The sequence below is a fragment of the Plecotus auritus genome, assembly GCF_963455305.1.
Source record: "Plecotus auritus genome assembly, chromosome: 3".
Classification (NCBI taxonomy): Eukaryota; Metazoa; Chordata; class Mammalia; order Chiroptera; family Vespertilionidae; genus Plecotus; species Plecotus auritus.
This window is the reverse complement of record NC_137772.1, coordinates 116987236-117059324: the sequence shown is the minus strand read 5'-3', so window position 1 is coordinate 117059324 and position 72089 is coordinate 116987236.

Genomic DNA, 72089 nt, shown 5'->3' with positions numbered 1-72089 from the left:
CACATTCATGGATCACACTAGCCCCAACAGCCACGAATTTTTTGGGGCCCCAACTTCCCTGGAACCTCTAGATCCCATTGTGCGAGTTTCTCTCTCCAGCCTGGATCGCTGACTTCACCTTTTCCTAGGCAAAATCTGACCTTTCCGTGAGAGCTCATCCGAGTCCGAGTATTCCCGCTACTTGAGATGCGGTGTTCCTGGATTTGTAGCTATTCCCTGGGTGGTGTTGTTACAGATTCCTGAGATGTATAGGCTTTTAATAACAGCCACTCTTCCCTTCAAGATGAAGCGGTGTCCACAGCAGAGCTGGTTGCTCCAGGAGAGATTTCATCAACAGTGGAGGCTGCCTGGTCAGGGGCAAGAGTACTCTGGTGGTCCATGCCAGAGGTGCTTCAGCAGTTAGGGCTGTGGCAGGAAGGATGCCACCACCCGAGTTCTGTGGCTTGAAAATTTGGGTTAGCCTCCTACTGTTTTTGTTTTGTTTTGTTTTGTTTTTACTTTTTTGGAATTTTCCTGCAGTTGCTTGGCAGTGGAGCCATGTGCACCCACAGTTGGGATTTTTTTTTTTTTTAGTTTCTCTTTCTGTGATTTCATTATCCTAGCTAATAAAGAGGGAATATACTAATTGACTCTCACACCGTCACAAAGATCACAGCGCCCACAGCCAATAAGGAGGGAATATGCTAATTGACTGCCCTGCCCTCAAAGATGGAAGCGCCCACAGCCAATGAGGAGGGAATATGCTAATTGACTGCCACACCCTCAAATATGACAGTGCCAACAGCCATAAGATGTTGGTGCCCAGTCCCCTCAGCCCTGCTGAGGTGGCAGGCGCAGCACGGCTGGACCCGTCCCCAAACAGGTCTGGTCACTTCATGTGTCTGCCTCTGGAGTCCCCCAGTACCCTCAGCCCCCCAGCCTCCCAGGGCCACCCGAGGCTCAGGTAATCAGGGCTGGCTGAGGTTTGCACTGCCAGAAGTGGCAGCAACAGAGGTATGATGGGGCGTCACCTTTTCCTGATTGCTGGGTCACCTCCCACCCCTGAGTGTTCCCAGAGTGTGAGAGAGGGCAGGCCAGGCTGAGGGACACCCCCTCCAGTGCATGAATTTTCATGCACCAGGCCTCTAGTTGGTGTATAAAAAAGCCATAGAATTTTGGGTGTTAATTTTTATTCTGCTACATTGCCAAATTCATTTTTGATGGGGCTTTCAGGGTTTTTTAAAGTACAATATTATGTCACCTGTGAATAATGACAATTTTACCTATTTTCCAATTTGGATGCCTTTTACTTCTTCTTGTTGTCTGATTTCTATGGTTAGCACTTCCAGTACTGTCAAACAAGAGTAGTGAAAGTGGGCATCCTTGTCTCATTCTTGTTCTTAGGGGAAATGAATTTACCCATTGAGTAAGATGCTGACTGTAGGTTTGTCATATAAAGCTTTTATTATGTTGAGGTATGATCCCTCTATTCCCACTTTGCTGAGAGTTTTTATCAAGGAAGGGTGTTGGATTTTGTCAAATGCTCTTTCTGCATCAATTGATACGATTATGTGATTTTCATCTCTCAATTTGTTTATGTGATGTATCATGTTTATTGATATGTGGATATTGTATCAGCCTTACATCCCCAAAAGAAATCCCACTTGGTCATGGTGTATGATCTTTCTAATGTAATGCTGGATCTGATTTGCTTGAATTTTGTTGAGGATCTTAGCATCTATATTCATCAGGGATGTTGGCCTGTAGTTCTCTTTCTTTGTATTATCTTTAGCTGGTTTTGTGATTAAGGTAATGTTGGCTTCATAGAAAGAGCTTAGAAGTGTTCCTTCCTCTTGAATTTTTTTGAATAGTCTGAGGGGGGTAGGTCTTAGTTCTGCTTTGAATGCTTGGTAGAACTCCCCTGTGAAGCCATTCAGATCAGGGATTTTTTTTTTTTTTTTTTTTTTTTGCTGGTAGATTTTTTATTACTGCTTCAATTTCAATGGTAGTTATCAGCCTATTTGTTTTTTTGATTCTTCCTGATTGAGTTTTGGAAGCTTGTATTTTTCTAAGAATATGTCCATTTTGTCTAGGTTTGTCCAGTATGTTGTACTGGAGTTGTTCGTAGTATTTTTTGCAATCCTTTGTATTTCTGTGGGGTCTATTGTTACTTCACCTCTTTCATTTCTGATTTTGTTTATTTGTGTCCTCTCTCTTTGTTTCTTGGTGAGCCTGGCTAGAGGTTCATCAATCTTGTTTATCCTTTCAAAGAACCAGTTCTTGGTTTCATTGATCTTTTGTATTTTTTTTGGTCTCTATATAATTTATTAACATTCTAATCATTATTATTTCTTTCCTTCTGTTTACTCTGGGCTTTTCTTATTGCTCTCTTTCTAATTCTTTAAGTTTTAGAGTTAGATAATTTACTATCTTTATTTTTTTTTATTTTTTTTTTAGGTAAGCTTGTAGAGCTTTGAACTTCCCTCTCAGGACTGCTTCCACTGTGTCCCATAGATTTTGTTTTGTTTTGTTTTTATTGTCATTTGTTACCAGGATGCTTTTTATTTCTTCTTTGATCTCTTTGGTAACCCACTAATTGTTTAATAGTATGCTATTTAGCTTCCAATTGTTTGATTTTTTTTCATAGTTTTTATTGTAGTTGATTTCTAATTTTATACCATTGTGATCTAAGAAGTTGCTTGATATGATTTCTTTCTTCTTGAATTTGAAGAGACTTTGCCTGTATGCCAATATGTGTTCTATCTTTGAATATGTCCCATGTGCACTTTAAAAGAATGTATATTCTGTATATTTGGGTTGAAATATTCTGAAGATATCAATTAATTCCATCTGATCTAGTGAGTCATTTAGTATTGATGTTTCTTTGCTGATATTTTTAGAGGATCTACCCAATAGTGTCAATGGGGTATTGAAGTCCCCTAATATGATTGTATTGCTATCGATCTCTCCCTTGATACCTTCTAGAAGTTCTTTTATGTATTTGAGTGCTCCTGCATTAGGTGCATATATTTTTACCACAATTATATCCTCTTGTTGAATTACTTTTTTAGTATTATGAAGTGGCCTTCTTTACCTCTTGTTATGCCCTTCACCTTAGGTCTACTTTGTCAGGTATAAGTATTGCTATCCCAGCCTTTTTTTTTTTTTTTTTTTCATTTCCATTCAACTGAAAAATATTTTTCCATTCCTTCACTATCAGTCTGTGTGAGTCTTTTGTTTTGAGGTGGGTCTCTTGTAGTCAGTGGATATATGTGTCATGTTTTCTTATCCATTCAGCTACCCTATGTCTTTTGATGGGAGTATTTAATCCATTTACAATTAAGGTTATTATTGATAGGTACTTGTTTTCGCCATTTTTATTCTTTATGCCTGTGTTCCTCCTTCCCTTCCTATTTCTTCTTTTTACAGCAGTCCTTTTATCATTTCTTGCATTGCTTGCTTGGTGGTAATAAACTTCCTTAGTCCTTTTTTGTCTGTGAAGCTCCTGATTTCGCCTTCAATTTTGAATGATAGCCTTGCTCTCTAGAGTAATCTTGGGTTCATTCCCTTGCCTTGCATCATTTTGTATATTTCATTCCATTCCTTTGTGGCCTGATGTGTTTCTGTTGAGAAATCATTTGATAATCTAATGGAAGATCCCTTATAGGTATCTGACTGTCTCTCTCTGGTAGCTTTTAAGATTCTTACTTTGTCATTGGAGTTTGCCAATTTAATTATGATGTGTCTTGGTGTCAGTGTTTTTGGGTTCATCTTGTTTGGGACTCTGTGCTTCTTGGACTTGTGTGAGTTTTTTCTTCCTAATATCAGGGAAGCTTTCTGTCATTATTTCTTCAAACAGGTTTTCTATTCTTTGCCCATTTCCTCTTTTTCTGGCACGCTTATTGTGCGGATGTTGTTTTGTTTTGTGTCGCCTCAATGCTCCCTTAGACTCTCCTCCTGCTTTTTAAGTTTTTTTTTTCCAGTTGCTGTTCTGCATGGGTGTTTTTTTTCTACCTTGTTGTTTAGCTTGCTGATGTTGTACTCAGCCTCTTCTAGTCTACTGTTGATACTTTCCATTGTGTTCTTTATTGTAGCTATATCATTTTTCATTTTCATCCTGGATCTTCTTTGTTTTCTTTTGATTCTTACACATGTTGTTGATTTGTCTTCCATCCTTTTCAGCATCCTTATGATCATTGCTCTGAATTCTTTCTCTGACAAATTGCTTGCCTCCATTTCATTTACTTCCTTTTCTGGTGATTCCTCTTTTTTAATATGGGGGATGTTTCTTTGTATCCCCATTTATGCTGTTCCTTTGTGGTTGTTTCTATGTATTAGATCAAACTTCTATGTCACCCAGGGTTTTGTTTTTTTTTTTACTTTGTCTTAAATAGTAGATATTTTGTGGAACCCATTGGTGCAATCTCTCAAGGCTTCTGGGATGGGTATTCTGGGGATTCCCCTTACTTGGGATATTTGGGTTCTCATGGTGTAAGTGGATCTTAAGTGTTATTGTGCTGTTTGTGGATGGAGTGTCCTTTCAGGATGTCTGGTTATGTAGCTCACTCTCTACCACATTGACAAAAAAACACAAAGTACCACTCGACAAGACATGACATGGAGGGAACAAAACACAAATGTATTCATGACACCAATAACCCCAATAAAAATGACGACCAGAGAAGAGAATTAGTTGAGAAAAATGAGAGCAAAATGATATTCAAAAAAGTAAAAGAGAAAGAGAGAAAATAAAATGAAGAAAAAAAGTGAAAAATATACATATATGGGGAGAACTACCTCCAGAAAACAAACAAATAAACAAAAAAAAAAAAATGCAAGCAACAACCACCCAGAAAAAAGTGGGCAACAGAATCTGTAGAGGCAGAGCTTATTTCCAGAAAGTAAGGTAAAGGAATTGAATGAATAGGGGAATGGCCATGGTTCAGTATAGAGGAGGTAGAAAGAGAATGAGTGGATAAGAAGAAAAATAATAAAAAAAAAATAAATTAAAAAATAAAAAGACAAAAATATTTTTTTCTTTAATCTATGTATACTGGTATATTCATCTATTTTTTGAAAAGCAGAACAGAGAAGAGAGTGGATAGGCTTGAGTTTAGTGAGTGAAACTAATTAAGCATTTAGGGGAAGAAGAGAGCCAGAGAGGAGAGAAAAAACAAAAGCCTAAAGAATAAAAAAATAAAAATATTGGCTGGTGAAGAAAGAGAAAAGAGAAAGGTGCATGGACTTGGAGCAGGGGAGAGGAAATTAGATAGGTAAGTAAGCCAACAGAGACTACAACAATAACAATGTGTCAATAAAGCAGATAAAGATAAAATTTTAACAAGGGGTAAAAAGAAAGAAGAGAGAAAAACTAAAGCAGAAACAGGAGATGAGAGACAGGATGAAAAAGGGAGATGTGTGGAAGAAAAGGGTGGCAAAAAAAGAAAAAATAAGATAAAGTAAAATAATGATAAAAAAATAAAAGTAGAATGAAGAAAAATAATCCAAAAAAATAAATAAAAGGTCAGATTCCTCATTCATAAGGATGATAATAATATCTGCTTTGTAGGGTTGCTGTTGTAGTTAAGTGAGATAATGTAGATGGAATGCTTAGCACTGTGTTCAGCACTTAGCCATCTTTCAATATATAGTAGTTATTGTATTAATTACTGGTCTGATTGGGTGAGTCTATTTAGAGCAAGTCTGGTGGCACAGAGGAAGTTGGATGTCATCTGAGGGACTGGAGGATGGTGGCAGCCTCACAGGAGTGGCGAGCACAATGGAGTTGTAGACTTCAGAGGTAACAATGGGTTAAATTCCGTACCTGTTGGATTGGGGACATACAGGAAGATTCTTCATGGGGTATAGAAATAAAAAGTTAAGACAAAAATAGAAAAGTCTTGGAACTAGAAATTGTAGTTACTGTAAATAAAGGCTCCCATTTATGTTGATATAATGTTACCTCACATCAGCTGTCTCCTCAGGGTTGTCTGCTCCACCTTGTTCATGTCATAACTCTACTCACAGGATTTCAAGGCTCCAGTCCCTTGTTCTGCATGCTCAGTCCAGATGTGATATGCATAGACAGTATTAAAGATATGTTGAATAATGAATTGCATTGTAAAACTGGTGACTTCAAATGTGTGTGGAGCCCAAGGATGTGAGCAAAACAGCCTATATTATGTTGTGCACTTACCTGCTGTGCACTCTTGGATGCCTCAATTAATTCCTGATAACCTTGCTCTGTAAGATGAAGTTTTTGACTAGACAGTTCCTCAAAATCCTTTCATGGTCTACTATTTACTGAAAATGTTTCACATTTATCATTAATTCATTCAACCATGGGTTCCTTCTTCATTCATATACTCATGACACCTTTTTGAGTACTTATTATATGCCTGTGAGGGCTAGCCACTTTGTATACACATGCAAGTAAGCCCATATGAGCAAGTGAAAAAGACAATATTCACAGTGTGAGCTACTCTGTACTAAAGATGTGTATGGAGTGTTAGGAGCACAGAGAGAAGTTCTCAACCTTTCTCTTCCCTGTTTCTTTGCTCATTTGGCTGTTGCAGCAAACTGACTTAGGAGGCTTTTATACCCTGACCTATACATATCAGTTACCATAATCTGCAGCTGTCCTAGTCTTACACCTGAGAGCCACATCTAATAACATCCAGGATCAGTCACCAGGATGACGCAGGCACTTTTGAGCTCACTGAGTGAGGTCTTTTCACATTAATGGCTTGTTCATAGCTCAGTCTAATAGAAACAACAATATGTTTGTTAGAGCTGCTTCACTCCCCTTGCCAACTGAAGGGGCTCTGCAGGTGTCTCACTTTGATGAAAATATGGGATTGCATTTACCTGTCCCCATGGTATTGTATGACTTTATTTATACAACATTAACACAAAAGTGCTAAGAGAAGAGTAGGGCTAAATTCTTGGATCCCTTTCAGTCAATGAATAGAGGCCAGATTTTAGCTCAAACAATTTTAATATGGTGCTGTTGTAGGGTTGGATATTATTTCTGCTTATTCTAATTTGTTCATTGTAATATCTAAAAGCAGTAAAAATGCCTCAGATTTTCAGGTTTATGAATAAAAGAGCACAGATATTCCACCTGAGAACATGCCCAGTATTCTTTTATGGGCTGGAAGGGTGTCCCCATGCTCATGTATATAAAAGTGTGCACCTGCCTTCAATAAGACTGAATCAGCGTATGTAAGTGAACTGTGTGCCAAATTTGCCTGGTAAGTCAATAATAAAAGGAGCAGATGTGTTTCTGGGCAAGGGAAAATGTGAAGAGGTTCAGCTGAGATCTGTGAGCTGAAAACAATCAGCAGAGACAATGAAACACTGAAAGATTCTAATTGTCAGAGTTTTCAGATTTTAATATGGCAAAAAAAATGACCATTGCCATCATATGGAGTACAATTTCCTAAAGACTGCAGCACTGAGAAACTCTGATGTCATGTAGTAATTTGTTATTAAAAATAAAACCTGCTCTTTCTGCCAGCATGAAAAACAGGACAGATGCAACCCATTAACACGACCCAGGCAGATAATCCATTTAAAGCTTATTAAGAAAATTGATCACATTCTGTGGGTGACTTCCCATTACCCATTTCCTCCAGCCTGATTCAGTCCTGTTGGAGAGAATGGACTCAAGGTTCTGATTACTCAGTGGGCTGTCAGTTCCTGTCTGCCCACATTCCCTGTGTGTGTGTGTGTGTGCGTGCGTGTGTGTGTGTGTGTGTGTTTACTTATCTATTTAGCTGTGTAAGGCTTAGAGTCAGAGTGATGCAGCCTTCTGGGAAAAATACATTTTTGGAACAAAATCTGTAATTATCTGAGACTAGGAGAAGAGGGAAGAAGTGGAAGCAGACAGGAATTAGCGCACAGCAATTATTTCTAGTGTCTGAGACTCCCCAGGGTTGAACTCGCCCACCATGGAGATGGAGAAGTTGGAAGTCCTTCTGGAGGAACAGAAGGAAAGTGGATGAGGCAGGTGCAATTGGGTGAATACAGAATAAAACAATGTGTTAATTTATTTAGTTGGTTGGACTTGATGAGCTTAGATTGTCCCTAAGTCACAATCATCTCAAGTGATTGGAGAGAATGCCTTCTTTTTTTTTTAAAAAAAAAATGGTAAATATATTTTTTCAGTTTTCAATATTATATTAGTTTTAGGTGTATAGCACAGTGCCTAAACCATTATTTTATCATCCACTGGTTAGTATAAGTGATCTTGAGCCAGGAGGTTCAGAGTGCAGGTGCTCTGACCCCAAATGAACTGACTTCAGTCCCTGGTTCTCAGTCAGGACAGGGACTAGATATTGCCTTTGAATCAAGCCTTTATGGTGCTCAAGCTGCTCCTAAAAATGGCTCCCACACCAACCCTTCCCAAATTCTAGCTCTTGTCTTTATTGGTGTTATTGAAAGAAGCTTCCTGGGGAATCCAATGCAATTTTATCAGCCTGATTTAATTATTTTTTATAATCACTGAATATAGTTTATATCCAGATCTTGCTGGGAAAGTGATTTTGGGCAGGGGATGAGCATCTGTGTCTGGATTTCACACTTGAAATTCTAAATTATCAGCCCTTGTTTCTATCTTCCCATCAAGAGGATGTTATTGTCTCTTTGTGGGCCAAGACACCTCTGGACAGCGCAGTGATTTATAAATGGAACCTCCACAGGGAAAACAGTAGAAGAAAGTTTTAGGATACTTTGGCTTCAAAGGGGAGGTGGCTGTTATTAAATGCACACAGGAAAATATATTAACACAGCATTGGCTAATACATTGTAGCAATTCTAAGATATTTATAGACACTTTAATCTCTCTAAGAGAGCATGACTTTCATCTCAAGTGACTGGAGAGAATTCCTGAAGCTGCCCACTCTCTCTGTGGCTGCTTACTGAGTCTTGTTACATGCTAACTCTCGTCAACCACGATTAAAACAAGTTACCAAGAATGGGATGAAAAAAGGTTCCAGAAGTCAACAACCTGGAAAGCCAACACACTTCACATAGAGGACAGTGTGCTGGCAAAAGCTTGGATGCTGGAGTGAGACCTGAGTTTGGATTCTTGGTCAAGGACATTGACCTTCAGCAGCTTTGTTCCATTTATAAATTAGTAGGTAACCTAGAAGTCTGTTATAAGGGTGAATGCAGTGGCTCTGATGGTTTCCCAGCTGTGTTTTTACCTGGTAATTGGAGAAAGAGGACTGGATCCTAGACTTAACAAAGAGTTCATCCTCAAAGGGTCTGGTTCTATGGTGAACAGGGAGTTTCTGTCTTGCCACAATTTCTATTATTGGTCCACACTTCAGGGCATTCATGTCATGGTCAGATAGTGTACAGGATAGTTGCATGAATGTGAACTGTGGGTTTATTAGCAGCAATGCCTTATTTGTACAGCTCTTAGTGACAATGTCACTCATTAGTGAATTCACCAAATGGGTTGAGCATCTGCTGTGTATCAGGCATTATTCTATGAGTGAAGCAAAGTCCTTGACATTAGGGAGCTCACATTTGAATGAGGGGAGGGTAGATAAAATAAACAAATATATAATATGTCAGAGAGCAGTGATCACTACAGAGAAAAATGAAGAGGGGTAAGGAGATGGGGGTATTGGAATGGGGCATGTAGTGCTACTTTACATGGGTACTCAGGAAAGGCATCCCTGGGTAGGGGACATTTGAAGGAGGAAAGAAGGAGGTCAATTTCAGATGTCTGAGGGGTCATGACTCCAAACCAAGGAAAGTGCCAGGGCCCTGAGGTGGGGTGGAGAAGGGCACAGCTTCAAGGAGAGTGGTGTGTGGGAAGCAGAGACAGCTGGTGTGAGATGGATATCAGTGTGGGTGGCTAAGGGGCAGGTCATTGTGAAAACTTTGGCTTCTCTCTCTTAGTGGGATGGAAGCTACTGGAGGGTTTTGAGATCATAAAGATAAGATTATGTGTTAGGAGGATTGTAACTTCCCGAAGAGAGAGGATGGTGGTTTGGATCAGGGTGGTTGAAGTGGAGATAGTGAAAAGTAATAAGCTATATCTAGGATATAATTTGAAGACAGAAGTTGGTGGGTTGAATGTGAGTGTGAGAGAAAGAGGACAGTTCAGAATGACCCATGGTTTCTGGTCTGATTGTTGGAATAATTGCACTGACATTTCTGAGGTAGGAACAAGGAGAGAAAGCAGGAGTTTGTGTGAGTTTGGTTTTGGATATATTAGGATTGAGACACTATTGGAGAAGTAGTCTCTAAAGACTGCTATGAATTCTCTGAGTGTCAAGGAGACATTAGCAAATATACTTATACCTTGTTGAGTATTTGAGGAAGGAAATGGCTTAGAGGGGAAAAAGAAGCTGGAGTAATTTTGCCAACATTCTTGAACCTTCATAACATTTATCCCCAATTTTCTTTCCAAATTCTAGAGAGTTCTTCCATGAACACCCACAATTTTGGCCACTAAAAAGGCAAAGGACAGAAGTAACCTGCGAGTGGAGGAGGTAAAATAGCTTGTAGAAAAAGACTTCAGAATTCAGAGTAACTGCTCAAAAGTGTTTGGGTATAGAGATTGCTGAGAGAGCCAAGAGAAAGGAAAGTCATGGATTTCAAGCGACCAGAAAGAAAGGAGTGATGTTGTCTGTATGTCTTTGAAACTTCAAGCATTAGAAAGAATGGAAACAATGAACTACTGATTTTAGGGCTGATTGTTAATGTCTTAAAGTGGAAGTTAGAATAAGTCTTTTGGTCATGTTGATTTCCAGGCTCATGTGTTACTCAGGAATTGAGAAAATTTCCAAACTATCTTCTAATTGGTTTTCAGCTGGTCACTATGAATGTAATAGAAATAGTAAACAAAGTGATGGCAGGCTGAAGACAAATTCACCAGAGAAGGTTTGCTGTCCTAAAAGAGAGAAAGCATCATATAGAGAGAGTGTAACTTGGAAGGGGCAAGTTGCATACACACATAGTTTTTGCAAGATGGTGTTTTCAGTATTAGCCAAAGGGGCTGCATTAGCTGGTAATACTCTTCCTGGCTCATTGGACTTCTCAGTGTCATCTTCTCATGAACACATCAGTACTGTCAACTTTGGAGAAGGATGCTGAGATCTTAAAAGTAATTATTGTTCTGCCTTGATAGGAGTGTTTTGGAAACACAAATTTACACAGTAGCTGAGAATCTTCTCCTTATGGTGGTGGTGGTGGTGGTGGTAGTTTAGTTTGCATGAGAGGGAAATCCAGGAAGACTATGCTTCACCTGCGGGTGCTGGAGAAGTGTTCTCTTATTGCAGAGTAGTACTGAAAATGTGAAGATTGACGAGAAGAAATGTGCTGTCTGCCTGCAGCACTGGCTCCCAAATTGAAGTGTAGAAAGCACTTTTGAAAGCCAACTTTTTGAAAATAGGAATCCAAAGAATTTTCTAGGTAATTAAAGCCTCTGCTGTAATTCTTCGACTCATAATGTTACCACCATGCTCTGATGACTGATTTTTATTCTTAAATTGGAAAAAGCTGAACATAATCTAGAAGAATTGTGTCACTGGAAGTCAGCTTTGAGTCAGTACAGATTTTTGTTGTCTAAAGAGAGTCAATTGTAGAAAGCTGAAACTTAAGAGTGATTGCAAATGTGTGGATGGATTTCTTTAAAAATTTACATACACACTGAAAGACATGTTGAGATGTAGGTTCTTGCACACTTGTGGTCTCTTTGGGAGAACTCTGTGGCAGAGTCACTGGTTCCTTACGAGAGGATGAACAGGGCTGCAAGCTGACATTGAGCTGGTTTCTGTTCTTTACCATCTGAGTCTCTGTATGTGTGTGTATTTGGATAAGTCTTTATGGTGAAGAAGAGGAGAGTGTGTAATTTAATGGCAATCTGAGGCAGGACCATTTTTATTTGCAATGGCATTATGCTCCTGATGTGTCTCTGGGCTTAAATAATATGGAAACAGTGAGTAACACAGTCAAAAGAATTCCACTGGTGGAGGGGAGTGCATTGAATTTGTAAAAAAGATACCTCATATGATTTTTCTATTTTCCTTTAAAGAAAGAATCTGTCTAGAAATGCAGAAAGGTATAGCTCTCCAGATGTTTTTAAACTATTGGTTATGTATTAAAAATGTAAGCTACTGTTTTGGTCTTTGAAATGGGGAATGAATGACTTGTGATTGTTTCTAAAGCCACAACAGGACTGACATATGACCATGGTCTAGCAGGCATTATGTCCTAACTATAAATTATCCGTTACAAATTGAAAATGAGTAATCTGACAGAGGTAAAAAGCAATCTGGTGCTGTGTATCATTGTACTTCCAGATTTCCAGGCTTGAGTTGCCATACCAAAGGCTTACAGTTTTCTTGCTAAAATTTCTAGTCTTGGTCCAAAGTTTGAAAAAAGTCCCATGAATTCAGAACAAACTGTAGAAAGAATTCGATGAAAGAAACATTGTGGACCACCTAGAGCAAGATACTGATGGGATGAAAGGGCATTAAATAGTGTGAATGTTGACCACAGCCTTGGGCTTCGGACCATGCATCTTGCCTTAAGTTAAAAACCTAAAAAACAATGAGTGCAATATAGTTCTTCTCCAGTAAATTTTGAACCTATATAGAGCATTTGATTCAATTTAGCCTTTGTGCTCGGATATTATCTGAATGTGTAACCCAACTGTGAGGCTGAAACATGGCTGGAGGGCCCAGCAGGAGAGTTCTTCCTGAGAAGGCACATTTCTCCCTCTTATGCTTCAAAGAAGTTTGAAGATTCCTTCCTTCTTTTCTTTCTTGTGTTTAAGGTTTGTTTCTTTGTTCCCAGACGTGAATTCATAGCCAGTAGTTGTCAAGTTATGTGAGTTTTCCCTAAGAAAAATACTTCTATTTTTTTTAATTGTTGGCTTTTACTCTAAATGAAACCCAAAATTCCCTAATGTTCTAGATGAAGCACAAAACTTTTATCATTTTTAATCACTATATAAATCTCCAGAGCATTTTTCAGTGTTTTAGATGGCCAGCTAAATAGTTTTTATTTCTTCTCATCTTTATTTGATAAAAAAAGTAAACAAATAACCTAAATTAAAAAGGACAGCAATCCTAGAAAATACTAATATCTATCAATCATCTTTATTCACAAATAGAGAATACACACACACACACACACACACACACACACACCCCTCAGGGGATGTCCTACTGACGGCTTAGGCCCGCTCCCCACGGGGAGCGGGCCTAAGCCACAGTCTGGCCTCCCTTTGTGGGAGGCAACCAGACTGATCAGGGGAAGGCACCAGCCCTATCACCCCGCTGCTGCAGCCACTGCCAGTCACCACAGCCACCAAGGTGTTTTCATCAACACGGAGTCCAGTCCCTTCACCATGAAAAAATGACAACTTTCTTTAGGCATTTTTAAGATGTGTCTTTCATAGGATATGACATTTCTTTCTTTTTTTTTTTTTTTTTTATTCTCACCTGAGGATATGTTTCCATTGACTTTTAGAGAATGTGGAAGAGAAAGGGAAAGACAGAGAGAAACATCAAAGTGAGAGGAACACTTTGATTGGTTGTCTCCTGCATGAGCCCTGACCTGGTCCCCAGCCAGGGAGGAGCCTGCAACCTAGGTACATGCCCTTGATCAGATTGAACCCAGACCCTATGGTCGGCAGGCTGAGGCATTATCCACTGAGCCAAACCAGCTAGGACAGGATATGACATTTCTTAGCCCTCCAGCAGCAGACCTTCGTTTTTTTCTCCAGAAGTGTGGTGGAAAAACCCTAGATCACCTTTTTGGATTCTTATTACCCAAGTTACTAAGAATATTACCAGTGGCATACAGGAAGCTTAGCCAATGAACAGTCGGAAAAGGTGTTTCCTCGGTAGTTCACACCAATCTCCGGCTGGGCCCTGCCCAGGCCTAAAGCCTCGGGCCCTGGGCAGGGGACCTCCAGCTCCCTCTAATCACTGGCTCCAACCCTGCCCAGGGCTGCCTAGACCCAAACCCTCTGGCCGAAGCTTTAGGCCTGGGCAGGAGACCCCCAGCTCCCTCTGATGGCCAGCTCCACCCCTGCCCAGGCCTAAAGCCTCGGGCCCTGGGCAGGGGACCTCCAGCTCCCTCCAATCACTGGCTCCAACCCTGCCCAGGGCTGCCTAGATCCAAACCCTCTGTCTGAAGCTTTAGGCCTGGGCAGGGGATCCCCAGCTCCCTCTGATCGCTGGCTCCGCCCCTGCCCCCTCAGCTTTGATCGCAGGCTTGGCCCTGCCCAGGAGCCCCTTGGCTCACGCCCTTCCCAGGCTGCTCAGGGCCCATGCGGGGCCTACCTCAGAGTAACCTGGGTGCCAGGGTGTTTCCGGGACCCAGGCGCTGTGCCGTCTTCGTTGGGTTAACTTGCATACTCACTCTGATTGGCTATGGGCATAGCGGAGGTACGGTCAATTTACATGTTTGTCTATTATTAGGTAAGATAGATAGATAGATAGATATATAGAGAGAGAGTCAGATTTAGGGAAGAATAAAATAAGTGTTATCTTGGTTCATTAGCTACAAAACTTATAAAGGCCTAGGGCAAATTAGAATCAAATTTTAAGGAATTTATTTCATTTTTCCAATTACATAAAAATTCAAAACAGACTCATTACTTTGTGGATTTGATTTTCATATGGTTGTGAATCAGTGTTTTGGACTGAAGGCTGAGAAAATCTTGAAGCAACCTGATGAGATTTCCTGATCAGGATACACCCTAGGCTGCCCACCTCCAGGCCCTTTTGCCATTTCCATTAAAGACACAGACTATCTGCAACAAATGACTTTACCATGAGGGCTTGTTGCTGAGCTGTGTGCTGGCCTGGTGGCTTGGCAAATGCCATGTCCCTTGCAGGTGCCTGTGGGTTTCCCTAAGGGTCAGGTAAGTGTGGATGTGAGGGCAGGAGCATTTACTGTGTATGTACAGAGGCACACACACGTACATAGATGCACACAATACAAAAATGCATGCACCACACACATGCACACACAAGGACACATATGCACCACACATGTGCACACAAAGGCACAAACCACACACATACATGCAGCCATAGGCACATATGACACACACATGTGTGTACACACATGCATGCTTACATGCACCAAACAATACACACATACACATGAGATCACACACATAGCCCACACATGCACACACACATATGGACACAAACCTGCATTGTTTCTTATATTATCTGTCAGTCTGAAACACTGCCATTTATTTTTATTATGTTGTTGGAAAATATTCACAATGATATCTTCAGTACCACCCCCACCCCAAGCAGGGTGTAGAGCCTTTTGGGCTCTATGGATAGTTGTTTGATGGCTAGAGAAGCTCCTGGTGATGCTACTAGTAAAACTAAGAGGTCTGCAAGCACAGTAGGTATAGGAAGGAGGGCTCAGCCCTCGATGCATATCTGTATGATTAAGCTTGTGATCTCATAGAATTACCTCAGAGTTCCTAGTCTGTTTTTACCCTAGTCCCCTTTAGTTTTCATTAGCCTGTTAAGCTTTGAACATTTATTAGCTGTACCTACATATTTATTATTTTTTCCCCTATATCCCTACCTTCTCTTTTCTGTGTTTGGCTGATAATATTTTAGCATTATTATCTTCACTAGAAAACAGCTTGTAGTGGAAGCCTTTCTCCTGCTGTTTCTTCTTGGCTCATGGTGAGTCCCTCATAGCTCTCCCACCCTAGGTGGTCTGTTCATGGAATAAGGACAGGCATCTGACTTGCCTGTATCCTCTACAGCTGGTAGAGAGTATGGGGTTGTGTCTCAGGTGTACAGATCTCTACATTCTGCTGGTTCTGAGGTGACATCAGGAACTGTAGGGACCTGCTCCTCAGAACCTGGCCTGAGGAGAAGGGGGATGTGGTTTAGAGAATGACCCTGGGAGGGAGAATGGGGAAGCATGAACAGGGGGTCAAGCATCCCTGCCCTTGGGTGAGAGGCTGGAACACTTGTCCTCACAGACATTCCTCTGTTGCTATAATTTAACTCTGCCCAAGTGTGTGTGAGTGACATGCATCCCCATGAAGCCTTAGCAACTGGTTGGTGCGGGATGAACCCTCTGCCTCATATGGCCAAACTTCTGAAGGTTTGGTCCAGGTCGTATAATCACAGGAAATAAGTAGGAATGTGATCATTAGCCTTCAGGAGACAGTGGGCTCCTGGATTTTCTGGCTTGGGGCACAGGTGTTGGCTTAGTCACCTGCCCTTCCTCATTAGCATCAGTCAGTACTGAATTTCTACATGGCAAAGCCGAGGGCTGAGTAGTGGAAAAAGCACAGATTCAGGATCTCCCTAGTAGGAATATGGAGGAAGAGGAGGCCCAATCGGTGTTGGGCATTGATCGTTGACCTATGAACCAGGAGGTCACGGTGCAATTCCCAGTCCGGACACATGCCCAGGAAAGTAGGCTCAATCCCCAATGTGGGGTATGCAGGAAGCAGACATTCAGTGATATTTTTCTCTCATCATTGATGTTTCTGTCTCTCTCTCCCTCTCCCTTCCTCTCTGAAATCAATAAAAATATGCTTTTAAAAAATATGGAGAAAGAGGAAGCCTCCCTTCACAACCCAGGAAAACATATATATGGAGGTTAATTTATCAGAGAACATCTTACAATAATAAGTTTTAAAATAAAAAATGTCAGGAATTACCAGATGTTGTGCTGAGGGACCATAGAGCATCTGGTCTCAGGATTCCTGATAGCATGAGGTGTGCAGAGGGGTGGTGAAAAGTCTGAGTGTCTGTGCTGGTGTGCAAGGCCATGGGCAGGGTTAGTGGATGGGTGAGGTGAGTGAACTGCCAGCTCAGTGCTTCTGGAAAATGCTTAGAGAAGGGAGCATGTTCCCTGCTATTGGAACATCAGGATGATGAGCCTCTGGTTGTGGATTTGGGACCGGGTAATCACAGCGAAAACTGGACACCAGATAGTAGCTGCCTCTTTTTAAGAATGTGCTAGTGGCAGGGCTGGACCAGCACTGTGAGTCTTTTTATTTTTTAATTCTTTATTGCTTAAAGTATTACATATAGTATTACATATGTCTCCCTTTACCCCCATTGAACTTTCCCCCCGCCCCCTGCCAAAGCACATGTCCTCACTGCCCTAGTGTCTCTGTCCATTGGTTATGCTTATATGAATGCATACAAGTCCTTTGATTGGTATCTTACCCCCCTCCCTTCCCTGCCCTCCCTCTGAGTTTGATGGTTTGTTTGATGCTTCTCTGTCTCTGGGTCTATTTAAAAAAATTTTTTTTTATTGTTTAAAGTATTACAAATAGTAGTACATATGTCTCTTTTTTTCCCCATTGACCTCCTCCCAGCACATGCCCTCACCCGCCCCCGCTCCAGAGTCTTGCATCCATTGGTTATGCTTATATGCATGCATACAAGTCCTTTGGTTGATCTCTTAGCGCACTCCCCATCATGCCCCTGCCTTCCCACTGTAGTTTGACAGTCTGTTTGATGCTTCTTTGCGTCTGATTTGTTTTCGTTAATCAGTTTTTAATATTCTTTATATTCCACAAATGAGTGAGATCATGTCGTATTTATCTTTCACTGACTAGCTTATTTCACTTAGCATAATGCTCTCCAGGTCCATCCATGCTGTGGCAAATGGGTAAGCATTCCTTCTTTTTTACAGCAACGTAGTATTCCATTATGTAGATGTAGCACTGTTTTATAATCCACTCATCTGCTGATGGGCATTTAGGCTGTTTCCAAATCTTAGCTATTGTAAATTGTGCTGCTATGAACATAGGGGTGCATATAACCTTTCAGATTGGTGTTTCTGTTTTCTTTGGATATATTCCTAGAAGTGATATTACTGGGTCAAATGGCAGTTCCATTTTTAATCTTTTGAGGGAATGGCATACTGTTTTCCACAGTGGCTGCACCAGTCTGCATTCCCACCAGCAGTGAAGGAGGGTTCCTTTTTCTCCACATCCCCTTAAGCACTTGTCGTTTGTTGATTTGTGTATGGTGTAAGTTGGTGGTCTAGTTTCACTTTTTTTGCAAGTATCAGTCCAATTTTCCCAACACTATTTATTGAAAAGACTGTCTTGACTCCATTGTATACTCTTGTCTCCTTTATCAACTATTAATTGAGTAATGGCTTGTGTCAATTTCTTGATTCTCTGTTCTGTTCCACTGGTGTATATGTCTGTTCTTGTGCCAGAACCAGGCAGTTTTGAGAACAGTGGCTTTGGAGTATAGCTTGATATCTGGTATTGTGATCCCTCCAACATTGTTCTTTCTCAAGATTATTGCAGCTATTTAGGGTCTTTTTTATTGCAGATGAATTTTTGGAGAGTTTGTTCTAGGTCTTTGAAGTATGCTGTTGGTATGTTAATGGGAATTGCATTGAATTTATAGACTGCTTTGGGTAGTATGGTCATTTTAATGATATTGATTCTACCAATCCATGAACATGGTATATTCTTACATTTGTTCATGTCTTTCTCTTTCTCTTTTTTCAGCGTCCTGAAATTTTCTGAGTAGAGGTCCTTTATCTCCTGGGTTAAATTTATTCCTAGGTATCTTAATTTTTTGTTGCAATGGTAAATGGGATTGCTTTTTAAATTTCTCTTTCTGTGAGTTCATTATTGGTGTATAGAAAAGCCATAGACTTCTGGGTGTTAATTTTGTATTCTGCTACATTGCCGAATTCATTTATTAAGTGTAGTAGTTTTTTGATGGAGTCTTTGGGGTTTTCTATGTACAATATCATGTCATCTGTGAATAAGGACAATTTTACTCCTTTTTTTCCAATTTGGATGCCTTTTATTTCTACTTCTTGTCTGATCTCAATGGCTAGTACTTCCAGTACAATGTGGAACATAAGTGGTGAGAGTGGGTATCCCTGTCTTGTTCCTGTTCTTAGGAGAAATGGTTTTAGTTTTTGCCTATTGAGTATGACGTTGGCCATGGGTTTGTCATATATGGCTTTTATTATGTTGAGGTATGATCCTTCTATTCCCCGCTTGCTGAGGGTTTTTATCAAGAAAGGGTGTTGGATTTTGTTAAATTCTTTTTCTGCAACAATGGATATGATTATATGTTTTTTTTTAATCTCTCAGTTTGTTTATGTGGTGTATCACATTTATTGATTTGTGAATATTGTACCATTCTTGCATCCCCAGAATAAATCCCACTTGGTCATGGTGTATGATTTTTCTAATGCAATGCTGGATTTGATTTGCTAAAATTTTGTTGAGAATATTGGCATCTATGTCCACGAGGGATATTGGCCTGTAATACTCTTTCTTTGTATTGTCTTTATCTGGTTTTGGGATTAGGGTAATGCTAGCTTCATAGAAAGAGCTTGGAAATATTCCTTCCTCTTGAATTTTTTGGAATAGTCTGAGGAATATAGGTTTTATTTCTTCTTTGAATGTTTGATAAAACTCCCCTGTGAAGCAATCTGGTTCAGGGCTTTTTTTTTGTTGGAAGTTTTTTTGTTTACAGCTTCAATTTCTTCCATAGTTATCAGCCTACTCAGATTGTTTTATTCTTCCTGATTGCATTTTGGAAGGTCATATTTTTCTAGGAATATGTCCATTTCTTCTAGGTTGACCAGTTTTTTGAAATAGAGTGGCTCATAGAATTTTTTTTAAAGTATATTTTATTGATTTTTCACAGTGAGGGAGAGGGACAGAGAGTCAGAAACATTAATGAGAGAGAAACATTGATCAGCTGCCTCCTGCACACCCCCTTCTGGGGATGTGCCTGCAACCAAGGTACATGCCCTTGACTGGAATTGAACCTGGGACCCCTCAGTCCACAGGCCGACACTCTATCGACTTAGCCAAACCGGTTAGGGTGGATCATAGTATTTTTTTTTATGATTCTTCATATTTCTGTGTGGTCTGTTGTTATTTTGCCTCTTTCCTGTCTGGTTTTGTTTATTTGGGTCCTCTCTCTTTGCTTTTTGGTGAGCCAGGCTAGAGATTCATCAATCTTATTTATACTTTCGAAGAACCAGCTCTTGGTTTTATTGATCTTTTGTATTGTTTTCTTTTGTCTCTCTGTCATTTATTTCTGCTCTGAGCTTTATTATTTCCTTCCTTCTGCTCACTCTGGGCTTTTCTTGTTGCTCTCTTTCTAATTTTTCAGTTTGCAGAGTTAGATGGTTTATTAATATTACTAGTTTTTCTTTTTCTTTTTTTTTTCTTTTTTTCTTTTCTTTCTTTCTTTTTTTTTTTTTTTTGAGGCAGGCCTGTAATGCTATGAACTTCCCTCTCAGGACTGCTTTCACTGTGTCCCATAGATTTTGGATTGTTGTATTTTCATTGTCATTTTTTTCCAGGATGTTTTTTATTTCTTCTTTGATCTCTTTGGTAACACACTCATTGCTTAATAGTATGCTATTCAGCCTCCAAGTGTTTGAATTTTTGTGATTTTTTAATTGTAATTAATTTCTAATCTTATGCCATTGTAATCTAAGAAGATGCTTGATATGATTTCAATCTTCTTGAATTTGGAGACACTTTGCCTGTGTCCCATTATTTGGTCTATCTTTGAAAATGCCCCATGTGCACTTGATAAGAATGTATATTCTGTAGTTTTGGGGTGGAATGTTCTAAAGATGTCGATTAAGTCCATCTGATCTAGTGATTCATTTAGGATTGCTGTTTCTTTGCTAATTTTTTGTCTAGAGGATTTATCCAGTGATATTAATGGGGTATTAAAGTAAAGTCTTCTACTATGATTGTATTGCTGTCAATCTCTACCCTGATATCTTCCTGAAGTTTTTTTTTTTAATGTATTTGGGTGCTCCTGCATTGGGTGCATATATGTTTACCAGAGCTATATCCTCTTGTTGTGTCAATCCCTTTAGAATTATGAAGTGGCCTTCCTTGTCTCTTATTATGGACTTCATTTGAGGTCTGTTTTGTCAGGTATAAGTATTGCTACCCCAGCTTTTTTTTTTTTTTTTTCATTTCCATTCGCCTGAAAAACCTTTTTCCATCTCTTCAACATCAGTCTGTGTGAGTCCTCTTTTCTGGGGTGGGTTTCCTGTAGACAGCAGATATATGGATCATGTTTTCTATCCATTCAGATACTCAATGTCTTTTGATTGGAGCATTTAATCTATTTATGTTTAATGCTATTATTGATAGGAACTTGTTTGTAGCCATTTCTAGGCTTTATGCCTGTGTTCCTTCCTCCCTTTCTATTTCTTATTCTTACAGCATTCCCTTTATAATTTATTGCATTGCTGGCTTGGTAGTGATAAAGTCCCTTAGCTGTCTTTCTTTCTTTCTTTCTTTCTTTCTTTCTTTCTTTCTTTCTTTCTTTCTGTCTGTGAAGCTCATTATTTCCCCTTCGATTTTGATTGATAGTCTTGATGGATAAAGTTTTCTTGGATTCATTACTTTACTTTGCTCTGGGTCTATTTTTGTTCATCAGTTTATGTTCATTATATTCCACAAATGAGTGAGGTCATGTGATATTTATCTTTCTCTGACTGGCTTATTTTGCTTAGTATAATATTCTCCATGACCATCCATGCTGTTGCCAATGGTAAAAGTTCTTTCTTTTTATAGCAGTGTAGTATTCCATTTTGCAGATGTATGACTGTTTTATAATCCACTCATCTGCTGATGGGCACTTGGGCTGTTTCCACATCTTACCTATTATAAATTGTGCTACTATGAACAGAGGAGTGCATATTTCCTTTCTGATTGATGTTTCTGATTTCTTGGGATATATTTCTAGAAGTGGGATTACTGGGTTGAATGGGAGTTCCATTTAAAAATTTTTGAGGAACCTCCATACTGTTTTCCACAGTGGCTACACTAGTTTGCATTCCCACCAGCAGTGCACGAGGGTTCCTTTTTCTCCACATCCTCACCAGCACTTGTAGTTTGTGGATTTGTTGATGATAGCCATTCTGACAGATGTAGGATGGTACCTCGTTGTCATTTTGATTTGCATCTCTCAGAAGATTAGTGACTTTGAGCATGTTTTCATATGTCTCCTGACCTTCTGTATGTCCACTTTTGAAAAGTGTCTATTCAAGTTGTTTGCCCATTTTTAAATTGGATTGTTTATCTTCCTTTTGTTAAGATGTATGAGTTCCCTATAAATTTTGGAGATTAGGCCCATATTGGATATAACATTGGCAAGTATGTTCTCCCATCCAGTGGGCTCTCATTGTTTTGTTGATGGTTTCTTTTACTGTGCAGAAGCTTTTTATTTTGATGTAGTCACCTTTGTTTATTTTCTCCCTAGTGTCCATTGCCCTATGATCTGTATCGGTAAAGATATTGCTATGGCATATGTCTGACATTTTGCTGCCTATTGGATTCTTCTAAGATTTTTATGGTTTCCCTTCTTACATTTAAGTCCTTTATCCATTTTGAGTTTATTTTTGTGAATGGTGTTAGTTGGTGGTCTAGTTTCATTTTTTTTTGCATTTAACTGTACAATTTTCCCAAAACCATTTATTGAAGAGACTGTCTTTATTCCATTGTATGCTCTTGCCTCTTTGTCAAATATTAATTGAGCATAATGGCTTGGGTTGATTTCTGGGTTCTCTGTTCTGTTCCATTGGTCTATATGTCTGTTCTTGTGCCAGTACCAGGCAGTTTTAAGAACCGTGGCTTTGTAATATAGCTTGATACCTCCTATTATGGTCTCTCCAACTTTGTTCTTCTTCCTTAGGATTGCTGTGGTCTTTTTTTATTCCATATGCATTTTTGGAGAGTTTATTCTAGGTATGTGAAATATGCCATTGGTTTTTTAATGGAGATTGCATTGAATCTATAAATTGCTTTGGGTAATATGGACATTTTCATGATGTTGATTCTACCAATCCATAAACACAGTATATTCTTCCATTGGCTTATGTCTTCCTCTATCTATTTTTCCAATGCCCTATTGCTTTTTGAATACAAGCCTTTTACCTCCTCAGTTAAGTTTATTCTTAGGTATCTTAATTTTTTTGGTGCAATAGTAAGTGAGATTGTTTTTTGTTTGTTTCTTTCTGTGAGTTCATTATTGGTGTATAAAAAAAGCCACAGATTTCTGAGTGTTAATTTTTTTATCTTGCTACATTGCCAAATTCATTTATTAAGTCTAGTAGTTTTTTGATGGAATTTCCAGGGTTTCCTATGTACAATATCATGTCATCTGCAAATAATGACAGATTTACTTCTTCTTTTCCAATTTGGATGCCTTTTATTTCTTCTTCTTGTCTGATTGCTATGGCGAGCACTACCAATACTATGTCAAACAGGAGTAGTGAGGTGAGAGTGGGCATCCCTGTCTTGTTCCTGTTCTTAGAGGAAATGGTTATAGTTTTTGCCTGTTGAGTATGATGTTGGCTGTAGTTTTATTATATAAGGCTTTTATTATGTTGAAGTGTGATCTCTCTATTCCCTCTTTCCTGAGAGTATTTATCAAGAAAGGGTGTTCGATTTTGTAAAATGCTTCTTCTGCATCCATTGATATGATTATGTGATTTTTATCTCTCAATTTGTTTATGTGATGTATCACATTTATTGATTTGGGGATATTGTAGCATCCTTGCATCCCCTGAATAAATCCCACTTGGTCATGGTGTATGATCTTTCTAATGCAATGCTGGATCCGATTTGCTAGAATTTTGTTGAGGATTTTAGCATCTATGTTCATCAGGGATATTGGTTTGTAGTTCTCTTTCTTTGTAGTGTCTTTATTTGGTTTTGGGATTAGGGTAAGGCTGGATTTATAGAAAGAGCTTGGAAGTGTTCCTTTAATTTATTTGGAATATTCTGAGGAGGGTAGGTTTGAGTACTTCTTTGAATATTTGGTAAAAATCCCATGTGAAGCGGTCAGGTCCAGGGCATTTGTTTGATGGAAGTTTTTTGTTTACTGCTATAATTTTCTCCATAGTTATGAGCCTATTCATTTTTTTTATTCTTCCTGATTGAGTTTTGGAAGGTCATATTTTTCTATGAATATGTCCATTTCTTCTAGTTTGTTGGAATAGAGTTGTTCATAGTATTTTTCTTACAATCCTTTGCATTTCTGTTGGGTCACTTATTATTTCCCCTCTTTCATTTCTGATTTTGGCTCCTCTCTTCTGTTTCTTAGTGAGCCTGGCTAAAGGTTCATCAATCTTGTTTAGCCTTTTGAAGAACCAGCTCTTGGTTTCACTGATTTTTTGTTGTTGTGTATGTCATTTATTTCCACTCTGATTGTTACATTTCCTTTCCTCTGCTCACTCAGGACTTTCTTGTTTCTCCCTTTCCACTTCTTTAAGTTGTAGAGTTAGATAATTTATTATCATTTTTTTTTCAGGTCAGCCTGTGATGCTATGAACTTCCCTCTCAGACCTGCTTTTACTGTGTCCCATATGTTTTGGATTGTTGTGTTTTCATTGTCATTTGTTTCCAGCAGGTTTTTTACTTCTTCTTTAGTCTCTTTGGTAACACAACCATTGTTTAATAACATTCTATTTAGCCTCCAAGTATCATTTATTTTTTATTGTTTCAATGATAATGTAGTTCTAATATTATGCCATTGTTATTGAAGAAGAAGCTTGATATGATTTCAACCTTCTTGAATTTGAAGAGACTTTGCTTGTGTGCCAATATGTGGTCTACCTTTGAAAATGCCCCATGTGCACTTGAGAAGAATGTGTATTCTGTAGCTTTAGGGTGAAATGTTCTGAAGATGTTGATTAAGTCCATCACATCTAGTGAGTCACTTATGATTGATGTTTCTTTGCTTATTTTTTTGTCTAGAGGATTTATCCAGTGATGTCAATAGGATATTAAAATCCCCTACTATGATTATATTGCTGTGGATCTCTTCCTTGATATCTTCCAGAATTTTTTGTATATATTTGTGTGCTCCTGCATTGGGTTCATATATGTTTACCGGAGTTATATTCTCTTGTTGTATTGATCCCTTCAGTATTATGAAGTGGCCTTCCTTATCTCTTGTTAAGGCCTTCACTTTGAGGTCTATTTTTTCAGATATAGGTATTGCTACCCAGTTTTTTTTTTTTTTTCATTTCCATTTGCCTGAAAAATATTTTTTATCCCTTCCCTTTCAGTCTGTGTGAGTCCCTTGTTCTGAGGTGGGTCTCTTGTAGATAGCATATACACTGAGTGGCCAGATTATTATGATCTCTGAATGCATAATAATCTGGCCACTCAGTGTGTGTGTGTGTGTGTGTGTGTGTGTGTGTGTGTGTGTGTGTGTATTAGAAGCCTGGTGCATGAATTCGTGCATGAGTGGGGTCTGGCCAGCCTGGCCAGGGGGAGGGGACATGGGAGGTTGGTCGGCCTGCCTGCTGGTTGAACTCCTGGTCGAGGGGACAATTTGCATATTAGCCTTTTATTATATAGGATATACACTGAGTGGCCAGATTATTATGTGTTCAGAGATCATAATAATCTGGCCACTCAGTGTATATAGGTCATGTTTTCTTATCCATTCAGCCACTCTATGTCTTTTGATTAGAGCATTTAGTCCATTTACATATAATGTTATTATTGATAGGTACTTGCTTGTAGCCATTTATATTCTTTATGTCTGTGTTCCTTCATCCCTTTCTATTCCTTCTTTTTACAATAGTTCCTTTAGCATTTCTTGCCTTGCTGGTTTGGTGGTAATACACTCCCTTAGCTTGTTTTTGTCTGTGAAGCCTCTAATTTCCCCTGCAATTTCGAATGATAGCCTTGTTGGTTATAGTATTCCTGGATTCAGTCCCTTGCTTTGTGTCACTTTGTATACTTCATTCCATTCCCTTCTGGCCTGATGTGTTTCTGTTGAGAAATCATTTGATAACCTAATGGGAGATTTTTTGTAGGTAACTCTCTGTCTCTCTCTTGCAGCCTTTAAGATTCTCTCTTTGTTGTTAATGTTTGCCATTGTAATTACCATGTGTCTTGGTGTTGGTCTTTTCGGATTTATCTTGTTTGTGACTCTCTGTGCTTGTTTGACTTTTTTCTTCCCCAAATCAGGGAAGTTTTCTGTAATTATTTCTTCAAATAGATTTTCTAATTCTTGCTCCTCTTGTTGTCCTTCTGGCACTATATGTTTCTTTGTTTCATGTTGTCGCAAAGCTCCCTTAGGCTCTCCTGCTTTCTAATTTTTTTCCCAATTGTTTTTCTGCCCTATCTTCTAACACACTAATTTCAGTCCTCTGCTTCTTCTAGTCTACTGTTGAAACCTTCCATTGTGTTTTTTATGGTAGCTATATCAGTTTTTATTTCTTATTGATTCTTACATAAGTTGTTGATTTTCTCCTCAATCTGATTTATGAACTGTATGATCCTTACTCTGAATTCTTTTTCTTATATATTGCATACCTCCATTTTATTTAGTTCCTTTTCTGGCAATTCCTCCTTTTCTTCCCTTGGGGGAGTTGTTTCTTTGTCTCCCCATTTTGCTGTCTCTTTCTGGCCCTGGGCACCTTGCTTGGGGTTTGAAAGGTTGAAGGGCCTATCAGGGCAATGGTCCAGAAATCGTTAGCTCAGAGGCTGGGTCTGCCTTGAGTCTCATGTCTTTATTGTCTCTGTTCTAAGTTGTATCCCCTTCTTCCATGAATCTGGTCCCTCAGTTGTCTGCTTCAGATGCTTGTGGTGGTGGGAACACATGCACAGTTCCTCTGGTGTGCAATTCCCTGTGAGAACCCAGAGCCCTCTGGCATGCAATTTTCTGTGTGGTCCCGGCACCCATGACAGGGTGCCACTCTATGTCCCTCTGGCAGAGCACTTGTAGCACAGTCCTGTGGCCCTTGGCTCAGCACACTGGCTTGCTCCACATCACCCCAGCAGTTCTCTCCTGTGGCCCGGAGTGAGGCATGTGCTTGGTTGCTCCAGATAGCCCCTGCAGGACTGTCCCAGAGGCCATGGAGAAGTGGGTGCAGGTTGCTCTGGGTTGCACAGTCAGAGCTCCCTGTGGCCTGAGTGGGGCATATGCTGGGTTACTCCAGGTTGCCCTGGCAGCAAGATCCTGGGCTTGGGGTGGAGTGGGCGCAGGTTCCTCTGGGTCACACAGTCCCCACTTTCATGTAGCCAGGAGTGAGAAGCACAATGGGTTGCTCCAATTCCCCCCTTCTACCGTGTTTCCCCAAAAATAAGACATCCTCCGAAAATAAGACCTACTTACAGGTTTCCTTCTGAGTGAAATATAGGGCATCCCCAAAAATAAGGCCCCCAGGCTCAGTCTCAGAATGAAAATTAATTTACCCTAAACTGGTCGCTAGGGCCGCCCCGACTGGTGTCTAGCAACCAGTGACGTTACGCGGAGTCCTGACATCACTGCTGTGTGGAGGCGGAGCAGAGGTCGGAGTGAGCGGTGAGCGCGGGGTGGGAGAGAGGAGTAGACTTTCGCAGATGCGTGTAGAAGAACAGGAGGATTAGAGTGGACGGGACGCAGTGAAGGTGGTGAGTGCTGGTCTGTCTCTGGTGACACTACCTGATGCTCGCGGCCACCTTCAAGATGACTGAAGGTTCTCAGTCAGTGGCAGACCCTGATCCAGCCCAGATCCAGGCCCCAGCAAGCCCAGTGACAGTCCCCAGGCAGGCCCCAGGGGGTAAATGTCTGATAAAGGGGTAGGGGGGATGTCTGGTGAAGGTGTTCAGTGGCACAGGGGTGGGGGGAGGGGGTCACTTAAAATGACACAGGAGGATCAGAGGGGGCAATCAAAATGACACAGGAGGATCAAAAAGGGGTTACTAAAATGGTAATCCCCCCCTCTGATTCTCCTGTGCCATTTTGATTCCCCCCTCTGATCCCCCCTGTGTCATTTTGAGTGATCCCCCTCCCCCCACCTTGATACCCCAATTCCTTTTTCTTTACCCCTACAGTAGAAATGAGCGCAAAAAGAAAAAGCTACTCCATGGAGTACAAGAAAGGAATCGTGGAAGACTCTTGGGGCCAAAATCTTACTGCTTTCTGCAAAGAGAAGATGTTGAGTATCCGATTGGTCTGAAAATGGTGAGCAGAGTATGGTAACCTCATTGAACAAGTGGAGAAGGGAAACGCTAAAAAGCGCAAGTGTGGATCAGGTCGGCAACCATTATTTTCCGAGCTGGAAGACCTGATCTGTGAATGGGTTGTTGACAGGAGAGCAAAGGCTTTGGTTGTGAATAGGGCTCAGATTCAAGAATTTGCCCTTGCAATGGCACCACAGTTTGACATAGCCCCCAAAGACTTCAAAGCATCACAACACTGGCTGGATAATTTCCTTCAGCAAAGTGAACTGTCTTTAAGAAGATCTACAACATTGTTTAGGTTGGAAGATACTCAAGTTATGAAGCGAGCACTTGCATTCAAGTCCTTTATTGATGATGCTGACTTCTCTAAATACAATCTTTCCAACATGATTGCTATGGATGAAACTGCAGTGTTTATGGGCCAATCATCTCAAACAACAATTGAACAGCGGGGTGCCTCCTTAGCATACATTCCCTCCACTGCTTACGAAAGTGCACGTGTTTCCTGTATTTTGGCAATTCATCTGAATGGCACTAAAATCCCACCTTTAATCATTTCTAAGGGCAAGAAGGAAAAGATTGAATGTGTTTTGGGCGTTTTTATTCTTGAAACTGAAAAAGCCTGGGCCACACAAGCAGTTGTAAGGAAGTGGGTCGATTTAATGCTGCCGCTTGTTATGCGAGGGAGCCAAAGAGGTCTGCTAGTCTGGGATGCAGCCAGCACTCATCGTGCTAAAGACATGAAGACATTTCTTCACGAAAGAAAAATAGATCAGATAATGATTCCCGCAGGAATGACGGCCTATCTCCAGACTCTTGATATTGCAATAAACAAGCCATTCAAAGACAATTTGCGCATGGAAATTATTGACTACATTGAAAATAGAATGGAGAGAAATCAGCGTGGAAACTTTGTGAAACCTAAACTGCAAGAAGTTGTGACTTGGGTGAAGAATTCATGGGAGAAAATCACTGACAGTTGCATTGCAAATGCACTGCGAGCAGGCTACCTTGACAAGAAGTACTCATTTAAAGACAGTGCTATTGCTAAACATGAGCGATTTGGTCCACTGATTCTGAAAGAAATGGAGTCACAAGAAATTCACCAGGAAATTCAGGAATTGGATTGTTATGATGATGTTCCAGAAGATGATGACATGATTGTCATTGAATAAATGAGTAAATTCTTGATACTGTAGGATTCACAGCTTGTCTGGTTTGTGTTGACAACTACGGTACTACCGTACCGTATATAGGTAATAAATTTCCTTTATTTTCATTTAACAATAAATGTGTACTGTATTCTTCTTCATGGAAAAATAAGACATCCCCTGAAAATAAGACCTAGCATGTCTTTGGGGGCAAAAATTAATATAAGACACTGTCTTATTTTCGGGGAAACATGGTATGTGGGGAGCTTGTACGGGTTGCCCTGGGTCACTCAGTCCATGCTCCCCTGTCGCCCTGAGGTGAGGTGTGTGTTGGGTTGCTCCGGATGGCCCCAGTAGGACTGTTTCAAGGGCCAGGGTGGAGTGGGCCCAGATTGCTCTGGGTCACACAATAAGAGCTCCCCTGTGGCCTGGACTTGGGCATGCTCTGGGTTGCTCTGGATCACCCCAACATCAGTTCCCAGGGCTGAGGGTGGAGTGGGTGCTGGGTGGTTCTGGTCAGGCTAGCAGCACAGTTCTGGGGTTCAGGGCAGGGGTGGAGCACAGGCTTCACTCACTGTGGGGTCCTGGAACTGGATCCTAGGTTGCTGGGTCCCAGTGGGATGGTGAGGATGCCTGGGGCAGGAGTTCACTCTGGTGGCACATTTTTCCTGCAGATGTCTGGGAGCCTGCTGGGAGGTACTGCACCACTCACTGCCAGGCACGGTGGTGGTTCCACATGGGTTATGGCTGGCAAGTTGTGTTCTCTAGGCATCCTCTGCCCTTCCTTATTAAAAATTGTCTCCTCAGCTGGGTCTAATTTGTTACTTCATAGTGGATATTCTCTGATTTAGTTACTTTTCTGGCCTGGCCCTAGGAGGAAGTGAACAACAATGCTGCCTATTTAGCTGCCATTTTCTCTCAATCCCAGCATTGTGAGTCTTGTTCCCACCATACTGTGTGGCATCCCAGGCTGTACAGGGTGAGGGTGGACTTTGATAAAAGGAGCAATAAAGGGACAGTGGCTATTCTGACTTCTTCATGCCCTGGCCCTTGTATTAAACTACAGGATGGTCTGTGGGGATTCAGGGACATGAGGTTGATCACTGGGCACCAAGCCCATGCACAGAGAGGCTGGACATCTGGTGCTAACCTGAGAGTGAGTGCTCATATCAGTGGTTAAGACCTAGCCATCCAAATATACAACCTCTCCAAACATGTCCTTCCCAATGGCCTCCCACTCTCTCTTATATTGTTCTCACCATTCCAGACTCTTATTTTCCTACCCCTTGGTGTTTTCTTTTTCTCTTTAAACTGGGTCTTGCATGCCTTTTTTTTTCTGCTTATTTTATTATTTTTTTAAATTTTCATTTTATTGTTTAAAGTATTACAAATAGTAGTACATATGTCTCCTTTTTTCCCCCCATTGATCTTCCCTCAGCCTCCCCTACCCCACGGCACATGACCTCACCCTCCCCCCCGCAGTGTCTTGCGTCCAATTGGTTATGTTTATATGCATGCATACAAGTCCTTTGGTTGATCTCTTACCTCCCCCGCCACAACACTCCCTAGCCTTCCTGCTGTAATTTGACAGTCTGTTTGATGCTACTCTGCCTCTGTATCTATCTTTTAATTTATTAGGTTATAATGTTCTTTATTTTCCATAATGAGTGAGATCATGTGGTATTTTTCTTTCATTGCCTGGCTTATTTAACTTAGCATAATGCTCTCCAGTTCCATCCTTGTTGCTGCAAATGGTAAGAATTCCTTCTTTTTAATAGCAGTGTACTATAGCATTGTGTAGATGTACTACAGTTTTCTAATCCACTCATCTGCTGATGGGCATTTAGGCTGCTTCCAAATCTTAGCTACTGTAAATTGTGCTGCTATGAACATAGGGATGCATATATCCTTTCTGATTGGTGTTTCTGTTTTCTTGGGATATATTTATAGAAGTGGTATTACTGGGTCAAATGACAGTTCCATTTGTAATTTTCTGAGGAAATGCCACACTGTTTTCTACAATGGCTGAACCAGTCTGCATTCCCACTAGCAGTGAAGGAGGATTCCTTTTTCTGTGCATCCTCTCCAGCACTTGTCATTTGTTGGTAATGATAGTCATTCTGACAGGTGTGAGGTGATACCTCATTGTTGTTTTGATTTGCATCTCTGGGATGATTAGTGACTTTGAGCATGTTTTCATGTGTCTCTTGGCTTTCTGAATGTCCTCTTTCAAAAAGTGTCTATTTAGGTCCTTTGACCATTTTTTGATTGGGTTGTTTATCTTTCTTTTGTTAAGTTGTATGAGTTCCCTGTAAATGTTGGAGATTAAACCCTTATCAGAGATAACATTGGCAAATATGTTCTCCCATGCAGTGGGCTTTCTTGTTGTTTTGTTGATGGTTTCTTTTGCTGTGCAGAGGCTTTTTATTTTGATGTAGTCCCATGTGTTTATTTTATTCTTAGTCTCTCTTGCCCTAGGATCTGTGTCTGTAAAGATATTGCTATGATATATGTCTGCAATTTTGCGGCCTATGGAGTCTTGTAGTATTTTTATGGTTTCCCTTCTTAAATTTAAGTCCTTTAGCCATTTTGAGTTTGTTTTTGTATATGGTGTATGTTGGTGATCTAGTTTCATTTTTTTTTGCATGTATCTCACCAAATTTCCCAGCACCATTTATTAAAGAGCCTATTTTGACTCCATTGTATGGTCTTGCCTCCTTTGTCAAATATTAATTGAGCATAATGGCTTGTGTCAATTTCTGGGTCCTCTATTCTGTTCCCTTGGTCTATATGTCTATTCTCATGCCAGTACCAGGCAGTTTTGAAAACTGTGGCTTGGTAATATAGTTTGATGTCTGGTATTGTGATCCCTCCTAGTTTTTTCTTCTTTTTCAGGATAGCTGTGGCTATTCGGGGTCTTTTTTCATTCCAGATAAATTTTTGGAGAGTTTGTTCTAGATCTTTGAAATATGCCATTGGTATTTTAATAGGTATTGCATTGAATCTATAGATTGCTTTTAGGTAGTATGGATATTTTAATGATGTTGTTTCTACCAATCCATGAACATGGTATGTTCTTCCATTTGTTCATATCTTCCTCTATCTCTTTTTTCAATGTCCTGTAGTTTTCTGAGTACAGGTCTTTTACATCCCTAGTTAAGTTTATTCCTAGGTATCTTAATTTTTTTGGTGCAATGGTAAATAGGATTTTTTTAAAAAATTTTTCTTTCTGTGAGGTCATTATTGGTGTATAAAAAGGCCATAGATTTCTGAGAGTTAATTTTGTATCCTGCTACATTGCCAAATTCATTTATTAGGACTATTAGGATTTTTGATGGAGTCTTTGGGGTTTTCTATGTATAGTATCATGTCAACTGCGAATAAGGACAGTTTTATTTCTTCTTTTCCAATTTGGATGCCTTTTATTTCTACTTCTTGTCTGATCGCTATGGCTAGTACTTCTAATACTATGTCGAACAGGAGTGGTGAAAGTGGGCATCCTTGTCTTGTTCCTGTTCTTAGGGGAAATGGGTTTAGTTTTTGCCCATTGAGTATGATGTTGGCTGTAGGTTTGTCATAGGGCTTTTATTATGTTGAGGTATGATCCCTCTAGTCCCACATTGCTGAGAATTTTTATCAAGAAAGGGGGTTGGATTTTGTCAAGTGCTTTTTCAGCATCAGTTGATATGATTGTGATTTTTGTCTCTCAGTTTGTTTATGTGATGTATCACATTTATTGATTTGTAGATATTGTACCAACCTTGCATCCCCGGAATAAATCCCACTTGATCATGGTGTATGAGCTTTCTAATGTATTGCTGAATCCAACTTGCTAGAATTTTGTTGAGGATATTAGCATCTGTGTTCATCAAGGATATTGGCCTGTAGTTCTCTTTTTTTTGTGGTGTCTGTATGTCGTTTTGGGATTAGGGTAATGTTGGCTTCTTAGAAGGAACTTGGAAGTGTTCCTTCCTCTTGAATTTTTTGGAATAGCCTGAGGAGGATAGGTTTTAGTTCTTCTTTGAATGCTTGGTAGAACTCCCTTTAAAGTCGTCTGGACCAGGGCTTTTGTTTGCTGGAAGATTTTTCATCTCTGTTTTAATTTCTTTGGTAGTTATCGGCCTATTCAGGTTTTTTGATTCTTCTTGGTTAAGTTTTGGAAACTTTTATTTTTCTAGGAATATGTCCATTTCATCTAGGTTGTCCATTTTGTTGGAATAGACTTGTTTATAGTATTTTTTCATAATCATTTGTATTTCTGTGGGATCGGTTGTTATTTCACATCTTTCATTTCTGATTTTGTTTATTTGTGCCCTCTCTCTCTGCTTCTTGGTGAACCTAGCTAGAGGTTCATTAATCTTGTTTATCCTTTCAAAGACCCAGCTCTTGGTTTTGTTGATCTTTTGTATTGTTTTTTGGTCTCTATGTAGTTTATCTCCACTCGGATCTTTATTATTTCCTTCCTTCTGCTTACACTGGGCTTTTCTTATTGCTCTTTTTCTAACTCTTTGTGTTGTAGGTTTAGATAAATTTTTTTACCATTGTTTCTTGTTTTTTTGCTGTAGGCTTGTAGAGCTATAAACTTCCCTCTCAACACTGCTTTCACTGTGTCCCATAGATTTTGGATTGTTATGTTTTCATTGTTGTTTGTTGTCATGATGCTTGTTTATTTTTTTTATCTCTCTGGTAACCCAATCATTGTTTAATATTTAGCCTTCAGGTGTTTGATTTGTTTTATTGTTTTTGTATTTTTTTGTGGTTGATTTCTAGCTTTATGCCATCTTTATGAGAAGATGCTTGATATGATTTATATCTTCTTGAATTTGAAGAGACTTTGCCTGTGACCCAATATATGGTCTATCTTTGAAAATGACCCATGTGTACTTGAGAAGAACGTATATTCTGAGGCTTTGGGGTGAAATGTTCTGAGGATGTCAATTAATTCCATCTGATCTTTTTATTTGCCAAACCCTCCATGGCAGGTTATGCCAGATCAGAACAAGAAAGAAACCTTCTTTGCCTTGGTTGCAAGATGCAAAGGCCTCATCCTGAATGACTGTTTTCTCCCTCAATATGGCAATAGGCACTAAATGCTGGAATTCAGTGAGTTTCTGGGGGCAGAAATGGAAGACATTTGCTTACAAGCTTCACATAACTTGTGCAAAACATGGGTGTAAGGTGAGGGAGGCCTGCATTTCCTGTGCACACTGGTTTTCACAAACCCCAACCTATGTGAAGAAAGGAGGGAGAGGCATGATTTAAATAATGGACAGCATCTCTTTGATGCACTGGGACTTTCACTAGATCTGTGACACCTAGCCAGGTGCTCATTTATAGGGCTGCTTGAGAATAATGGCTGAGGCTTTGGGCCAATACCTGTGATTATGAAAAAGTTTCAGAAATATAGCTAGTGGAGAGACGGCTGGCTGTGATCCACTAGGAGGGGCTTGGAGACTCGGAGCAGAGGTTCCGGGGTCCTGAACATTTTAAGTCTGTGTTGTGATTTTCACAGAAGCTTGGAATTGCAGTCACATATGCCAGTTTTGTGTTTTCATGGGAAACAGAGAGCTAGCCAAATGAAAGATGGCTGGGACAGGAATCTGGCCCTGGAAACATCTCAAGAGTTGACCATGTGCTATGTGGGCATTCACTAGGGAACTTGGTGTTGAAAGTAACCCTGAGTCTCATGATACTGCTGGTCAGAAACTCAAGAGACTTTCTTTTTTAAATTGAATTTATTGGGGTGACATTGGTTAATAAAATTATATAGGTTTCAGTGGTACAATTCTATAATATATCATATGTATATTGAATTGTGTGTTCACCACTCTAAGTCAAGTCTTCTTTCATTACCATTTATCCCTCCTTTACCCTTGCCTACCTTCCCACCCACCCTCTTTCCCTCTGGTAATGACCATACTGTTGTCTGTCTGTGAGGTGTTTTTTTTCTTAAGCCATTCACCTTTTCAACCCAGCCCTCCCCACCCTCCCCTCTGACAGCTGTCAGTCTGTTCTCTAAATCTATGAATCTGTTTCTATTTTGTTTGTGAGTCTATTTTGTTTATTAGATTCCTCATATAAGTGAAAGCATATGGTATATGTCTGGCTTATTTCTCTTAGCATAATACTCTTTAGGTCCATTCATATTGTTGCAAAGGGTAAGATTTCCTTCTATTTTTATGGTCAACTCATATTCATTTTGTAAATGTACTACAGTAGATAAAATATCCATTCATCTATTTTTTTTTTAAAAATGTATTTTATTGATTTTTTACAGAGAGGAAGGGAGAGGGATAGAGAGTTAGAAACATTGATCAGCTGCCTCCTGCACACTCCCTACTGGTTATGTGCCTGCAGCCAAGGTACATGCCGTTGACCGGAATCGAACCTGGGACCCTTGAGTCTGCAGACCAATGCTCTATCCACTGAGCAAAACTGGTCAGGACTCCATTCATCTATTGATGGTCACTTGGGCAGCTTCCAAATCTTGGCTATTGCAAATAATAATGCTGCAATGAATATAGTGGTGCATATATTTTTTAAAATTATGTTCTGGGTTCCTTCTAATATATTCCCAGAAGTGGAATTGCTGGGTTATAGGCAGTTCCATTTAAACATTTTTAAGGTAACTCCATGCTGCTTTTTACAGTGGCTGCACCTATGTGCATTCCCACCAATAGTAGATGAGGGTTCCCTTTTCTCCACATCCTGACAAACACTTGTTGATATTTGATTTATTGATGATAGCCATTATGGTAGGCATCAGGTGATATCTCATTTGGTTTGAATTTGCATTTCTCTGATGATTCGTGACATTAAGCATCTTTTCCTATATCTATTGGCCATCTGTATGTCTTCTTTGGAGAAGTGTCTGTTCAGGTCCTTTGCCCATTTTTAAATTGGATTGTTTGTTTTTTGGTGTTGAGTTTTATAAGTTCTTTATAAATTTTGGATATTAACCTCTTATCAGAAGTATCATTGGCAAACATGTTCTCCAATTCTGTGGGTTGTCTTGTCATTTTGTTAATGATTTCTTTTGCTGTGAAAAACTTTTCAGTTTGATGTAGTACCATTTGTTTATTTTTTTCTTTTGTTTCCCTTGCCTGAGGAGATATATCAGAAAAAAGTATTGCTATGAGAAATGTCTAAGATGTTACTGCCTATGTTTTCCGCTAAAATTTTTATGGTTTTGAGTCTAACATTTAAAGCTTTAATCCATTTTGTGTTTATTCTTGTGTATGTTGTAAGAAGGTAGTCTGGTTTCATTTTTTTTTTCATGTATCTATCCAATTTTCCCTACACTACTTATTGAATGGGCTATCTTCACCCCATTGTATGTTCTTGCCTCCTTTGTCAAATATTAATTGACCATAAAAGTGTGGGTTTACTTCTGGGCTCTTTATTATTCCATTGATCTATATGTCTGTTTTTATGCTAGTACCATGCTATTTTAATTACTATTGCATTATAGTATAGTTTGATATCAGGTAGTGTCATTCCCCCAACTGTGTTCATTTTTTTTTATTTTAAAAATACATTTTACTTGATTTCAGAGAGAGGAAGGGAGAGGGAGAAAGAGATAAAAACAATGATGAGACAGAAACATTTATCAGCTGCCTCCTGCATGCCCCTCTCCTTGGGATCAAGCCTGCAGCCTATCAAGCCTGCAGCATGGGCATGTGCCCTGACCTGGAATTGAACCTGCGACCACCTGGTGCATGGGATGGCACCCAACCAACTTAGCCACACCAACAGGGCCCAGCTATGTTCTTCTTTCTCAAGATTGCTGTGGCTATTTTGTGGTTCCATATAAATTTTTTGAATATTGGTTCTAGTTCTGTGAAATGTGCCATTGGTATCTTGGTAGGATTGGGTTGAATCTATAAATGTATGGACATTTTTCTTATTTATTTTTAATTTTTATTATATTTTAATCCTCATCTATGGGCATTTTTCCCCTTGATTCCAAAGAGAGAGAAAGAGAGGAAGGTAGAGGGCAAAAGAGAGAAACATCAATATGAGAGAAAAACATTGATCGGTTGCCTCACACACACACCTGTACAGGCATTGAACCCACAACCTGAGTACATGCCATGACTGGGAATTGAACCAATGACCCTTTGGTGCATGGCATAACAATATAGCCAGTGAATCACATGGGCCAGGGCTAGTATGAAAATTTTAATGACGTTAATTATTCCTATCCATGAACACAGTATATGCTTCCATATGATTTGTATCTTCTTCAATTTCTTTCTTCAGTGTCTTATAATTTTTTGAATACAGGTCCTTTACATCCTTGGTTAAATTTATTCCTAGGTATTCTATTCACTTGAAGAAATGCAACTGATTTCTGCATATTTATTTTGTATCCTACTACTATAAATGAATCCATTTATCAGTTCTAGTTTTTCTTTAGTGGAATCTTTAGGGTTCACTATATACAGTATCATGTCATCTGCAAATATTTATGGTTATACTTCTTCCTTTCTAATTAGGATGCCTTTTATATCTTCTTCTTGTCTTATTGCTGTGGCTAGGACTACCAGTACTATGTTGAATAAGAATAGTGAAAGCGGACATCCCTGACTTTTTCCCAATCTTATGGAAAATATTTGTAGTTTTTGTCCATTGAGTATGATGTTGGCTGTGGATTTGTCATATATGTTCCCTATATTTTCACTTTGCTGGGAGTTTTTATCATAAATGGGTGCTGGATTTTATCAAATGATTTTTCTACATTTATTGATATGCTCATATTATTTTTATCCTTCATTTTGTTTATGTGGTGTATCACGATTATTGATGAACCAAGGTTGCATCCCCGGAATAAATCCCACTTGATCATGGTGTGTGATCTTTTTAACGTATTGCTGGATCTGGTTTGCTAATATTTTGTTGAGGATTTTAGCAACACTGTTCATCAGGGATATTGGCCTATAATTTTCTTTGATTTTAATGTCTTTATCCAGTCTTGGAATTAGGATAATGCTGGCATCTTAAAATGAGCTCAGAAGTCTTCTCTCCTTATGAATTTTTAAAAAATAATTTGAGAAGGATAGGTATTAGTTATTCTTTGAATGTTTGATAAAATTCTCCTGTGAGGCCATCTGGTCCAGAACTTTCATTGATTGAGGCAACCAATTAATATTTCTCTCTCATCAATGTTTTTTTCCTGATTCAGTTTTGGAAGATTGTATGTTTCTAGGAATTTATGCATTTTGTCCCGATTGTCCAAATTGTTGGCATATAATTGTTCATGATATTTCTTTACAATCCCTTGTATTTCTGTGAAATCAGTTGTTACTTCTACTCTTTCATTTCTGATTTTATTTATTTGGGTCTTCTCTCTTTTTGTCTTGATGAGTCTGGTTAAAGGTTTGTCAATTTTGTTTATCTTTTCAAAGAACCAGCACTTGGTATCACTGATCTTTTGTATAATTTCTTCAGACTTTCTTTTGTTTATTTCTGCTCTGATCTTCATTATTTTATTCCTTCTACTCATTTTGGGCTTTGCTTCTTGTTCTTTTTCAAGTTTCTTTAAGTATAAAGTTAGATTGTTTATTTGAGGGTGATATATATTTGTTCCTGGGTCTTATTGTTAACCCATTCATTGTTTGGTGACATGTTAATTAGTCTGCATGTCTTTGTGTTATTCAGTTTTTGTCTTGAGATTTATTTCTAATTTCATACCATATTGTCAGAGAAGATCCTTGATATAATATAAATTTTCTTAAATTTATTGAGAATTGTTTTGTGTTCTAAAATGTGGTCTATCCTAGAAAATATTCCATGTGCAATTGAAAAGAATGTTTATTCTGCTGGTTTGGGGTGAAATGCTTTGAGAGTATCAATTAAATCCATCTGATCTACTGTGTCATTTAAGGCCATTATTTCCTTGTTTATTTTCTGCCTGGAAAATGTGTCCATTGATGTCAATGGGTTGTTAAAATCCTCTACTGTAACTGTAGTACTGTCATTTTCTCTCTTTGTGTTAATCAAGATTTGCTTTATATATTTAGGTGCTTTTATGTTGGCTCTATCTCCCTGTTGGATTGCTCCCTTTATCATTATGTAGTATTCTACTTTGTATCTTATTATAGCCTTTGTTTTAAAGTCTATTTTGTCAGATATAAGTATTGCTAATCCAGCTCATTTTTCTTTTCCATTTTTATAAAATATTTTTCCATCCCTTTGCTTTTAGTGTGTGTGTATCTTTTTAGCATATATATGGGGGTTGTTTTCTTATCCATTCATCTGCCCCATTTCTTTTGGTTAGAGCATTTAATTCATTAATACTAAAGATAATTATTGATAGGTATGCATCTATTGCTATTTTTTAAAAAAACTATGTTCCCTCCCCACCCCCCTTCTTCTTCTTAAAGGAGAACCTTTAACATTTCTTGTATTACTAGTTTGATGGTAATAATCTCCTTTAACTTTTTCTTGTCTGGGAGCGCTCTTTATTTCTCCTTCAATTTTATTTATTTATAATTATTATTTAAAAATAATATTTTAATCTTCACCCAAGGATATTTTCCCATTGATTTTTAGAGAGAGTGGAAGGGAAGGAGAGAGAGGGAGAGGGAGAGAGAGAGAGAGAGAGAGAGAGAGAGAGAGAGAGAGAGAGAGAGAGAGAGACATTGATGACACATCTATTGGTTGCCTCCTGCCTTCACTCCGATGGGGCCAGAGATCAAGCCTGCAACCAAGGCATGTGCTCTTGAACAGAATTGAACCCAGCACCCTTCAGTCCTCACGCCAACACTCTATCCACTGATCCAAACCAGCTAGGGCTCTCCTTCAATTTTAAATTATAGCCTTGCTGGGTAAAGTAGTCTTAGTTTTAGATCCTTACTTTTCATCACTTTGAATATTTCATGCCAGTCCCTTTTGGCATTAAATATTTCTATTGAGAAATCATCTGATGGTGTTATGATTGTGTTACTTTGTAGGTAACTGTCTTTATCTTGCTGCTTTTAATATCTTTTTGTCTTTTTCCTTTGCCATTTTAATTATGATTTGTCTTGGTTTGGGCCTCTTTGGGTTCACATTGATGGGAGTCTCTGTGTCAAGGGACTTTCTGAGAAACCAATACTTTAAGGGAAATCAAAAGCCAAATTTGGTTTTCACATCATATTGTGTGGATATTTCCGGGGCTAATGAGGCTGTTATTTAGCAAATTATACCTTTTCAGTGAAAAAGTTCTTTATTCTTCAAATTTTCTAGAGTAAAAATCTGAAGAATTGTGGGATTCATTGATGCTGTAGGGTAACTTATTTGCTCATTTTGGAATCTATATAAATTTATGGATCAACAGTGCTATCTCTAAGGAGTATCTCTAGGAAAAACAGGAGGACTTTGCCTTTGCTTCTCTTATTTCTTACAATCACTGAGAATACAAGAAATACCTCATCACTTGCTGGGCAGAGAGAGGAAAAAGTTAGAAATCCTGTGATAGTCCTTCTAATGGAATGTGTTCTGTTTTGTGTTATATAGTTAAAATTTGAGGAGATCCCAACATGATGGCCAGCAGGGCAGCAGTGAGGGAGAGTATGAGTGAGTAAAGGAGTAAGAGGGGAGTGTGTGGATGTGTGGTGTGTGTGTGGGTGACTAAGGGAGAGTTAAATCTTACATGAGTCTCAGGGGCTTGTGGGTCAGGCTCTCCTGAATGGGGAGCACATGCTATCACCACAGGTACTCCCAGGCCAGGTAGGTGCAGCTCTGGCAGCAAAGCCCATGCCATCTTGAAAGGGGAAGCAGCAAAGGCCAGGAGCGAAGCCACACTGACACACAGACTGGCCTTGTATACCACCCCAAACCCAAGCAGTGAGCCACTGGCCAGCCACAACTTGCAAGGGACCACTACAGCAACCCTGCTGTGAGTGGCCTGCTACCTCCCCATGGCTCCCAGATGTTTACAGTGAGCACTTGCTAGAGAGACCTCCCATGCTGCACCTCCCTGCCTGGGGCCCCAGACCCTGTCAGTGCAAGCCAGAGAGACCCCACACCCCTCCCTTCCTCCCAGGATCCAGGACCTCACCACCCCACCCAGGATCCAGAACCTCACTGACAGTGGGAGAGAGTGAGAGGACCATGATGAAGGTGCAAGTCAGTTGGAGACACTTGATGCTGTGCTCTGCCTAGTACCCAGGACCACACTGAAGGTGCAAGCAAGAGACACCTGACTCTGCACCCTGCCAAGGACCCAGGGCCATGCTGAAGGTGCAAGCAAACTGGAAACACTTGACATTACCCCACACCCAGGCATGATGACCTCACTGTAAGTGAATGTCAGATGGATATAGGATACCACCCTGCTGTGGGCACCAGGGCCAATGCAGTGAATTGCATGCCAGAGGACTCTGGATCCTCACAGGGAATCACACACCAGAGGAATTGTGCACGTGCACCCCTGTTGAATAAGAGCATCTATAGTGGAACATTGAGGGACAAGATCCATGGGGGAAAGGAGTACAATTCAGAGTAGAGACAATAAATGCCTGAGACTCAAGGCAGACCCAACCTCTGGGCTAAGGAGTCCAAGACCATTAGACCACTAGGGGCTTCAACTTCTTGAACCTAAAAAAGGTTGCCCAGGGCCAGAAAAAACAGCATCTCACATTACATAGAAACAAATGAAAGGGCGAGAAAAATAGGAAGATAAAGAAACAATTCCCAAAGGAAAGAAAAGAAGGAATCATGAGAAAAGGAAACAAATGAAATAGAAGCAATCAATTTTCAGAGAAAGAATTTAGAGCAATGGTTATAAGGATGCTCAAACGTCTGGATAAGAGATTCAACATGTGTAAGAATCAAGAGGAAATAAAGAATGATAGCTGCAATAAAGAACACAATGGACTAGACTAGAAGAAGCTTAGGACTGAATCAGTGAGTTAGAAGACAGGGTAGAAAAAAGACCCAATCTGAATAGCAACTGGAAAAAAAATTAAAAACTAGGAGGATAGATTAAGGGATCTTTGAGACAACATGAAATGAAGCAATATCTGCATAATAGGGGTGCCAGAAGAAGTAGAAGCTGAACAAGAAATAGAATATATTTTTGAGACAGAAACCATGCCATCTTGAAGGGCAGAAATGCTGTGACTGGGAACCCAGCCTCACCACCAACCAGACGAGCCTCAGACAGAACCCAGGATGCTACAGCCAGTCTGGACAAAGACCTGCTACCACAGCTGCAGACCCACAGACATCGAGACTCCAGCCATCCCAGCCACAGATTCCTGTGTGTCACAGAGCGGGTCCCCCTCCCACTGGCCCACCACAGTAGCATAGGGCCCACACAACCCATGGTGCAGGAGTGGGCCTCCTTCTGACACAGGGCAGCCATGCAAACAAGGCCCCTAGCAGGCTGGTGACTCTGATTCTCAATGGAGAGGCACCCTGCTGACACAAGGCAGCCAAACTGAGCGATTGTGATTCTGATTCTTGGCGCACGCACATCGGGACTCTGATTCTTGGCGCATGCACCTGGAGAGGGGGAGCTGTTGCTGACCCCCAGCAGCCACACCACCGGCCCTTGAGCAGGCCGACTCGAGCAGGACGACTTTTGGCATGTATGGCTCCTGCTGACCCAACACAGCCACGTATTTCAGTTCCTGAGCTCTTCAGTGACACTCAGGTTGTGCAATGCTCCCACACACATGGCTTGGCCCTGGCAACTCAGCACATGGACATTTTGGTGATCACAAAAATGGAGAGACAACAAAACAATCACCCAAGGAAAGAAAAGGAGGCATTGCAATGAAAGGGACTAAATGAAATGAAGGCATGCAATATGTCAGAAAATAATTCAGAGTAATGGTCATCCAGTTCATAAACTGGATGGATGAGAAAATCAACAACCTATGTAAGAATCAGGAGGAAATAAAAGATGATATAGCTACAATCAAAAACATGATGGCAGTTTTCAACAGTAGACTAGGAGAAGCAGAGGACTGAATTAGTGAGTTAGAAGATAAGGTAGAGAAAAAAGTCCAATCTGAACAGCAATTTGAGAAAAAAATTAATAAGCAGGAGGAGAGCCTAAATGAGTTTTGTGACAACATGAAACAAAGTTACATATGTATAATAGGGTTGCCAAAAAGACAAGAAGAGCAGCAAAGATTAGAGAACTAATTTGAAGAAATAATGACAAAAAACTTCCCTGATTTGAGAAAGAAAAATGTCACACAAGCACAGAGAGTCACAAACAAAATGAACCACAAAAGACCCACACCAAGACATGTGGTAATTACAATGGCAAATGTTATTGACAAAGAGAGAATCGTAAGGCTGCAAGAGAGAGACAGAAAGTTACCTAAAAGGATCTCCCATCAGATTATCAAATGATTTACTAACAGAAACACATCAAGCCAGAAGGAAATGAAATAAAATATACAAAGTGATGCAAAGCAAAGGACTGAATCCAAGAATACTCTATGAAGCAAGGCTATCAATAAAAAATGAAGGGGAAATCAGGAGCTTCGCAGACAAAAAAAAAAAAAAAAGGTTAAGGGACTTTATCCTACCAAGCCAGCAAGGCAAGAAATGTTAAAGGGACAGTTGTAAAAAGAAGAGATAGAAAGGGAGGAAGGAACACAAGCATAAAGAATATAAATGACTACAAACAGGTACTTATCAATAATAACATTGTACCTAAATGGACTAAATGCTCTAATCAAAAGTCATTGAGTAACTGAATGGATAAAAAAACATGACCCATATATATGCTGTCTACAAGAGACCCACCTCAGAACAAGGGACTCACATAGACTGAAAGTGAAGAGATGGAAAAATATCTTTCAGGCAAATGGAAATGGAAAAAAAAAGCTGGGGTAGCAATACTTATATCTGACAAAATAGACCTCAAAGTGAAGACCATAACAAGAGACAATTAATTCTAAAGGGTTCCATACAACAAGAGGATATAACTTTGGTAAACATTTATGTACCCAATGAAGGAGCACCCAAATACATAAAAAAACAAAAAAACTTCTGGAAGATATCAGGGGAGAGATTGACAGCAATACAATAATAGTATGAGACTTTAATACCCCATTAATATCACTGGATAAATCCTCTTCACAAAAACTCAGCAAAGACACAGCAATCATAAATGACACACTAGATCAGATGGACTTAATGGACATCTTCAGAACATTTCACCCCAAAGCTACAGAATATACATTCTTCTCAAGTGCACATGGGGCATTTTCAAAGATAGACCACATATTGGGACACAGGCAAAGTTTCTCAAATTCAAGAATATTGAAATCCTATCAAGCATCTTCTCATATAACAATGGCATAATATTAGAAATAAACTACAATAAAAACAATCACAAAAATTTAAAGACCTGGAGGCTAAATAACATGCTATTACACAAGAAAAACTGGTAATAAACCGTGTAATGCTGCAGTTTGAAGAATTAGAAAGAGAAAAACAAGAAAATCCTAGAGTGGGCAGAAGGAACAAAATAATAAAGATCAGAGTGCATATAAATAACATAGAGACAAAAAAAATACAAAAGGTCAATGAAACCCAGAGCTCATTCTTTGAAAGGATGAACAAGATTGATGAACTTATAGCCAGGCTCACCAAGAAGCAAAGAGAGAGGACCCAAGTGAACAAAATCAGAAACAAAGGGGGCAAAATAACAATAGACCCCACAGAACTACAAAGAATCATAAAAAAATATATACTATGAGCAACTCTATGCCAACAACTGGTCAACCTAGAAGAAATGAATATATTCCTAGAAAAATTCGACCTTCAAAAACACAATCAGGAAGAATAAAAAATATGAATAGACAAGAAACTATGGAGGAAATTGAAGCAGTAATAATAATAAAAAAACCTTCCAAAAAACAAAAGCCCTGTACCAGAAGGCTTCAGAGGGGAGTTTTATCAAATATTCAAAGAACTAAAACCTATCCTCCTCAGACAATTCCAAAAAATTCAAGAGGAAGGAACACTTCCAAGCTCTTTCTATGAATCTAGCATTACTCTAACCCCCAAACCAGAAAAAAATACAAAGAAAGAGAATTATAGGCCAATATCCTTCATGAACATAGATGCCAATATTCTAGCAAATCAGATCCAGCATTACATTAGAAAGATCTTACATCATGAACAAGTGGGATTTATTCTGGGGATGCAAAGATGCTACAATATCCACAAATCAATAAATATGATGCATCACATAAATAAATTGAGAGATAAAAACCATATAATCATATCCATTGATGCAGAAAAAGCATTTGAAAAAATACAACACCCTTCTTTGACAAAAATTGCCAGCAAGGTGGGAATAGAAGGATGATATCTCAACATAATAAAAGCCATATATGACAAACCCACAGCCAACATCATACTCAATGGGCAAAAACTAAAACTATTCCTGCTAAAAACAGGAACAAGACAAGAATGCCTACTCTCACCACTCCTATTTGACAGAGTACTGCAAGTGCTAGCCATAGTGATCAGACAAGAAGGAGAAATAAAAGGCATCCAAATTGAAAAAGATGAAGTAAAATTGTCATTATTCGCAGATGACATGATATTGTATATAGAAAACTTTAAAGACTCTGTCAAAAAACTAATAGAATTAATAAATGAATTTGGCAATGTAGCAGGATACAAAATTAACACCCAGAAATCTATGGCTTTTTTGTACACCAATAATGAACTCATAGAAAGAGAAACTTAAAAAAAAATGCCATTTAACATTGCAACAAAAAAATAAGATATATAGTAATATATTTAACCAGAAAGGTAAAGAACCTGTTCTCAGAGAATTACAGTATGCTGAAAAAAGAAATAGAGAAAGACATAAACAAATGGAAGATTATATCATGTTCCTGGATTGGTAGAATCAATATTAATAAATTGTCCTTACTACCCTAAGCAATCTATAAATTCAATGCAATCCCCATTAAAATGCCAAATGGCATACTTCAGAGACATAGAACAAACTCTCCAAATATTCATCTGGAATAAAAAAAGTCCCCGAATAGCTGCAGCAATCTTGAGAAAGAAGAACAAATTTGAAAGGATCACAATACCAGATATCAAGCTATACTCCAAAGCCACTGTTCTCAAAACTGCCTGCTACTGACATAAGAACAGACATATAGACCAGTGAAACAGAACAGAGAACCTAGAAATTGACCCAAGTCATTATGCTCAATTAATATTTAACAAAGGAGGCAAGAGCATACAATGGTGTCAAGACAGTCTCTTTAATAAATGATGTTGGGAAAATTGGTCAGATACATGTAAAAAAATGAAACTAGACCACCAACTTACACCACTCACAAAAATAAACTAAACGTGGACAAAGGACTTAACGTAAGATGGGAAACCATAAAAATCTTAGAAGACTCCATAGGCAACAAAATAACAGACATTTGTTATAGCAATATCTTTGCCAATACAGCTCGTAGGGCAATGGAAACTAAGGAGAAAATAAACAAATGGGTCTACATCAAAATAAAAAGCTTCTGCACAGCAAAATAAACCATCAACAAAACAACAAGAATGTCCACTGCATGGGAGAGCATATTTGCCAATGTTATCTCCCTTAAGTGTTTAATCTCCAAATTTTATAGGGAACTCATACAACTTAACAAAAGGAAGACAAACAATCCAACCAAAAAATGGGTAAAGGACCTAAATAAACACTTTTCGAAAGAGGACATAGAGAAGGCTAAGAGAGATAGGAAAACATGCTCAAAGTCACTAATCATCTGAGAGATGCAAATCAAAACAACAATGAGATACCATCTCACACCTGTCAGAATGGCTATCTTCAACAAATCAACAAATGACAATTGCTGACGAGGATGTGGAGAAAAAGAAACCCTCTTACACTGCTGTTGGGAATGTAGACTGGTGCAGCCACTGTGGAAAACAGTGTGGAGTTTCCTCAAAAATTAAAAAAAGGGAACTTACATTTTTCCCAGTAATCCCACTTCTAGGAATACACCCCAAGAAATCAGAAACACCAACCAGAAAGGATATATGCACCCCTGTGTTCATAGCAGCACTATTTAAAATAGCTAAGATTTGGAAACAGCCTAAGTGCCCATCAGCAGATGAGTGGATTATAAAACAGTGGTACATCTACACAATGGAATACTAAAATGAAGTATTAGGAAGTATTTTACTGCTGTAAAAAAGAAGGAACTCTTACATTTGCAACAGCATGGATGGAACTGGAGAGCATTATGCTAAGCAAAATAAGCCAGTGAGAGAAAGAGAAGTATCACATGATCTCAATCATTTGTGGAATATAATGAGCATCAAAAACTGATGTACAAAAATAGATACAGAGACAAAGATGCATTGAACAGACTGTCAAAGTTCAGCGATAAGTCAGGGGACAGTAGCAGGTGAGGGTAAATGATCAATCAAAAGGCTTTTATGCATTCATATAAGCATAAGCAATGGACACAGATACTAGGGGGTTGAGGGCATGTCCATGGGGTGGAGGATGCCAAGGGGAGGTTCATGGGGGGAAAGGAGTTATATGTATTACTATTAATACTTGAAACAATCTATACTAATAAAAGGGTAATATGCTAATTAGACTGGGTCAACTGGATATCTTCCAGAAGTCCAACTTCATTCCAGACAGTTAGGGGTGACCAGGCTGGCAGGGGCACAGTTTGGGGGCTACAAGGCCAACAGAGGGGCAGTTAAGGGGTGACCAGGCTGGCAGGGGACCAGTTAGGGGGTGATCAGGCAGGCAGGTAGAGTGGTTAGGGGCAATCAGGCAGGCCGGCAGAGGAGCAGTTAGGGAGCAACCAGGCTGGCAGGGGGACAGTTAGGGGGTGACCAGGCCAGCAGGGGGGCAGTTAGAGGCCAACCAGGCCAGCAGGGGACCAGTTATGGGGCTATCAGGCCAGCAAACAGACACAGTTAGGGGCGATCAGGCAGGCAGGTAGAGTGGTTAGGGGTGATCAGGCAGGCAGGAAGGTGAGCAATTAGGAGCCAGCGGTCCTGGATTGCGAGAGGGATGTCCAACTTCCATTTTAGGCCCAATCTGGCAGGGATTTGGACATCCTCCAAGGGGTCCCGGATTGGAGAGGGTGCAGGCTGGGCTGAGGGACCCCCCCATGCATGAATTTTGTGCACCAGGCCTCTAGTAATAATAATAAAACAAAAAATATAGTCCCCCCCAATTCTTATGATAAAAAAAAGAATATCTATTTGAAGAAATAATGACTGAAAACTTCTCTGACTTGGAAAAGAAAAAAGTCACCCAAGCACAGAGATTCCCAAACAAGATGAACCCCAGAAAACCCACATCAAGATATGTCATAATAACAATGTCAAATGTTAATGAAAAAGAAAGAATCTTAAGGGCTGCAAGAAAGAGATAGAAGGTTATGTACAAGGGATCTATCATTAGACTACCAAATGATTTCTCAACAGAAACACATCCAGTGAAAAGGAATGGAGTAGAGTATACAAATTAATGAAAAGTAAGGGACTGAATCCAAGAATACTCTATCCAGAAAGGTTATCATTCAAAATTGAAGGGGAAATCAGGACCTTTGCAGACAAAAACAGCCTAAGGGAGTATATTACCACCAAATCAGCAATGCAAGAAATCCTAAAGGGACTAGTAAAAGAAGAAGGACTAGAAAGAGGAGAAACACAAAATAAAGAATTAAAATGGCAACAAAGAAATTCCTATCCTATCTAATAAAAGGGTAATATGCAAATTGACCATCACTCCAACACACAAAATGGCCACCTTCATGTGGTCAAAGATGGTTACCACAAGATGGCCAGCAGGGGAGGGAAGTTGTGGGTGATCAGGCCAGCAGGGGAGGGCAGTTGGGAGGGAGCAGGCCTGCAAGGGAGGGCAGTTGGGGGCAATCAGGCCTGCAGGGGAGGGCAGTTGGGAGGGACCAGGCCTGCAGGGGAGGGCAGTTAGGGGTGACCAGGCTGGCAGAGGAGGACAGTTGTGGGGGGAAGGCCTGCAGGGGAGGGTAATTAGGAGGGACCAGGCCTTCAGGGGAGGGCAGTTGGGGGCAACCATGCCTGCAGGGGAGGGCAGTTGTGGGGGACCAGACCTGAAGGGAAGGGCAGTTAGGGACGACCAGGATGGCATAAGGGCAGTTAGGGGGACCAGGCCAGCAGGTGAGTGGTTAGGGGGTGATCAGACTGGCAGGCAGAAACAGTTAGGTCTAATCAGGCAGGCAGGCAGGCGAGCGGTTGGGATCCAGCAGTCCTGAATTGTGAGAGGGATGCCCGACTGCCCGTTTAGGCCCGATCCCATCAGGATCGGGCCTAAACGGGCAGTCGGGCATCCCTCGAGGGGTCCCAGATTGGAGACGGTGCAGGCTGGGCTGAAGGACAACCCCCACCCCGTGCACGAATTTCGTGCACTGGGCCTCTAGTCTATATATATATAATCCTAAGTGACCGGACTACCAGATGACTGGATGACTGGCTGGTAGCTATGATGTGCACTGACCACCAGGGGACAGATGCTCAATGCAGGAGCTGCCCCCTGGTGTTCAGTGTGCTCCCACAGTGGGAGTACCGCTCAGCTGACAGGTGGGCGCCAGACGCTGAGCTCACAGGTAGCAAGCACAGCTGCGACGGTGCAAGCCTCTCCTGCGGACATTCACCCTGCACCCCTAAGCAGAGGTGGCAGGTGCAGTGGGGCCCGGGATAAGCGGGAGTGGTGCAGAGCCCAGCTCGGGCTCAGGCTCCTCCCCAGCCACCTGTTGCTTCCTGCACTACTTTGTGCTGGTCGGGATCGATGTAGACAGTGGGCTAGAGCTTAATGAGCTGGTGGGTAAGGCCAGGCTGCGGCAGACCACTGATCCCCACAGGCCAGGCCGAGGGACCCCACTGATGCATGAATCCATGCACCTGGCCTCTAGTCAATAATATCCTTAAATGTAAATGTATTAAATGCTCCAAACAAAAGACATAGGGTGACTGAGTGGATAAGAAAACATGACCCATACATATGCTGTCTACAAGAGACCCATCTCAGAACAAAGGACTCACACAGAATGAAAGTGAAGAAATGGAAAAACATTTTTCAGGCAAATGGAAATTAAAAAAAAAAATGCTGGGGAAGCAATACTTATAGCTGACAAAATAGACCTCAAAGTGAAGACCATAACAAGAGATAAGGAAGGCCACTTTATAATACTAAAGGGAGCAATTCAACAAGAGGATATAACTCTGGTAAACATATATGTACCCAATGCAGGAGCACCCACATACATAAAAATACTTTAGGAAGTTATCAAGAGAGAGATTGACAGCATTACAATCATAGTAGTGGACTTTAATATACCATTGCCATCACTGGATAGATCTCCTAGACCAGTGGTCGGCAAACTCATTAGTCAACAGATCTAAATATCAATAGTACAACGATTGAAATTTCTTTGAGAGCCAAATTTTTTAAACTTAAACTTCTTCTAATGCCACTGCTTCAAAATAGACTCGCCCAGGCCGTGGTATTTTTTGGAAGAGCCACACTCAAGGGGCCAAAGAGCTGCATGTGGCTCGCGAGCCGCAGTTTGCCGACCATGGTCCTAGACAAAAAATCAGCAAAGAAACAGCAATCCTAAACGACTAACTAGATCAAATGGAACTAATTGACATCTTTAGAACATTTCACCCCAAAGCTACAGAATATACATTCTTCTCAAGTGCACATGGGACATTTTCAAAGATAGACAACATATTTGGACACAAACTCAGTCTCTACAGATTCAAGAAGATTTAAATCATATCAAGCATCTTCTCATATCACAATTATATAAAATTAGAAATCAACTACAATAAAAACAATAAAAAACAAATAAATGCATGGAGACTAAATAGGCTGCTATTAAACAATAGATGGGTTGCCAAAGAGATCAAAGAAGAAGTGAAAAGCACCCTTGACACAAATGACAATGAAAACACAACAATCCAAAATCCATGGGACACAGTGAAAGCAGTCCTGATAGGGAAGTTCATAGCACAATAGGCTTACCTCAAATAACAAGAAAAACTGTTAATAAGTTATCTAACCCTACAACTTAAAGAAATAGAAAGAGAGCAACAAGACAAGCTCAGAGTAAGTAGAAGGAAGGAAATAATAAAGATCAGAGCTTTAATAAATGACATACAGACAAAAAACAAACAAACATACAAAATATCAATAGAACCAAGAGATGGTTCTATGAAAGGATAAACAAAATTGATGACTGTCTAGCCAGGTTCACTAAGAAACAAAGAGAGAGGACACAAATAAACAAAATCAGAAATGAAAGAGGTGAAGTAACAACCAACCCAACAGACATACAAAGGATTGTAAAAAAAATAATGCAAACAACTCCATTCCAACAAACTGGACAACCTAGACAAAATGGACATTTTCCTAGAAAAATACAATATTCCAAAACTCAGTCAGGAATAATAATAATAATAACCTTGAATAGGCCAATAACTACTGATGAAATTGAAGCAGTAATAAAAAACAAACAAACAAACAAAACCTAAAAAACTTCCAGCAAGCAAAAGCTCTGGTTGGGATGGCTTCACAGGGTAGTTTTACCAAACATTCAAAGAAGAACTAACACTTACCCTTCTCAGACTATTCCAAAAAATTCAAGAAGAAGGAACACTTCCAAGGTCTTTCTATGAAGCCAGCATTACCCTAATCCAAAAACCGGATAGTGATACTACAAAGAAAGAGAATTAAAGGCCAATATCCCTGATCAACATAGATACTAAAATTGAGTAATAAAATATTAGCAAATCACAGCAAGCAATACATTAAAAAGATCATACAATATGACCAAGTGGGACTTATTCCGGGCTTGCAAGGTTGGTACAATATCTGCAAATCAATAAATGTGATACATCACATAAACGAATTGAAAGAGAAAAATCACATGATCATATCAATTGATGCAGAAAAAGCATTTAACAAAAGCCAACACCCCTTTTTTTTGATAAAAACTCTCAGCAAAGTGGCAATAGATCATATCTCAACATAATAAAAGCCTTATATGAAAAAACTACAACAGCCGAAACCGGTTTGGCTCAGTGGATAGAGCGTCGGCCTGCGGACTGAAGGGTCCCGGGTTCGATTCTGGTCAAGGGCATGTACCTTGGTTGCGGGCACATCCCCAGTGGGAGGTGTGCAGGAGGCAGCTGATCGATGTTTCTCTCTCATCGATGTTTCTAGCTTTCTGTCCCTCTCCCTTCCTCACTGTAAAATATCAATAAAATATATTAAAAAAAATTTAAAAAAAAAAGAAAAAACTACAACAAACATCTTACTCAATGGGCAAATACTAAAACCATTTCCCCTAAGAACAGGAACAAGACAGGGATGCTCACTTTCACCACTCCTGTTTGACATAGTATTGGAAGTGCTAGTCATATCAATCAGGTAAGAGGAAGAACTAAAGGACATCTAAATTGGAAAAGAAGAAGTAAAACTAATTATTTGAAGATGACATGATATTGTACATAGTAAAGACTCCATTAAAAAACAACTAGATTAAATAAATGAATTCAGCAACTTAGCAGAATATAAAATTAACACCCAGAAATCTATGGCTTTTTTTATACACCAATAATGAACTCACAGAAAGAGAAAAAAAACATTCCATTTACCGTTGCAATAAAAATATTAAGATACCTAGGAATAAATGTAACTAAGGAGGTAAAAAACCTGTACTTGAAAAACTACAGGACCTTGGAAAAAGAGAGAGGAAGATGTAAACAAGTGGAAGAATAGATCGTGTTCATAGATTGGTAGAATCAATATCATCAAAATGTTCATACTACCCAAAGAAATCTATAGATTCAATGCAATCCCCATTATATACCAATGGCATATTTCAAAGACCTAGAACAAATTTGCCAAAAATTCATCTGGAATACCCCAAATAGCCACAGCAATCCTAAGAAAGAAGAACAAATTTGGAGGGACCACAATATCAGATATCAAGCTATATTACAAAGCCACTTTTCTCAGAATTGGCTGGCACTGACACAAGAACAGATATATAGACCAATGGAACAGAACAAAGAACCCAGAAATCGACCCATGCCATTATGTTCAATTAATATTTGACAAGGGAGGCAAGAGCATACAATGGAGTCAAGACAGTCTCTGCAATAAATGGTGTTGGATAATTGGACAGATAGATGCAAAACAATGAAACTGGACCACCAACTTACACCATACACAAAAATAAACTCAAAATGGATAAAAGACTTAAACATAATATTGGAAACCATAAAAATCTTAGAAGAATACATAGGCAGGAAAATATCAGGCATATCTTGTAGCAATATCTTTACTGATACAGCTCCTAGGACAATGGAAACTAAGGAGAAAATAAAAAAAAATGGGACTATATCAAAATAAAAAGCTTCTGCACAGCAAAAGAAACCGTCAACAAAACAAGAAAGCCCAGTGCATGGGAGAACATATTTGCCAATGTTATCTCTGATAAGGGTTTAATCTTCAAAATTTATAGGGTACTCATACATTTTAACAAAAGGAACTTAATACAATAAAAAAAATGGACAAAGGTCTTAAATAGACACTTTTCGAAAGAGGACATACAGAAGTCCAAGAGACATATGAAAAAATGCTCAAAGTCACCAGTCATCTGAGAGATGCAAATCAAAATGACAATGAGGTACCATCTCACACCTGTCAGAATGGCTATCCTTAATAAATCAACAAAAGACAAATGCTGTGGAGAAAAAGGAACCCTCCTTCACTGCTGGTGGGAATGCAGACTGGTGCAGCCACTGTGGAAAACAGTAGGGAGTTTCCTCAAAAAATTAAAAATGGAAATCCATTTGACCCAGTAATCCCACTTCTCCAAATATATCCCAAGAAATCAGAAACACCAATCAGAAAGGATATATGTACGCCTATGTTCATAGCAGCACAATTTACAATAACTAAGATTTGGAAACAGCTTAAGTGCCCATCAGCAGATGAGTGGATTAGAAAACTGTGGTACATTTATATAATGGAATTTGACAACTGCTATAAAAAAGAAAGAACTCTTACCATTTGCAACAGCACGGATGGACTTGGAAAATATTATGCTAAGTGAAATAAGCCATTCAGAGAAAGATAAGTATCACATGATCTCACTCATTTGTGGAATATAATGAGCATCATAAACTGATGAACAAAAATAGATCCAGAGACATAGACGCATGGAACAGACCCTCAAACCTCAGAAGGAGTGCAGGGTATAGTGGGAGTCAGGTGGGGCGTGGGGGCGGTTAGAGATCAACCAAAGGGGTTCTATGCATGCATAAGCACAACTGATGGATACAGACAATAGGGGAGTGAAGGCCTGTGCTGGAGAGTGGAGGCGGACTGGGAGAAGTCAATGGGGTGGGGAGGGAAAGGGACATTTGTAATACTTTCAACAATAAAGAATAAAAAATTGCATAGTCACATTTAAAAAAGGATCTGTCCCAATTGATCTGTAAAGGTATGGAAGGAAAGAGAGAAAATGCTTCATAATCATGGTTGTTGAGGGGCAGGAAAGAGTGAAGGAATGCTGTCCCATGTTCTATGACTGTGCAAGCTTTTTGTGAAGCGTGTGTCATTGGCCAGTGAAAAGGAATAACTTCCAAGAAGTATGGGTGGGAAAATTCATTTGAAAATCAGGTGGGAACTTGACTGACACAGGACTTTCTGTGCCTTTGCCTTTTTATATAGGCCATTCACAAGGTGTGTTCCAAAGGAATTCCTGAATTGTTTTCAGCTACAATGACATTTTGGTGCTATCTGAAACACCTATTGGAAGTGTACCTGTAACATTCAGTACAAGGGAGGCACAGAGACAAGCCTATTTTCAAAAGAGAATAGCAATGGTAAAGGTATGTTGTCACTAGGTACACCTTGTAAACATGTACAGAAATCAGGACCTCCTGTTGGTACCATTTACAGCCACCTTGCCATGTCCTCCAATGGTGGAAGGGAGCATACATGTTCCTCTTGGGTCTGCTACCTCTTTACTAAATTCTCCCTCAATTTGACCTGCTTGTAAGCTATTCTTGGAACTGAAGAATATTGTTTCAAAGCAGGGGTTACCTTTCCTGACTTTCATTGACATTTTTTGATTTTTAGACATCTCCACTCCTTATTGTTATTAAAATATTTTAATGTTATTTAAAAAAAAACCTATCATGCCACCTTTCTCCTCAAGTCTTTACCCAAAGCACAGAGCTGTGGGCATGATGAATCCAGAATATGATTGTACTTGTTGGGAAAATGGCCCAACAATTAAAGAAAATTATTGAAGGTGGTCAGCACGGCCAAAGGTCAAGGGCAAGAAGAAGGATAATAAAAATTTCTACTCTGTTTGTGACCAGTAATATTACAATGTATTTTATGTTTTTTTCATGTAACCAAGTTTTATTTTTTTAATTTTGTTTAAAGTATTACAAATAGTAGTACATATGTCTCCTTTTTTTCCCCAATTCACCTTCCCCCAGCCTCCCCTGCACATGCCCTCACCCCCCTTCCAGTGTCTTGCATCCATTGGTTATGCTTATATGCATGCATACAAGTCCTTCGGTTGATCTCTTACCAGCACCGCCCCACCAATCCTCCCCAGCTTTCATGTTGTAGTTTGACAGTCTGTTCAATGCTTCTCTGCCTCTGTATCTATTTTTGTTCATCAGTTTATAATGTTTTTTATTATCCATAAATGAGTGAGATCATGTGGTACTTTTATTTTCACTGACTGGCTTATTTCACTTAGCATAATGCTCTCCAGCTCCATCCATGCTGTTGCAAATGGTAAGAATTCCTTCTTTTTTATAGCAGCATAGTATTCCATTGTGTAGATGTACCACATTTTTCTAATCCACTCATCTGCTGATGGGCATTTAGGCTGTTTCCAAATCTTAGCTATTGTAAATTGTGGTGCTATGAACATAGGGGTGCATATATCCTTTCTGATTGGTGTATCTGTTTTCTTGGGATATATTTCTAGAAGTGGTATTACTGGGTCAAATGGCAGTTACATTTGTAATTTTTTGAGGAAACACCATAATGTTTTTCAACAATGGTTGCACCAGTCTGCATTCCCACCAGCAGTGAAGGAGGGTTCCTTATTCTCCGCATCCTTGCAAGCACCTGTCTTTGGTGATTTGTTGACCATAGCCATTCTGACAGGTGTGAAGTGGTACCTCATTGGTCTTTTGATTTGCATCTCTCAGATAATTCGTGACTTTGAGCATGTTTTCATATGTCTCTTGGCTTTCTGAATGTCTTCTTTGAAAAGTGTCTATTTAGGTCCTTTGCTCATTTTTTGATTGGCTTATCTTCCTTTTGTTAAATTGTATGAGTCCCAATAAATGTTGGAGATTAAACCCTTATCAGAGATAACATTGGCAAATAGGTTCTACCATGCAGTGGGTTTTCTTGATGTTTTGCTGATGGTTTCTTTTGCTGTGCAGAAGCTTTTAATTTTGATGTAGTCCCATTTGTTTATTTTCTCCTTAGTTTCAATTGCTCTACAGGGGTCCTCAAACTTTTTAAACAGGGGGCCAGTTCACTGTGCCTCAGACCATTGGAGGGCCGGACTATAGTTTAAAAAAAAAACTATGAACAAATTCCTATGCTCACTGCAGGCCTGGGACGAGTCGGCTGCTAAGCAGGACAGGCAGCGGCACCCGGTGGGCCAGATAAATGTCCTCAGCAGGCCGCATGTGGCCCGTGGGCCGTAGTTTGAGGATGCCTGCAGGATCTGAATCGTTAAATATATTGCTACGACAAATGTCTGCAATTTTGCTGCCTATGGCTTCTTCTAAGATTTGTATGGTTTCCCATCTTAGGTTTAAGTCCTTTATCCATTTTGAGTTTATTTTTGCGTATAGTGTAAATTGGTGGTCTAGTTTCATTTTTTTTTTTTTTTTTTTTGCAAGTATCTGTCCAGTTTTCCCAACACCATTTATTGAAGAGACTGTCTTGGCTCCATTGTATGGTCTTGCCTCCTTTGTCAAATATTAATTGAGCATAATGGCTTGTGTCAATTTCTGGGTTCTCTGTTCTGTAACACTGGTCTATATGTCTGTTCTTGTGCCAGTACTAGGCAGTTTTGAGAACGATGGCTTTGTAGTATAGCTTCATATCTGGTATTGTGATCCTTCCAACATTGTTCTTCTTTCTCAAGATTGCTGGTGCTATTTGGGATCGTTTTTTTTATTTTAGATGAATTTTTGTAGAATTTGTTCTAGGCCTTTGAAGCATGCCGTTGGTATTTTAATGGGGATTAGATTGAATTTATAGATTGTTTGGGGTATTATGGACATTTTAATGATGTTGATTCTACCAGTTCATGAACATGGTATATTCTTCAATTTGTTCATGTCTTCCTCTATCTCTTTTTTCAGCGTCCTGAAATTTTCTGAGTGCACGTCCTTTATCTTCTTGGTTAAGTTTATTCCTAAGTATCTTAATTTTTTTGTTGCAATGGTAAATGGAATTGCTTTTTAAATTTCTCTTTAAAAAATGTGAGTTCATTACTGGTGTATAGAAGAGCCATAGACTCCTGGGTGTTAATTTTGTATCCTGCTACATTGCCGACTTCACTTATTAAGTCTAGTTGTTTTTTGATGGAGTCTTTGGGGTTTTCTATGTACAATATCATTGTCATCTGCAAATAAGGACAGTTTTACTTCTTCTTTTCCAATTTGGATGCCTTTTATTTCTTTTTCTTGTCTGATCACAATGCCTAGTACTTCTAGTACTATGTCAAACAGGAGTGGTGAGAGTGGGCATCACTATCTTTTTCCTGTTCTTAATGGAAATGGTTTTAGTTTTTGCACATTGAGTATGATGTTGGCTGTGGGTGTGTCATATATGGCTTTTATTAGGTTGAGGTATGTTTCTTCTATTCCCACCTTGCTGAGGGTTTTTATCAAGAAAGGGTGCTGGATTTGACAAATGCTTTTTCTGCATCAATGGATATGATTATATGGTTTTTGTCTCTCAGTTTGTCTATATGGTGTATCACATTTATTTATTTACAGATGTTGTACCATCTTTGCATGCCCAGAATAAATCCTACTTGGTTATGGTGTATGATCTTTCTAATGTAATGCTGGATTTGATTCGCTAGAATTTTGTTGAGGACTTTGGCTTCTATGTTCATGAGGGTTATTGGCCTGTAATTCTCTTTTTTTGTATTGTCTTTATTTGGTTTTGGGATTAAGGTAATGCTAGCTTAGAAAAAAGAGCTTGGAAGTGCTCTTTCCTCTTGCATTTTTTGGAATATTCTGAGGAAGATAGGTTTTATTTCTTCTTTGAATGTTTTATAAAACTCCCCTGTGAAGCAGTCTGGTCCAGAGCTTTTGTTTGTTGGAAGTCTTTTTTTTTTTATTACTGCTTCAATTTCCTCCATAGTTATCAGCCTATTCAGATTTTTAACTTCCTCCTGGTTGAGTTTTAGAAGGTCATATATATATATTTTTAGGACTATGTCCATTTCTTCTAGATTGATTAGTTTGTTGGAGTAGAGTTGCTCATAGCATTTTTTTCTGATTCTTCATATTTCTGTGGGGTCTGTTGTTTTTTCACCGTTTTCATTTCTGATGTTGTTTATGAGGGTCCTCTCTCTTTGCTTCTTGGTGTGGCTGGCTAGAGGCTCTTCAGTGTTGTTTATCCTTTCAAAGAACCAGCTCTTGGTTTCATTGATCTTTTGTATTGTTTTTTGCTTGTTTGTTTGTTTGTTTTGGTTTCTATGTCATTTATTTCTGCTCTGATTTTTATTATTTCCTTCCTTCTGCTCACTCTGGACTTTTCCTGTTGCTCTCTTTCTAATTCTTCAAGGTGAAGAGTTAAATGGTTTATTATCAATTTTTCTTGTTTTTTGAGGTTGGCCTGTAATACTATGAACTTTCCTCTCAGGACTGCTTTTATTGTGTCCCAAAGTTTTTGGATTGTTGTGTTTTCATTGTCCTTTGTTTCCAGGATGTTTTTCATTTCTTCTTTGATCTCTTTGGTAACACACTCATTGTTTAATAGTAAGCTATTCAACACCAAGTGTTTGAATTTTTGTGATTATTTTTACTGTAGTTGATTTCTAACTTTATGCCATTGTGATCTGAGAAGATGTTTGATATGATTTCAATCCTCTTGAATTTGGAGAGACTTTCTGTCCTAATATGTGATCTATCTTTGAAAATGTCCCAGGTGCACTTGAGAAGAATGTATATTCTGTAGTTTTGGGGTAGAATGTTCTAAAGATGTTGATTAAGTCTATCTGATCTATTGAGTCATTTAGGATTGATGTTTCTTCGCTAATTTTTTGTGTAGAGGATTTATCCGGTGATTTTAATGGGGTATTAACATCTTCTACTATGATTGTATTGCTGTAATCTCACCCCTGATATCTTCCAGACATCTTTTTTATGTATTTGGGTGCTTCTGCATTGGGTGCATATATATTTACCAGAGTTATATCTTCTTGTTGTATTGACCCCTTTAGAATTATGAAGTGACCTCTCTTGTCTTGTCTCTTGTTATGGTCTTCATTTTGGTGTCTATTTTGTCAGATATAAGTATTGCCACCACAGCTTTTTTTTCATTTCCATTTGCCTGATATATATTTTTCCATCCCTTCACTTTCAGTCTGTGTAAGTCCCTTTTTCTGAGATGGGTCTCCTATAGACAGCATATATATGGGTCATGTTTTCTTATCCATTCACTCACTGGATGTCTTTTGATTGGAGCATTTAATCCATTTGGGTACAATGTTATTATTGATAGGTACTTGTTTGTAGCCATTTCTGTATTTTATGCCTGTGTTCCTTCCTCCCTTTCTATTTCTTCTTTTTACAACATTCCCTTTAGCATTTCTTGCATTGCTGGCTTGGTAGTGATAAACTCCCTTAGCTTTTTTTTTGTCTGCGAAGCTCCTGATTTCCCCTTTGATTTTGATTGATAGTCTTGCTGGATATAGTTCATCTTGGTTGGGACTCTGTACTTGTGTAACTTTTTTCTTCCCCATATCAGGGAAGTTTTCTGTCATTATTTATTCAAATAGATTTTCTAATCCTTGCTGCTCTTCTTTCCACTCTGGCAGCCCTACTATATGTATGTTACTTCATTTTATGTTGTCCCAAAGCTCCCTTAGGCTCTCCTCCTATTTTTTTAATTTTTTTTCTCCAGTTGCTGTTCAGATTGGGCTTGTTTCTGGACCTTATCTTCTAACTCCTAATTTGGTCCTCTGCTTCTTCTAGTGTACCGTTGAAACCTTCCACGGTGTTTTTTATTGTAGCTATATCACTTTTGATTTCTTCCTGATTTTTGCATAGGTTGTTAATTTTCTCGTCCATCGGGTGTATGAACTGTATGACCATTACTGTGAATTCTTTTTCTGTCATGTTGCATGCCTCAGTTTCACTTATTTCCTTTCTTGACGATTCCTCCTTTTCATTCCTCTGGGGATTGTTTTGTTGTCTCCCCATTCTAACTATCACCAGAAGGTTCAAATGTTGAATTGCGGGGCCTGAGCTGTGTGCAGTGGGAGCTTCTCACCCCCTGAGTGTCACTGAAGAGCTCCGACACCAAGATGTGTGGCTGTTGTGGGTTGGTTGGAGCCAGGCTCGCCCAGGATCAGAGTCACCAGTGCTTAGTGTGGCCTTGTGTGCACACCTAGAATCAGAGACCCTGCCTGAAACAGAGATCACACTGGCATGTGCCAAAAATCAGAGTCCTTTAGAACATGTCAGGAGTCAGAGATCCCCTGTGCCCACACCACGAATCGAGTATCAGAGTCTCTATTGCTTGGTGTGGCCTTGCGCCAAGAATCAGGGTCCCTGTGTGCACATGTGTCAAGAATTGAAGTCACTGGCTGTTAGTGTGAATGCACTGGGAATCAGGGATCCCAGGCGTGCACGATGAGAAATGGAGTCAAGTCACTGGTGCTCAGTGCTGCCGCTTGCGTGGAGAATCAGGGTCCCTGGTCTTCTTGGGGCACTGGGTTGCACTGTTGCACTGTGTCAGCAGGAGGTCCACTCCTGCTCTGCAGAAAACAGCCTTTCGTGTGTGCTTGCCCTAAATCAAAGTCAGGTGGCACTGTTGCCCTGTGTGGGTGTGGGGTCTGGTTGCGGGAAACAAACTCCCCAAGTTCGTGCACCCAGGCTCAAATTCAGCACACCCTCCCTGTGTGGGCACAGGGTCTGGTCACGCAGGTGTACACTGAGGGAAACAAACTCCCGTGTCCATGCTCCCAGGCTCAAATTCAGCACAGCCTTCCTGTGTGGGTGTGGTGTCTGGTCACGGGAAACAAACTCTCTGAGTTTGCACACCCAGGCTCAAATACAGTGCAGCCTCCCTGTGTGGGTGAAGGGTCTGGTTGCAGGAAACAAACTTCCTGTGTCCATGCACCCAGTCTCAAATTGAGGTAGAGCCGCTGCTGCTGTACATGGGCAGGAGGTTCTGGCAGTTCCTATGCCACTGCTGCGGGGCTGGCAGGGAGGGGAATTGGCTCTGTGACTCACAGAAATCTGCGGCTGGGGTGCCTGAGGTCTTGGTGTCTGTAGGGCTGCAGCTGTGGTCACAGGTCTTTGACCCAAGTGGTCTTAGGGTCCTGGTTTGCATCTGAGACCAGACTGGGTGGTGGCGAGTCTAGGATCCTAGTCTCAAGAAGTTCTGTTCTTTAAGATGGTGTGGTCTCTGTGCTGGCGGTGTCCTCCCCAGAGTGTTTGCAGTAGCAGCAGGGTTTCGCCGTCTAAGTCTGCCCAGTTTGGCAGCCCCTTGGAAGACCTGCAGGATCTAACTGTCCCTAGCTCTCAAACACACACCACACACGTCCACACACTCCTCTATTGCTTCCTCACTCTCTCACACACTCTGCTTCCCTACCTTCTTTCTGGTCGCCATCTTGTCCCTACAATGTACTTTATATAAACTATAGTAGAATGATGAGGTAATAGGCTTTTATCATATCAAGAATGTTGAGTAAAAGTGGAAATATAAAATATATAAACTTGTTAAGTAAAAGATAGTAAGCTCATTATAGAGTTACTCAAACAAGTCTGTCTATACATTTAAATGATCTTTTACTCCGACACTTTAAAATAATTAGTGCACTATCTTCTTGTCTTCTAATTCTTAAGAAACCTTAAGAAAAATATTCAGAAATTCAATCAACTCCCTATGTTTTTTAAAGAAAATTTTCTTTTTGTTTGGTATTTCTAAATGTCATTCTGATGTGGTGAGGTGAATGTCCATCCCATTGTCCTACATGGTGCACACATAGGACCCAGGTGTTGGACCCAGTAGCCTGTGTCTTAAAAAAACCCCAGTTTGGCTCAGTGGATAGAATATTGGCCTGCAGACCAAAGGGCCCCAGGTTCAATTCTGGTCAAGGGCACATACCTTGCTTGCAGGCTCCTGCCCGGCCTGCACCCTGGTCAGGGCTTGTGCAGGAGGCAATTGATCAATGCGTTTCTCTCATATAGATGTTTCTCTCTGTCTTTCCCTCTCCCACTCTCCCTAAAAATCAATGGAAAAATATCCTAGGGTGAGGATTAACAACAACAAAAAACCCTCTTGGACTCTGATGTAGCTCCAGTGGGAGGGCCAGTGCTTTAGATTAATTTTCATCTTCAGCCACAGAATAAGGTCAGGCTGCATGGTGCTGTGGTGCTACAGAGGGTGGTCTAGACCAGTAGTTCTCAAGGTGTGGTCCCTGGAAGCTTGTGCAAAATGCAAGTTTTTGGGCCCTTCCCAGACCCACCCGATCAGAAACTTTGGGGCTGGAACCCAACAATCTGGTTTAACAATCCCTCTAGGTGATTCTGAGGCATGTGAACACTTGAGAATCATGCTTCTAGACCATGTTTCTCAAAAGTCTCTGTGCTTAAGGACCATCTGGGGATCTTGTTAAAATGCTCTTTCTATTTTGTAGGTAGGTCTTGAGTGTCTGATTTTCTAATAAGTTTCCAGGTGCTGCCAAAGCTGTGGACCCATGGACCACCCTTAGAGCAGCCAGGTTCTGAAGTATTATGGTTACTAGAAATATGCATCCTCTATTGTAAGTGTATAAAATGACATTCTAATTTAAATATCATCCTCCTGTGGGTGTAGCTACAGTGAGTCAAGATCTAAAATAAATTATCTCCTTGAGTAAACTTGATGACATTGTGAGTTCCTGAGGGCAAAAGCCTGAGAATATACTTTGGTTGTTGTTTGATTTCTCTTTGACATAAAGTAGGCACCTAATAAATTCTACAGAAAGAGTGAGTGGGGACCCTGTCACAGTTCTTCCAGGGATCTATTCCTGAGTGGCCAGGCAGTATCACTCTCCTGAATCTTTTATAATATTAAAAAGGTACTGGAGTAGGAAAGGGGCATGCACATGCAGGACCCTGAGCGAAGAACCGGGTTCAGCACTAGAGTCCCCTGAAGACACTTTCACTACTGTCAACACTTGGCTTATTCTTTTCTCTGGCTGAAATTTACACTTTTAATCAAATTTCATTTGTTAGATGCCTCTATGTACTGAGCACCAGTCATTTTTGCTAAATCCCATCTCCCTCCAACACTTTCTTTAATTGCAACTGAGGCAAAAATGCGCTTCCTGAGGCTGGGCAGGGACCCATGCTGGTGCCACTGCAGCCTTCCTTTGCAAAGAAGAAAGTACGGACTTGTCTTCTTGTTCCTCCCACTGATGGCTTCTTTCCCACTTGCCTCCACCCCCACCTCTTTGCGTTTCTTGTGCTTCACCCTTTATTTTAGACAAATTGACCTTGTCCTCTACAGAGGTCTCCCAACCAAACCTTATTCATTTGTTCATTCTTTCACATCCTGTTGGGGAGTAGCAGATACTAATCCTTACCACAAATGGCCGGTAACTTAGTGTTTTTTTTTTTGTTTTTTTTTTTTTTTTTTCTAGTAGCCTCTTTTTTTGTTTGAGAAGATACAGGCTGTTGGTCTTCTATCTTCTGTAAATTTTAGGAAAGAAAAGAAGTGGGTGAATCAACATGGAGGTATTCAAGTGCTGCCATTTCCACCGTAAGGAGACTCAGAGGCTTGCAAAAAGCAGTGTGATTTGAACGACATCCTGGACCTTGGGATGGTTTGGTTAACTCAGGGAGCAATGGAATCCTCTTCTGGTTAGTTCCATTCTTCTCTGAGAGGTGTTGGGAAGTGCTGCTGGCTCCTATGGGTGCTCTCAGGATGGTGCCAGCATTTGTAGAATTCAGCCTGAGCAACACCTCAATACAATGGGATTAGAAGCTTCTGGAACTTGTGTCAAATCAACTTATTTTCCTGCATGTAAAAAATTAAAAGAGAATGTGTAAAACATTCACCCTTCTATGTTTTTAGGGTAACAAAATGTTTGACCCACAAGGAGACCCATAAATAATACCCACAGGAAAAACCTAGGAAATAGATTTTGTTCCCATCACCCCTAAAAAAAAGTGAAGTTGGTGTTGCATTTCTTGAGAAGTTATGCAAACTGGATTGAGGGCTTTTCAAGTTAACCCTAAACTCTCTGCCTGCAGGCCTTGTGCTCTGGTGTTGAATTGCATGACTCCACACACTGTGTAACATTAGTATGTGCTGCCCTGTGACAGAATGCAGCAGGCATGACTTGTTAGGCCATTCAGCCCACGGACAGCTTGACCTCCCTAAAGACAACGGCATGTTCCTCACCTGTTTCGCATACTTTGTTAATGCGTTTATAAAGCCTCCACATCTATGCCCTGGGGAGGACAAGAATTCAATTTCACAAGTAGGAAAATGGTCAAAAGGAATGTCAGGCAGTCAAATTAACTCACTTTTAGATTTGCAGAATTGTTTTTGAAATTGTGATATGTGGACTTTCATTCCTTTGTAAATACATGCTGTTAATTTTATGGCTTGATTTAGGCATGGAATGTGGCTACATTATAGTGACTTTGTGGATCATAACTTCCTTGCTTGGTTCTAAATCTTTATCTTGCATGAATATGCACTTTTCCTCCTTTCCCCCTGAATCATTCTATTTTTTTTTACAAAGTGAGGAGTGTAGATGCCTCTCCCTGGCCACACTGGGCACACTCCCAACTACAGAGCTCTTTACAGAGAGAACAATATTTATCTGCCAGCTTCAACACCCTCTGCAGTGCAGACTGATAGAGATAGAACACAGCTCTGGGAGGAAGGAGCATTTCAGTGTGCTTGCCGGAGCTAGAGTCAAGGACATTCCTGGACAAAGGCTGCTGAGGCCACCCGAATCCCTGTCTCCCAGTGTCCTTGGCCAGGGTTCTGTTGGGAATGCAGAGAGCTCACCCAGGGCCTCCTGGGGCTCAGGCAGAACTTGATGTTTTCAATTGTGCTGTCTCAGCAGATTCCTCCCTGCCCCATCAGGACCCTATTCCTAGGCCAGGGTCTGTTTTTCTGAGCTGCTCTGTATCCCATCCACTATCTCTGAATTTGAAAAAAAGAAAAAGTGAAAAGGCAAAAAAACCCCACAAATTACCTTAAGAAGTCTTAAGTGGATGTTAGATCAATCTCTCTTCCCTCTTCTCTGAGGATTTCCATTGTCTTGGACCTCAGTATAAGCAGGGGAGGCAGAAGTGACTTCATTCATTAAAAATATGGTCTCCAGGAAGGAAATGCTATTTGTATGGGATTCTCCATCCTTGCTCAGGTCAGACAATAATAACTCATGACTTGCTATATTTTAGTTTGGTACTTCCTTAGAGTGCCAAAATCTTGACTCCAGGTCAATAATTCCAAATTGATGGCAAGTGCATGATGTGAAGAGGTGACTCTCAATTGGCCCTGTGTCTACTTAAGGACCTTTGGAGGTATTTGCCTGGTCCTTCCCTGCATACACTGACCCTTCTGTGTGGACCTGTTGTTAATACACCTCTTATTTAAAAATATACATGCTGAGCTCATCTTGGACAAAAGCGTAAATGTCTATTGCCACTTTGCTGTTGTCTAACACAGCAGAACTTTGGATGATGTCACATGGAGATAGTGGCTTTCTTTCCTTCTTCTTTTTTTCTGAGGATGCTTGAATTTAAGGTGACAACCCAGTTTTTTTTAATTTAAAGAACCTTAAAGGAAATGCCTTTTCTGCATTTGACAACTTGGCAATGTTTAACATTGATAATGTCTTGGCTTAATCTGAGCTTAAGCATGAGAAGCTAAGAAACATATTTGTAACAACTGAAAAATTTCAGTGCTGCAATTCATACAACAGTGATGTTTTCTTCTCCAGTTGACAATTTTCGAAGAAGCATTTCTTGGACATGACAGTTTGGGGGGTTTCATCTGCCTGACTGATTCTCATCCCCCTAATTTTGCACTCCTCCCTCTGCAGCCATGTGAGTTATTCACGGGAGAATCCAGCAGCTCCAGCTATAGACCAGGTGACAGGTTCAGAGGGAAGCAACAGGCTGCCTGTCCCTCAAGGAAGCATGGTTCTATGAATGTGAAAATGCCCTGTTGTCAGGAATATAGGGCAGAGAGGCACATCTGAGGGCAGCCTCTGGTTGGGGTGGTTCTGAAATTCGGTTTGAATCTGTATTAATCTCAGGCCCTTTTCATGGCTTTTCAGAGTTCCCTTGTATTCTGAGGAACTTGTATTTCTCAAAATACAAGGTTTTGTATTGTGGTTTTGTATTCCCTTGTGCCACAATAGCTAAACCCAGCTATTGTGGCACAAGGGAATTTGCCCACAGCAAATGCTCTGGTGGCCCCCCAGCTGGCATTCTCTGTCCATGCTCTTTCCTCTCTCCTCTGGGCTGTGAGGCCCTGAAGGCCACACAGGTCTACACTTCTCAACTGCAGGGCTCAGATGCCAGATGCCGGAATGTGTTTTTCTAGCAGTGGCAGCGGTGGAAGCAGCAGGAGGACCATGGGGGCCTGTGGAAATAACTTTCTTACTTGCTTCCTTGCTGGTTCTGAGGTCAGGCTGAAAATCTGTGTCTGCTTTGCTTGATGCCATTGTGCTTTGACTTGCTTTTCATGGCACAGACTTTATTGGCTCTGGGCATCAAGTTTCTGTGCAAACCTCTGCTACAGTGCATGCCGACTCAGTGAACTCAACAGCCAGAGTAAGACCTTACTGTATTCCTTAATCCTTCAAGCCTCCAGTGGGATGGAGGAGCCAGCCAGAATCATGGCAGGACAGGATGAGCCAAGTTTTACTCCTGGACAAGAAGAGACTAGACCAACTGAAAGTTAGGAAGAGACTATTTGTCTATCTTTGGATGTCCTCCTGCAGCGGTGAGACAAGGATGGGCTTTCCTCACATAACTATGCAAACAGGATAGTGTGTTTCCTGTGTTCCAGAGCCCTGAACTGAATGGGGCATGAGGCAGAAATTCCATCCACAGCCTGAGCATTTCAGGAGTACTGACTGCACAGACAGGCAGATGAACCCCCCAAACTGTCATGTCCAGGAAATGTTTCTCTGAAAATTGTTTGTCAGCTGAAGAAGAGAATCCCTTGGAGCAGAGCATGTCTTGGAAGCTTTGCAGCCTGAGAATATGGGCTCCATAAAGCTGATGGGAAGATGGGATGAGGGGAGAGAAGAAGGTCTTTCAGGAACAATAGAACACCAAAAGCAAAAGGACCAGGCCCTGGCACCTTGTAAGCCAGCTTTGTTGCAAGTTATTCAGTGATTGATTGTATATGGAAGCTTGGAGAGGTAACAGTTTTCTGTCCCTGGTGCCACATAGGACTTCATTTTGAGTTATCCCTTGTGGGTGAGGAGCAGATATAGAGCTCAGTAAACTCTATGTGCTAGGAGGGCTATTTATTTATTTTTATTTTTTTTTTAAATATATTTTATTGATATTTTACAGAGAGGAAGAGAGAGGGATAGAGAGCTAGAAACATCGATGAGAGAGAAACATCGATCAGCTGCCTCCTGCACACCTCCCACTGGGGATGTGCCCGCAACCAAGGTACATGCCTTTGACCGGAATCGAACCCGGGACCCTTCAGTCCGCAGGCCTACGCTCTATCTACTGAGCCAAACCGGTTTTGGCTAGGAGGGCTATTTAGATATGCTCTGAGTACATGCCCCCACCCCTATCTCTCACCACACTCCCCTCACATTATCTGCTCTGGCCACTCAATTCTCTCTATGCACCATTCCCTCCTTCCTCTCTGGACCTTTGCATGGGCTGTCTCTCCTTTGTGAGCACATGTATTCTGTTCTTTATACCAAACTATCCCTAACTTATCTCACAGAACACAGCCTCTACATCACTCTTCCACAGAGCCTTCCCAGATGCCCAGGCCTGGGGATAGTGGTCCTGCTAAGGTTCCCATAGCAACCTTACCTCTATTGATTCGAGTATGCCTTTGGCTGGACTCTAAGTTACATCTCTGACTTCCTTCTAGTTTGTTAAACTTGGCTGAGGAAGGGACTTCTAGATGGTGATTGGTGCACGATAGGTTTTTAAACAAATATTGATTGGATGATTAAATAAAAGTGTAGGTTCTAATGACCCTTCCTCTTTAGACTAACTTTATGCTAAAAATATCTTAGCAGGAGAGCTAATATCATTATTGAATTTATTGATGTGACATTGGTTAATAGAATTATATAGGTTTCAGGTATACAATTCTATAATACATTATTTGTGTATTGTATTATATGTTCACCACCCCAAGTCAGGTCTCCTTCCATCACCATTTATCCCCCCTTTATCCTCTTCTAGATTCCCACCCCTCTTTTCCTCTGATAATCACCATACTGTTGTCTGTGTGTATGAGTTTTTTTCTTCTTTGCTTAATCCTTTTCATCTCACTCCCCAAACCCCCTCCCCTCTAACAGCTGTCAGCCTGTTCTCTGTATCTATGAGTGTTTCTATTTTGTTTGTTAGTTTATTTTGTTCTTTAGATTCCACATATAAATGAAGTCATATGGTACTTGTCTCTCTCTGACTGGCCTATTTCACTCTCTCAGTCTACCTATGCTATTGCAAAAGATAAGGTTTCCTTCTTCTTCTTCATCTTCTTTCTTTAAGCAGCTGAGTAGCTTTTCATTGTGTAAATGTACCACAGCTTGTTTATCCACTCATCTACTCATACTGATACATATTGACTGACTACTATAGTAATACAACACTGTTACCATAGGCATTAAGGGAGTCCCAGGGATTTCCCCCCATTGGCCAAGATGGTGCAGGGTGAAGTTCTTAACACTGAGCATGCCAAAAGCTAGAAAGATGAATGGATAGGGCCCCAGCGTGCCAAAAGCTTGCAAGACAATGGGATAGAAAAAGGTCCTCCTCTCTCTATTGGTATAATAACTGCAGGCTTGAACAGGAAAAGGGGATAGTCTTTGAGATGAGAGTCAACTATTCTCCCAGGTTGTGGTACCTGAATAAGCCTCTCCTTTTTCACCAGCACCTGTCTTACGAGTTTGGCTTTCATTGCATTTTCATTACAGTTTTTGGTGACTCTGCCAGGATAGCATGGAACTTGGTAAGTCCCAGAAGGCCTGGGCTGGGGTCCCAGCTACCTGTGGAACAGGACTGTGGTTCTTCCTAGCAGCTTCTGAGAGCAGTTCTCTGGGAATTTCCCTGCACTGCTTCTCAAGGCATCAGCTGCCTGACAGCTTGGCTGGTGAAATGAATAGGTTTCTGGGCAGCAGGCAGATTCCAAAAACTGGGTAGGTCCAACCAGCATGCACACTGGGGGTCCTCTATCCCTGCTGCTTAGGATTTGTGCCACATAGGCTTCATGCCTTTTGAGCTTCATGCCATTTAGGTCTGATCAGAACCGCTTGAAGTATCAGTTGGCAGGAGATAAGATGCTAGGACTTGCTTGTGAGTGCTCATTTGAAGTAATGGAATTATGGATCCAAGTTTTGTTTATATGCTTCCACTTTGTCTGGAGTCTGGGTTTGTACTTTCATGCCACCTGAGGTTGTTCTGTTTTGACTCCTGATGGGAGCCCACTGGGCTGAAGTTTAGCAGATTGGTCCATGTACAACTATGATCCAATCACTAAGAAGGAACTGGTTTCTATTGTAACACTGCTTGGCCTATGTATACTTTAGACTCCAGGGAAAAAATGGTCCCTAAAGGGTTCCCTAAATTATTACACCATTATATATTTGGAATTGTTTTGCCAATGGTTCGAGGAATGGGACAAAATCCCTCATAACCAGGCATTTATGTCTTTGCACAATAAGGAGTCACCAAAGAAAGGGAACAACCTAATAATTCAGAGAAAGAAATTGGCTTAAAAACCCCTCCCTGATAGTAAGACACAGGAAGAAATGCGAAGGTGAGTTTCTTTAGTGCCTTGAACCTGGGGGACCCAGGATTATCAGCAGGAAGATTTCCCCCGCCACCACCTGTGTTGCTAGATACCCTAAGAAAGGGCGATATGCCCACATTTGGATGATGAAGGGATGGTCTCCCCATTGAAGACCTGGCAGGGCACCCAATTTGGCTAGGGAGCATCCCTATCTGGAACAGGACAATTCCCTTTGAGGCAATAACCTATAGGTGGAATAAACCAGGAAGGCCAGCCCACTGGGCCCATATTCCATTTTATACTTCAGATTTAATGAATTGGAAGAATTCCAGTCCCTCAGAAAATGGCAAATCTTATCACTTCCATTTTTGCCACTTAGCATACAAACTCCTTAATATCCTGAAAGGTGGATAGTTATAGGTAAGGCTAATGAGGAGTCTCATCACCTACATCAAGAGAATCCCAAGGGTACCCCAAACCCAGGCTGGGTGATTCCCTTGATAGAGCCCAACTAGGACTTAGATGGCAAAGACTTACTTTCCCTAGAACATTGCCAAAGGTGCATATTGGAAGGGTTTTAAAAAAGGGTGCCTAAACAAAGGATCCTGAATATGACATGTGCTGTTCAACAGAACTCAAATGAGGATCTTTCTGAATTTTTTTTTTTTTTCAGAACAGAAAATTTTATTACTTTTTATTGAAAACTGAACCGAATGCTAAATGTCCACCTTTACAATAAACAAATACAGTTAACGGTAACTCACACTAAAACAAAACTCTTCCAATAGCCATTATTTTTCTGTTTGGGACAGTTTTAAAGGTTTTTGTCACAAAAACAGGAATGTACCTATACAAAGGCTCAAAATAGGCCATCTTTTAAACAAAAAGGCAATGATTCACAAAAGACTATGAATATAACATGTAACTAGTTGATACAAATCTAATAGGATTTGTTAAAATCAGTCACATCTAATAACACACTTGAAGTGTTCTTATATAAAATACCATGTGAAGATTTTATCAATGTCTAAAAAAGTGGGTTTGTTCATAGACAATCTGACAAGTTACCATAAAAAGTGTTTCCTGAGACATAAGGAAATGCAACAGTATTCTTCCTGAACCCTTTCAGTTCAAGACTTTCCACTCAATAAAATATTTGAGGATCTGAACTGAGAAAATATATTTGAGTACAAACAGCTTGTGAAGCTTAATACTTTATTTTGTTTTATTTTTGGCATCATTAGAGGGTATTACTTAACTCACAACCACTTGCCCACTCAGTATGCAGTTTCGGCGGGAGACTTTTGTCCAGAAGCGACTGTCTTCCATCAGTGCTTGCAGTGAGCTGTCTGACCCAGGCAAACAGTTTCTCCTGGTTTCGTAGTAATGCAATCTTCCTATTAGCAAAGAGGTGACCAGCCCGAGGACCGAAGGGATGAGAGTCATAGGACTGGGATTGCCTCTTAATATTTTTTATTTTGATGTTTGGAACTCTTGATGCAACGTTCTATATAGCCAGGTGTTCAGGACCTGCTGTGCCCCAGGGGCTGTTTGAAAAAGACCTATTCTTTGTGATTTGATGCACAGATGAAGAACTTAATACACAATAACAGAAATTGGTAGTTAATTAATCACGTCCTAGTCTTTCCGGGCCTCCCTCCGTGAGTAGAAGGCGTCTTTTGTTTTCCCATGTCTCGGCTTCTAGCTCTTGTAGTTTTAACACTGA